This window comes from Bidens hawaiensis, unplaced genomic scaffold (assembly GCF_021521415.1).
Source record: "Bidens hawaiensis isolate Kalapana, Puna unplaced genomic scaffold, B.hawaiensis_p1.1 tig00036891_1, whole genome shotgun sequence".
Classification (NCBI taxonomy): Eukaryota; Viridiplantae; Streptophyta; class Magnoliopsida; order Asterales; family Asteraceae; genus Bidens; species Bidens hawaiensis.
Window position 1 is genome coordinate 103,554 of NW_027505452.1, and position 72,089 is coordinate 175,642.

General features: G+C 38.0%; 3 protein-coding genes across 4 annotated transcripts; 2 read left to right on the forward strand and 1 right to left on the reverse strand.

Annotated features, from left to right (window-relative positions):
• Positions 1-27,776: 27,776 nt before the first annotated feature.
• Positions 27,777-30,527, reverse strand: LOC143613258 (uncharacterized). The gene is made up of 3 exons (XM_077087016.1): positions 29,711-30,527; positions 28,682-29,262; positions 27,777-28,206 (listed from the first exon to the last, which is right to left on the reverse strand). The coding sequence occupies exons 1-3, from the start codon at positions 30,513-30,515 to the stop codon at positions 27,826-27,828; spliced, it is 1,767 nt and encodes a 588-aa protein (XP_076943131.1). The 5' UTR covers positions 30,516-30,527; the 3' UTR covers positions 27,777-27,825.
• A 23,425-nt stretch (positions 30,528-53,952) lies between these two features.
• Positions 53,953-57,694, forward strand: LOC143613257 (uncharacterized). Its single transcript, XM_077087015.1, has 4 exons — positions 53,953-53,987; positions 56,274-56,556; positions 56,624-57,130; positions 57,236-57,694. The coding sequence occupies exons 1-4, from the start codon at positions 53,953-53,955 to the stop codon at positions 57,692-57,694; spliced, it is 1,284 nt and encodes a 427-aa protein (XP_076943130.1).
• Positions 57,695-61,862: 4,168 nt separating this feature from the next.
• On the forward strand, positions 61,863-66,639 carry LOC143613254 (protein NPG1-like). 2 transcript variants are annotated; one of them, XM_077087012.1, is made up of 6 exons: positions 61,863-62,146; positions 62,775-63,015; positions 63,124-63,663; positions 64,238-64,914; positions 65,004-65,151; positions 66,125-66,639. In XM_077087012.1, the coding sequence occupies exons 1-6, from the start codon at positions 61,991-61,993 to the stop codon at positions 66,442-66,444; spliced, it is 2,082 nt and encodes a 693-aa protein (XP_076943127.1). In that variant the 5' UTR covers positions 61,863-61,990; the 3' UTR covers positions 66,445-66,639. The 2 variants fall into 2 exon arrangements, with proteins under 2 accessions (XP_076943127.1, XP_076943128.1); XM_077087013.1 differs by having other exon boundaries at positions 61,864-62,146; positions 64,451-64,914.
• The last annotated feature ends 5,450 nt before the right edge of the window (positions 66,640-72,089 follow it).

The window sequence follows — 72,089 nt, forward strand, 5'->3', positions numbered from 1 at the left end:
TTAGGTTTTGATGATGATGGTTTCATAAATAAGTGAGATGTTATAACCAGTGTCTTGAAACCAAGACCGGACCAGGTCCAGCCGGGACCCGCTAAGTATTCCAGTTCGATTCGCACTATATAACCTGTTTTCTAACAACCTGGGCGAGTTGCGTGGTTTCCTTTCAAACCGAAACCAGTGAACCAGCGGTTGAACAAGTAACCCCTTGTGTTTACATTAAATTAAAAATTAAATGGGCGGGGAGACAACCAGGATTCGATCTTGCGCACATTTAAAAGGGAAAGCTTTAATAAATGTCACATGTATTGATATCTGTTTAATACAAAAATAAACCTTATCTCCTTAAAAAGCAGTTTTTAAGACATAAATGTACATTAAAGTAGGCTATTATTAATAATTTTTTTGTTGTAATTATTTTTTAACTGTATATCAATTATATAAATATATATTTATATTATTTATTACGTCATTCGGTTCAAACATTGGTCCGCCTCCTGGGTCGGTCCGACCTTTGACCGGGTAAGGCGTCCAGGTCAACGTCAGAAAACATTGGTTATATCTCTTTAAGGGCTATGAGGGTTTGTAGGACCCATAACCCGCTTATTTTTTAACTTAAATGATCAAACATATAGAATTTCACTATTCATGAATGAAGAAGTCTGATGACTTCATAGAGAAGGGGAGGGGGTGAGGGAGCGATCAAAGAGGGACAAATAAAATTTTTTTAGTAGTCAATTGTGTAGAGAATAGAAAAAATTAAAAAAGAGTGTAACATGTATAAAAAAATTAAAAATACATTTTATTAGATAAAATTAAAAGAGTTTAACAAGTATAAAAAAATACATTTTACTATAAGTTATGTAATTCCTTTTGAACTATTTACATTGCGTTTTAATCCTGTTGACCTTTAGGGTAAAGCTAAAATACAAAGTGAGACAAAAATGATAAATATGAGAAGGATTTGTAAACATAAAAAAACCCTTAAAAATAAATTCAAAAAAATAATTAAAAAATCACAACTCAAAATATAAATAAAACACGAAAAAATTTAAAAATCTAAAATGTTTCCACCATCATTCTCGTTCAAAAAAATAAACAAATTGGTGAAAAGACATAATGCCAAGATCAAAGATACATGATGAAAATGAACAAAAGACACAATTATAACTAAAAAATGACACAATAGATCGCAAAATATAACACAATGCCGAACAAAATATAGCATAATGTTGAGTAATATAACACAATTAAAAGAAAAAAACGCAATGCCGAAGAAAAAAAACAATTATTAACGAAAATAAATACAAAACACAATAATAAACAAAAAAGACACCGTGTCTTTTTTTTTAGAATAAGAAATACGGTAGAAACATTTTTATGTTTTTATTTTTTTGGTTTGTTTATTAAATTTTGAGTTATGCTTTTTTTTAATTTTTTAGAGGTATTTTTATGTGGTTACAAATCATATTTATTTTTGTTGTAATTGTAGGATAACTTAATCGACCCATACCTTTGTATTCGAAACATTACACGAACTTCACCTACCATAGATAGACAATTACGAAAAGCATTTAAATCATGTCTTTGAATTTCCAAACATAGTTTCTAATTTTCTATCAAACTTTTTAGTTTGGATAGATTTTTGTACTTCCGTTTTTTTATTAAAAATTGTTATTTTATGCCCCTTTTTTTTCTTGGAAAGGCATTGTTTTATACTCTTTAGTTTGGTAGTCTTGTTATATCATTTGGTTAATAAAGTTACATTAGATACAAGCTTTTGACCATAATTTACCATGATGAGTTAAATAAATAACTAGAGTAAAGGGAAATAGGCCTTCTTAGGCAGACAAGGTAATTACGCCCCTTTAAAAGTAGGGGAGTTCAAAATAATCTGTATCTGAATTATCCGACAATACGTATTCGAACTATCCAAATTTCGGATATCTGAATCCGAAAATTCGGATAACAATTCTGAGATTATCGGATAGTTTGGATATCCGAACTATCCGAAATATTAAATTAATTTATTTTTAACTAAGAATTTACCAAGCGCGTTGCGCCGGGCAAGTCAGTAAAATCTGGGTAGTGGTAAAACACAAGCGTTGTTGGTATCAAGTGTTGAGATGATAACTCGACGTGAATTCAGTCGGTTTCTTACGATACAAGAACTAAAACAAAAATGGCAGTTGATCGGTTTCGTTACGGTGGTACTGGAACTAAAACAAAAGGCAGTGACTTTATGCGAATTTGGTCGGCCTCTTTCACGTTCGTTACGGTACCGGAACTAAAACAAAAAATAAAAAAGAAAACTAGCATCCGGTCGGTTTTCGTTACGTTCGTTATGATACAGGAACTAAAACAAATAAACTAAATGGCATCAACCCTAGTATTGCCAGTCACGGGCGTTGATCCAGTGAGTTTACAGTAATTCAGTCTGTTTTCGTTACGTAAACAAAAATTGACGTTAGGTTGTTTCTCGTTACATTCGCTATGCTACCAATACTAGGAAAGAAAACCAAAATGGTATGGATAGATTTGGTGCCGCCACTTGGTTAACGGCACCAAACTTCTCATTTATATATATAAATATAATTTATTTGTTATATTTGAATATCCATATGGAAAACCCTAAAATATCTTTCATGTTCTATTATTCACACATTCAGCTGCCAACCATTCACCAATTCAAAGCTACCCTATATTAATCTGAGTTCTCATCTCCGCCGGCCGCTGCTATATATGCAGTTGAACTTCTATCAACTTTTGTTAGTTTATATAATAGTTACACGTTTAACTCTTATTCAAAACTAACTACCCCACAACTTTTCAAGGGGCCGTAAACTTTTTCACACGTTAACAATTTTTTAAACAAATTACATCATAAAAACAAGCATTTTATTAACTTTAATTTGAGTATGATATTGTTATACTTCTTTAACTTAAAAAAATTAACATATGACGTGATTATCAGTTAGATCAGCAACAAGTCGAGTCAAGTAAGCTCGAGTCGGGTGTAAGATCAAATTAGGGTCAGAACGAGTCGATACAAAAAGGGTTAAATTAGTTCGATTCATGTCGGTACGCTTTTGAGTCGAAATGGGTCAGGTCAGAACATGTTTCACATTAGAACAGTGTTTGTTCAGAATGAGATTCAGATCAAAATAGGTTGGTTTAAAAAATTATCTATTTGAAATTACTGTATATTTCATATTTGTTTCTTAATTTTCGACATCAGTTACACGCTTACTGCCTTTCCATGAATTACACGTCTACATTCGGGTTATGTATGCACTGTCATCAAGTGAATCATCTACCGACACTGATTATGTGGTTGGTGTTAGATTGTGCGTCGATTCCGCCGCACCACGTGGGCACCCGGCTAGTTTTATTAAAAGCTTCTATTACTCTGCCAAACAGCTAAATATATTTAATAGGCTACAGCTAACAACTATCAGCTTCCAGCCTTCAGCTAACAGCCACCAGCTAGTTTTGCCAAACATACCCAAAATATTGATTATAATAATGATGCTTTAGACCATAACTTACGATGATGAGTTAAATAAAGAACTAGAGGAAAGGGAAATAGGCTTTCTTACGCAGACAAGGTAATTACGCCCCCTTGCAAGTAGTGGTGTTCAAAATAATATGTATCCGAATTATCGGGTAATACGTATCCGAACTATCCAAAATTTCAGATATTCGAATCCCAAATATCCGAAAATTCGGATTCATATTCAAATTCAGATAACAATTTTGAGATTTATCGGATAGTTTGGATATCCGAACTATCCGATATATTAAATTTATTTACTTTTAATTTATTTGTTATATTTGAATATCCGTATGGAAAACTCTAAAATATCTTTCATGTTCTATTATTCACACATTCAGCCGCCAACCATTCACCAATTCAAAGCTACCCTATATTAATCTGAGTTCTCATCTCGTCTCCGCCGGCCGCTTTTATATCTGCAGTTAGTGTCGAAGCCTGCTCAAGCTCTCTGACAAGTTGATTTTAACTTGAGGTGTCAAATGAGTTGGGTTGGGTCGAATGGGTCATGGGTCGAAACAAGTCATGGGTTGAAACGGGTTTGGGTTATGAAGAGGTAGGTCCCAGCAGAGCCCAGTTGGACCCGCAGGACTCACCTTGAAGAGAGACGTCTGCGCAGAAACCAACTGGATCCGCAGGACCCACCGTGCTCAGAGACGTGACGTCCTTACGCGCAGTACGCAAGCTGTTCCCGCAGGAAATGCCTCCCAATGGTGAAGTACTCCGCCTGTTCCCGCAGCTGCGGATACAAGCCATCAGGGAAGGCCACCCGCGCAGCAAGGCTACACGCACAAGGCACTTAGCTCTCAATAATTCAGTAGTCACCTGAAGGAATGAGCAAAGCCGGGAACAATCCCGCACAAAGGCGGGAGGGGGAATACTCCCGCCCAAATAAGCCAGTCCGTACGATACTGGAGGATCTTTTGTACTGTACCTGACGAGGTATGGGCAAAAGATCTGACCAGAGATACGACAGCTCATTGACAACAGTATGACGAGAAGCATGCTCTTGTACTGTAGGTCACTATTAGCCGCTGCCTACTCACCAACTCCTGTCATACCACGTGCATAGCCTGCAGTTGGTGGAAAAGGAATAGTACACAGCAGGCCTGGTCACTGTCGGCCGCTGCCTACCCACCAACTACCAGCATGGCACGTGCGTAGGCCACAGTTGGTAGAACAGGAATACTATTCAGCCGGCTACACCTTCTTGGAAACCTACCTTCGTCTATAAATACCCCAAATGGTATGATCATCTCATCTTATCTTGTATCTTATATCTTATACCTGATATCTGCTCTAGCAATCTCTTAATATACACTTATATTCAAGAGCAATCTAGTCTGATTCTCACGCCGGAGGGTGGTCACAAGGAGGTCCCCCCCCCCCTTCTCAGTGACAAGCTCACGGTGTCTGTTTTGCAGGTTATCAGAAGAACCATCTTTGCCGGGTCTAACCCCTCGTGGGAAACATCTATTTAACCCCCAGATTATCCGTAATCTGCACGGGGTCATTTAGTGTTTATTCATTGGCGCCATCCGTGCATAAAAGCTAGAACTTCATTTTCAGTTTTTTCAAACTTCTGGAAAGATGGTTAAAGAAACTCCGGTAACCACAACCCCATCTACTGGGGGGAATACCGGCGACTACACAGTTTTTACGAACACTACCCCAGTTACCCAAGCTGGGGCAAGTGCAGTAAATAATCTCTCACTAGGATTCACCGATACCCAGTTAGAGAGACAAAGAACGAGGCTCCCCCGCCAAACACTCGATGAAGTTAAAGCGTGGGCGGAAGCACGTCAAAAAGAATTCCAAGCTGAGTTGGATGAACGCTTACGTTCACTCCAACAGCCTGAGGAATTTGGAGAGTACTTGGACGATGATTCGGAGGAATCCGATAGTGACGCAAACCCTCGTCATAGGGCGAAAGGGAAGCGTAAGGAAACGGACTCCCAACCGAGAAGGCGTTTTGGAGAAACCTTCAAACCAAAAAACGCGGGTGGAAACCCACGTGACTTCTCCAAAACATTTACACCAACTGCTGCAAAGGCGGGAACGTCCAAATTTGCAAGGGACATTGCGGAAGCAATCGTCCCGAAAAGTGCCAAACAGATGTCCAACATCGGCACTTACGATGGTATATCTGATCCAGACGATCATTTGAACAGGTTCATAGCGGGGGCAACCGTCAGTAGTTGGACGGAACCTACGTGGTGTTACATGTTCCAAATGACGCTTGTTGGGGCAGCTAGAGCGTGGTTCGATCGTCTACCGGTCCACCACATCTACGATTGGGAAGACTTCCAGCAGAAGTTTAGCCAACACTTCAGCCAACAAAAAAAGTATACCGATGAGCAATGGACAATCCTCAATTGCATTCGAGAAAAAGATGAATCTTTGCCAGACTTCATCACTCGCTTCAACTCAAAGAAGCTAAGTCTGGGTAATATCAGCGAAGATCTTGTTCGCGCTGCTTTCATCCAGGGCGCGAACGACCCAGAGCTCATCCGCACCTTAACGGGTAGAGATAGCATGCCATCCACATGGGATGCCATCATGACAGCAGCTAAACGCTTTGCGGAAACGGAAAAGCAACTGGGTAGAGATCTCCCCCAGAGCACAAACCTCTACACCCAGAAAACAAGAGAAGACAACATCCTTACCGCCCGACTAAACAAAAAGCGGAAGCTAGGCATTTGGCAGTCAAGGGTAAACTTTGACACCTCATCCGGCTTGCTACATCGGTTAGGCGGAAGGGATAACGTACATTCAAACCAGAACTCCAGATGGGCGCCACTCACCAAAAGCGTCACCGAGATATTCACCACTGAGGAGCTCCCATGGCCAAAGGCTCCAATAGTCCGACATCTTCACAATGCTGATCGGAGCAAATACTGTGACTTTCACAGGACAAAAGGCCACAACACTGAAGAATGCACAGACGTGAAGGACATCGTCGAGGCATTTGTCAGAGATGGGACGCTCGCGCACCTCGTGGCGTAACGAACGCTGAGCAGGCCGATGCGTGTAGAACCCCAGCTGGGGAAAACACGAATGAAATTGCAGCTTCAATGTTGGAGACTACATACTGCGTAAACAACGAGATCCCGAACCAGGTGCATATCGGCTCGATGGCACTCCCATCCCAACAACATGGAAGGGAGCTCAATTACACAGTTTGCATGTAGATCAATTCCAAACTTGTAAAGAAAAGGCCCACAGCCACTTCTAATGGAAATGATTCTCCTTATAACATTGATGCTGATAATCTTACATTTATACTTATGAACTTTCCACACTGATATGCCAGTCTTAACCGCATACATAAGTGGGAAAGAAGTCGTTACTTGTGGAAGGCGGCAAAACCCGCATAAACACAAAAAACGACAAACCTTCACGCAGGTCAGTCATAGGTAAAGTTTGGTGATCCCACTAAGTGAAAGTGCCAGTCCTAACCGCACAAATCATGATAAACTGAACCCATTGACAACCGCGCGTCGAACGGTTAATTTATTCAACACTGATGTCGGCTTTCACCGCATAAATAAGTATAAAGAAATTGTTGCTTGTGGAAGGCGGCAAAACCCGCATAAACACAAAAAACGACAAACCTTCACGCAGGTCAGTCATAGATAAAGTTTGGTGATCCCACTAAATGAAAGTACCGGTCCTAACCGCACAAATCATGATAGAAGAAACCGAACTAACCTATTGACAACCACGCGTCGAACGGTTAACTTATTCAAAATACTTAGAAAATTTCTAACAGAACGATGAGGAAAACCTACACGCAGGTCAGATATAGGTAAAGGTTAGCCATCCTACTAAGTGCAAGTGACGGTCTTACCCGCACAATCACGAACGAGGAAGCAAAACTTCAGCCTATTATCTACCACGTTCAAAGGTTAACTTATTCTAAACACTTAGAAAATTTCAAAGGAAAAGATGAGGAAAGCTTCCACGCAGGTCAGATATAGGTAAAGCTTAGCCATCCTACTAAGTGCAAGTGACGGTCTTATCCGCACAATCACGAAAGAGGACGCAAAACTTTAACTTATTATCTGCCACGTTGAAAAGTTAACTTATCTAAGTACTAAAGAAATTGCTAAGTTAAAACAAAATATGCGTGAAATAAACAAGGCAAGGAATTGGCAAATAATCTTTATTCCATCGAAATTCAAATATTACAGATTGCTGGGTACATACCCGCATACAAAAGAAGCTATACAAAAATAAAAATCTATAATGGTGGAAAGGGATCTTCAGGATCAAGCTTCAGGATCACTTCCACTTGGACCCGCACCATCAGTAGAACGTGGCGGTTCAAGGAAAGCTTTAAGGATAGCTAGCCCATCATCAGCAACAGCAACTTCGTTCACCTTCTCCACCACCGGATGCGGGAAGGCGGCATACTGATTCACTGCTTGGTCATATACAGCTTCAGTATCAACGTCATATAATGGGAAGTTGGAAGGCGGGATGCCTTTCTCAACAAACCCTAGACCAAGCAGGAAGCCGGCCTTTTCCCCATCCTCATGAGAAGCGTTGAGGGCTGCGCTCATAGCATCGTCATAAGACGTATCCGTGAAGACCCGATGCACAACCTACAAAAAGAAAAAATACAAGTATCAAAACCTTTTCTATTTACAGAGAAAAGCGTAAAGATATAATGAAATTAAACATACCTGAGACAACGCTTCTCGAAGAAGCCATTCCTTGGCAACCAGAGCCTCCTGGAGGGCGGCTTGAGCTTGGTTACGGGCGCGTTCGGCTTCACTTTTGTTGAGGTTGGCAAGCACACTTCTTTAGCCGCAGCCTCTTCAACGCCCTTTAGCTTCCGCTCAGTATGGTCAAGCACCCCCCTCTGGTCCAAGATCTCTTGGAGCTTCTTGGCGTCTTCCATCGCCAAGGCATCATGAGCCTATTGGAGCGCCTCTAGTTTGGCTTTAAGTTCCTCATTCTCGAGGCGTAGAGGCTCAGCAACAGCTTCAGCCTTGGTGGCCCTCTCAGTTGCGTTCCGTGTAGTTTCCTTAGCCAGCCGAAGCTGTTCGTTAACAGCTTGGGCAGCCTTGGAACGGGCCTCGAGCTGGGCCTGAACTTCAACCTCGAGGGCCTTGAAGGCCTTCTCCTTTTCCGCAGCCACTGCGGTAAGCCTCTTGTTCTCCTCCCGGACAGCCCGCGCCTGAGCTACTTCTTGAATACGAGCTGCTTTTAACTTGTCGTTTTCACGACATAGCAGCTCGACGCGCGGCTGCATCCGGGCCAGGAGAATCCGAAGCTCGTTGGTTAGCCTACCCTCCTGGTAGCTAGCCATTGCTTCCCCCAACGCACCACTGGGAGCTGCGTGACGAGCCCACTCCACGCACTCCACAGGCGTGCGAAGGGTTGTTCCTCGGCGGATGTTCCATCGTGGAACATACACTTCATTGGAATCCGACACTGCAAAAAACAAAAAGCAGTTAGGAAAAGATGATATATAAAAAAAAAAAAAAAAAAAAAGGCCAAAAGAACCCTACGCACCTGTAGGGTCGACAACAGGCCGATAGCCGCCAAACCCATCACCTGAACCCAAGGGAAATCCATCCAAGAGGTCAGGCAAATGGGAAGGAGGCAGAGGTTGGCGAGAAGCCCCAAGCATACCTGAAGGATCGGCCATAGCTGCCGACGTCGGAGGAGGCATAGAGGCCGCCTCGGTAGAAACCAACGGAGGTGAACACACCGGAGGTGAACTCACAACCGTGGTCGCCGCTGCGGAAGTACCCGCAGAAATAGTCACCGCCGGCTCAGTGAAGATTCAGTAAATATGGCACTGACAGCCAGCGGAGATGTCATCACAGTTGGAACAGTTGGCTCAACTGGGTGAGCAACTGAACCAACTGAAGCAGGCGCAGCCGCCTGGGTCATCGCCTCAGGTAGGTTGACCAAGCCTACCGTCATGGGTCCGGAGGTGCTCCTCCCCGATCCACCCTGGAATGCGGTAGCATCCACGCCTGCACAAAGAAGACATAAGTATAATGGCGGAAAGATATGAAGTTAAAAAGTAAAGGAAGTTTGTACTTACGGGTTTTCTTGAGCCTAAAAGTACGAACAGGCGGGGACGAACCCTATGGAGCCGGCCTCTTCACGCCGCTCACCGTCGTTGTCCTGGGCTGCTCGGAGGTGACGGTCGTCTCAGCCTCCGGAGCAGTGGTCTTAGCACCACCAGGGTTCCCCGCCACCTCCTCGCTTTCGGTCTCTGAATCAGACCGATGCACCGGATCGGCAGTGGAGGCAACCTTCGCCTTCCCCTTCCCGCCGGCAGCCTTCTTCTTACGCACCAACGGAGGACCATCTGCGGATTCCTCATCAGAAGATGACAAGATTAGAGGAATTCCAGCAGAGGTTTCAGCATTGAGAGGTCGAGGGTTGAATAACGCCTTACTTGGCCGCGTGGCGCTCAGAATAGGGTGGCCTGGCGGGTAGACCTCCACAAACCGATCCCTCGTTTGCTCCAAGATGGGCAACTCGTTCTCATCGAGAGCACGAGTACCCATCCGAGCAGGACCATCACTCTCCCGCGGCTGCAGGAGAGACTGCAAGTCGTTCCCCTCTGAAATAAAAGAAATAGTTAGAAGACAAACCTATATAAACAAAGAAAACAGAGCATACCGTAAGGGACAGAGTTCAAACCGTATTCGAGGACGATGGGAACCTGTGACGCCTCCTTCCACACCCGGCTCATCCCAAGCATCACCATCCCAGACTCCGCAAAGCGGTACACCGGAGTCTGGATCCGGGAGATCTTGGAGAACCATTCCGCCTCCTGGTACTTTGGGGCGTGAAGGGCGGGGAGTGCTATCCCATTCTTAAACGTCATCGCTATCGGGACGACGCGAGCGGAGATATAAAAAAACTCCCTCTTCCACGACCGAAGACTGCGCTCGGTTGCGCAGATCTTCAGCCCCTTGATCCGGTTGACCAAGGTGTACCACCCCTGGATGCACCTCCAAGAATAGAAGGTCATCAACCGGTCAACATGGGGCTCCACGCCCAGAATGAGGCACACCCACTCAAAGTGGCGGATCTTGGCGATCGCCATTGGGTGTACCTCCGTCAAATGCACCCCGTGCCTCTCCAAGACACGGTATACAAACTTCGTTAATGGGAACCTGAGATTCCCATAAACGAAGAATGCAGCGTACACCCCTATCTTGCCCTTGGGGGCATCGTACACCGTCTGGTGTGGCTCCGGAAACTCAGGCTCGAACGGCTCGAGCATGAACTTCCGGACGATGTACTGAAAAAGCTCAGTGGGAAGAGCACACTGGCATTCGCCAGCAGTGCTCTTATCGTCTTTATCAGAAGTAGACGTCGGGATCTCGACGTGCACGTCAGATTCCTCGGCAGCAGCTTCGAAATCGTGAGTAGAAGACATGGTTTGGAGGTAAAGGAATGATTTCAGGAGAATGCTTGGCAGAAAGTATTCGCCGGAAATCGTTTACAAGAAGAGTGAAAGTGTGAATTACAAAGGACCCTCTTCCCCTTTATATACTCATCGCAATTAATGCGATGAATTTAATGCGGAAGAGAGAGAAATCACAGGTGCAATGAAACTATGACACGTGGCAAAGTGCAAGCTGGCAACAGCTGTTGAAAGGACGCGTGCCATTAATTTCGCGGCCACGCGCCCGAAAAATCGCGCCCACGCGCCTGAAAAAGCGTCTGGAATGACCATGTACTGTCACGTCGCCATAACTTCCTGCACGTCCTGACACAGTCAGAAGAAACCGTCGGACGACGTTTCAACAGTTTGGACTGTTCTTATCCTTTCACCAACTCTTCGAATTTCAAAATTTCAAAAAGATTCAAAAGTAAGCGGGAAAATACCCCTTACCTTGGCAACCAAGAAACAATAAGACAGGTGCGAGTACAGTGTTAAGGCAAAACCCTTCACATACTTAGCAACCGGCAGGGAGTTGAAGCCAAGAATACCTCGGCGACCAAGTAACTATAAGATGGGTGCGGGTACAGTGTTAAGGCAAAACCCTTCACATACTTAGCACCCGCAGGGAATTGACGCCAGGAATACCTTGGAAGTAAAGTAACCGTAAGACGAGTGCGGGTACAGTGTCAAGGCAAAACCCTTCACATACATAGCGCTCCGCAGGGAATTGAAACCAAGAAGGATCTTCTGGGCCATGCTTGCGGAAACGGGAATAACATCCCCGCATAGCGGGAACGTCGAGAACTATATTGTTTGAAGCTCCAAGATGGAATTGGTGGTTTTAACATAATTGATCACTATGTTCAAAACTACCAAAACCTCATGGAGAATCCACACAAGTGGGACTCAACGCTCCTGACTTGCGAGGAGGTTACAGACCTACCCGCATCATACCCAAAGATCAAGCAAGAAAGTCGGGAATTTCTGCAAGTGACATTAGGACTTCCGCGGGAAGAATCCCCATGGAAAACCTTAAAACTAAACCCTTTTCAAAAACCCTTTGCTTAAGTCCAAAAGTTCACCTCACTTATTAAACATTCATGAGAAGAACATTGGACTGAGGGGACTTGAAGAGGTAGGTCCCAGCAGAGCCCAGTTGGACCCGCAGGACTCACCTTGAAGAGAGACGTCTGCGCAGAAACCAACTGGATCCGCAGGACCCACCGTGCTCAGAGACGTGACGTCCTTACGCGCAGTACGCAAGCTGTTCCCGCAGGAAATGCCTCCCAATGGTGAAGTACTCCGCCTGTTCCCGCAGCTGCGGATACAAGCCATCAGGGAAGGCCACCCGCGCAGCAAGGCTACACGCACAAGGCACTTAGCTCTCAATAATTCAGTAGTCACCTGAAGGAATGAGCAAAGCCGGGAACAATCCCGCACAAAGGCGGGAGGGGGAATACTCCCGCCCAAATGAGCCAGTCCGTACGATACTGGAGGATCTTTTGTACTGTAACTGACGAGGTATGGGCAAAAGATCTGACCAGAGATACGACAGCTCATTGACAACAGTATGGCGAGAAGCATGCTCTTGTACTGTAGGTCACTATTAGCCGCTGCCTACTCACCAACTCCTGTCATACCACGTGCATAGCCTGCAGTTGGTGGAAAAGGAATAGTACACAGCAGGCCTGGTCACTGTCGGCCACTGCCTACCCACCAACTACCAGCATGGCACGTGCGTAGGCCACAGTTGGTAGAACAGGAATACTATTCAGCCGGCTACACCTTCTTGGAAACCTACCTTCGGCTATAAATACCCCAAATGGTATGATCATCTCATCTTATCTTGTATCTTATATCTTATTCCTGATATCTGCTCTAGCAATCTCTTAATATACACTTATATTCAAGAGCAATCTAGTCTGATTCTCACGCCGGAGGGTGGTCACAAGGAGGTCCCCCCTTTCTCAGTGACGAGCTCACGGTGTCTGTTTTGCAGGTTATCAGAAGAACCATCTTTGCCGGGTCTAACCCCTCGTGGGAAACATCTATTTAACCCCCAGATTATCCGTAATCTGCCCGGGGTCATTTAGTGTTTCTTCAGGTTAGAATTGGTCAATTAAAAAAGGGTTGTTTTGGTTTGGTCGGAACAGGTTTGGTCCGGAACGGGTCAAACAGATTTCATTTTTTTTTTTTTTTTGCGAGAGCGAGGATAAGGCGGAAAAATTTTAGTTTTTTTAGGTTTTTTGTTTTTTATTTATATTTTGAGTTATAATTATTGTATTATTTTTTTTGAAAAATTTTTGATAATAACTCAAAATATAAATAATAAGCAAAAAATGTAAAAACACTAATATGTTTCTTCCGTTGTTCTTGTTCCATAAAAAATTATCGAGAAATCGAACCGAAACTGAAAAAATCGACGAAAATGAAACAAAAAGCGAAAACCAAACCAAATCAATCGAAATCCGAAAAATCGATCAAAACGAAAAGAAAGTAATTAAAACAAATAAAAAACGAAACAAAAAAAACAAAAACGAGTCCGAAATCGACCAAAAATAAACCAAAAGTCAACCCTTCCCGTGTGAAAACTCGTGTTGGCTTGAAACCTGAACCGAACCTGTTCCAATTTAAAACCCGTTTCGTGCCGAAACATGCTTCATGCGAAAATCCATTCCTATCTGAATGACATTAACCCAAATCGACCAATTTCTTTGAATATGTCGACCCATTTTGACCCGAAAATAACAAGATGGAATTTCTAATGACCATTAATGTTAACTCACTTAGTTAAATCTCTGACCGAAACCAACTCATATAATTTTAAAATAACCCAAATTGACCCATTTGAAATGGTTTACGTCAAGATTGTTGTTACCCTTAATTTTAATCATTGACTCATAATGTGAAGTCTCCAAAGTCGACCTGCTTGTAAATCGGGATATAAACTTGTGGAGTCCAACCTGCTTTGATTTGGTTTCATAAATGTCTTTGTTGAGTTTAGGTTCTTTTGATGTTTCATATTATTAATGCTTTAGTCTTTTATATGAAGCAAAACCTGGAAGGTCTAGTGTGAACGGATGCTAACAAAGTGGAGAAAGAAATTGTCTTTTCCTTTTTATTATTTTAAAAATCAGATATGTGTTTCACTATCCGAACGGATATCATAAATTTCATATATGAATTCGGATAGTGAAATTCATTATCCGAATTGACTGGTATTCAAAACTCCGGATATCCGAGTTTGAACACCTCTACTGACAAAGAAAATAAGTTTAAAGTATTTTTAATTAAAGATATAAACACGTGAACATGTGCATATGCATATGGAAATATAAGGTCGAAGACTCATGTCAAATCTATATTTTTGTCACATATACGTATAAAAGCGTTAGTTGATGTATATGATAATATAAAGACTTTGCTTTTACTACTCAACCTTTTAAGGTATACACAAACAAAAACATACATGAATACCTAATACATCAAAGTATATTATCAGTGTTGCTACAACAATTATAAGATCAATAATAGTGAATAGACTGGTTAGGCTAACAGGTTTCAAGGGTTCCAGTTAACCTAGCGCAGGTTGTGGTGTCCCTCTACGTTTGCAAAACTTAGAGAGAGGTTCACTAGTTTAGTTGTTATTGTTATTGTTCACCGGAGATCCAAGACCGTGACGTTTAGAACCGGTTTTTGGATGAAGTTCTTGGTGAAGCTATGATGTTTGTGAAGTAAGAAAGAAACGAGCAAAGTGCTAGTTTCTCAAGGAAGAAGAGAAGATTAGAGAGTATATGTTAACTCCCCAATCTAGTGTATTCTTGTTTATGGCTAGGTCATCCTTTTATAGAGGGAGAGATGCAAGCCTTTTGTCCAGTGGGTAAAATAGTTAACCTCCAGTTTCCTAGAGGGTTGACCTTTTATGGGCGGGAAGCTTTTGACCGTTGGTTAATGATTATAATAATATTACTTTTTCTGAGCATGTCCCTTGTTCAGAGGGAACAGTGATGTGAACAGTGATTTGACGTGGTACTATTGCACGTGCTTACTGTTCACGTACTTGTTTACCTAAATCGTGCGGGAAACGGACCTTTTAACATTCTAACATTTTTATCATTAATGTGTGAAAGCCATTTTATCAAAATTCCTTGGACTACCCCCGTCATCAATCAGCAATTACAATGTTCACTTCTAGAAAAGTGTTTAACCTACACCGGCATTCGATGGATCCTGAGAAACTAAAATAAAAAGTAAAAGTGTAAATATTTGTAACCAGTAAAAAGAACTACCACAAACGAATACTAACCAACAAAAACATCTAGTCTAATTTGTTGAATATAACAGTGGAGCCGATGACTAACAATCAAGAACTAACTTGAATGTGTAGAACACAAAATAAATATTGTTTTCTTCTTATTGTTGCTGTACGCACAGCAAAGAAACAAGGAACAGAGGGCAAAAGTTGAATATGCAGATGACCAAACAATTATTGTTTGTTTTTGGTTTGTATCTCCTGTACGTACAGGAAGGAACAAAGAATAAAAAGGCTTTTATGTGCTGCACTTTTTCAACTTGCAATCACAGTGGCGACAAAGACTTTTTTGACGAACAAAAACAACTCAATATTATTAAGAAAACAACACACGAAAAACTTAATAAACCTATGTGAACCAAGGGTTTATATAACACCCTTAATTCGAGTCCTACTCGTATTCAAATACACAATTTGAATTAACTCAAATAGGTTTAGGATAAGACTAATTTAATAAAAAGTAAGACAAACTTATTAATAAATAATAAACGAATTATTATTTAAATCTCCTCCAAGCCACCCCATGAGATTTACCGAACCGCCCTTAAATATCGTCTCGTTTAACACTCCCTCTCGATATTTGCTTCCTTCATTCCCAAGCGAGTACAAAACTTCAAAAGCTTCTCTTTTGGCAAACTCTTTGTGAACATATCAGCAGCTTGCTCCAACGTGTTAACGTATTTAAAATCAATTTCTTCATTTAACACTTTCTCACGAATAAAGTGATAATGAACTTCAATTTGTTTCCTACGCGCATGAAACGTGGGATTCTTATCCAATAAGATTGAAGACACATTATCCCCATACAAGGTTACCTTCTCATTCTTACCTTGATTTAACTCGTTTAGAAAACGAACCAGCCACACGCACTCTTGCGCAGCCATAGTCGCAGCCCGATACTCCACCTCGGTAGTCGAAAGTGAAACGGTAGGCTGCCTTTTGCTGCACCATGTAACAGCACTTAATCCAATCAAGAAAACATACCCGGTTGTACACCGTCTCGTGTCCGGATCTTTAGCATAATTGGCGTCGCAAAACCCGATTAATTCCATACTCGACTCCCTCTTAGACTTAACACCATAACTTGGAGTCGACTTCACATACCGCAACACTAACCGAGCAGCTTCAAGGTGCAGTTTTCTTGGGGCTTGAACGAATCTACTAAGCACACTAACGACATACGCAATGTTGGGTCGAGTCAAGGTCAAATAAATAAGACTTCCAATTATTTGCCTATACATGGTTACTTCTTCCAACACTTTTCCTTCTTCGGCTCGAAGAGACCCGTTTGGTTCCATGGGTACCTGTATCGGTTTGCAACTTTCCATACCGAATTTCACCAAAAGATTAACGACATACCGATTTTGGTGAAGTATAAACCCATCATTCTCGTACTCAAGCTCAAGACCCAAAAAGTGCTTTAAGTTTCCCAAGTCTTTCATGAAAAAATGAGTGCACAAATTCGTTTTTAACTGCTCCACCACATAGACTAAATCACCGATTATAATTAAGTCGTCGACATAAACAGGACAACGGCGGTCCTGTCACCTTCGGCTCGGACGAACACACTGGTATCAGCTATTGTAGGAACAAATCCGTTGAGTTCCAAAAACTCACCAATCTTACCGAACCAGGCCCGCGGTGACTGTTTTAAGCCGTAAATTGCTTTTTTTAACTGACAAACATAATTAGGAAAATTTTGACTTGCAAAACCTCCCGGCTGATCCATGTATATTATCCGATCCAAATCTCCATACAGAAACGCATTACTCACATCCATTTGCCATAAATCCCACCTTTGCACGCGGCAATAGCTAAAATTACTAGAACCGAAACGAGTTTAGCTACGGGACTAAACATATCTTCATAATCGATCCCGTACTCCTGGGAAAAACCCCGTGCCACTAATCGAGCCTTATATCTTTCTATCGACCCGTCTTTTAATTTTAAAAACCCACTTACACGAAATCGGTTTTACATCACTCGGCTTCGGAACAAGATGCCATGTCTCGTTACTAGCTAAAGCATCTAACTCTTTTTTCATTGCTTCCATCCACTTAGGATCTCGTACAGCTTGTTCTACGGTTTCGGGTTCACGTTCAGTTTCTTGACTAACAAGTAACGCGACGTTTGCATACCTCGGGTTCGGTTTACTAACCCGTTCGGACCTCCGGACAGCCGGTACATCACCTTCGGTATTAACTGGTACAGCTGAGGTGCTGGTTTGACCATTTGTTTGACTAACTAACGACCCGGTTCGCCATGGATCAGAACGTGGCCCGTTTCGTGTTCCTGAAACAGGTTCAGTGTTAAGTGTTTGTTCAGATTGTTCTTCTAGATCGTTGCCACAAACCTGAACCGTAACATACTCATCATACTCTTTTTGTAGGTCACGTGTGTTGGGCAAGACTTCCTTACTTGGTGACCACCATGATGAGTTTTCATCAAATATTACGTCCCGAGACACATAAATTCTCCCGGTACTCGGCTCACAACATCGCCACCCTTTCTTTTCGTTATCGTAATCAACAAAAATACATCTCGTTGCCTTTTTCTCCAACTTGTGTCTGAGATGCCCCGGGATGAACACGTAGCACACACATCCAAAGACTCGAAAGTAACTAACATTCGGTTGGATTTTGAACATCTTCTCGTATGGTGACACGTAAACCATTCCTTGTTGTGGCAATCGGTTACTTATAAACGCAGTGGTACTCATTGCCTCCGCCCAAAATCTTCCCGGTACATTCTTGTTGTGCATCATGCTTCCAATCATATCGGTTAGGGTGCGATTCTTTATCTCCGAAACCCTATTTTGCTCGGGAGTATTAGAACACGTTAGTTGGCGTTTAAATCTATTTTCTTTTAGAAACAAAGAAAATTCACGGGATGTATACTCGCCTCCGTTATCGAAACGAAGACACTCGATGCTCCTCTTTAGATCCCGTTCGGCTTCTAACTTGAAATCTTTGAAACGTTCAAATGCCTCGGATTTCTCTTTCATGAAATATACCCACAAATATTTCGAATAATCATCAATAAATGATATCATATAACTCATACCTTTAATTGACGGTTGTTTCACCGGACCGAACACATCGGTATGAACTAGCTCGAGGGGGGCTTTAGCTCGATAACTAGAGTTCTCAAACGGTTGCTTATGAGCCTTTCCAAACTGACACCCGCCACACACCACATCCGTTTTTACTTCGAGTTCGGGTATTCCCGCCATTAACTTCTTTTTAATGATTAATTGAAGTTTATCATACCTGACATGGCTTAAACGTTGATGCCACAGATCTGCCTTTAGATTTCTTTTCACCTTATTAACGTACGAAGTCCCGGCAGACAATACATAAACCGAGTCTTTCTTTCTCCCTTGAACCACCGGTATGGATTTAGTTTTGAACTTATCGAAAATACTCACCTCGATTGGCCCGAACAGAACATATCGTCCGGTGTCGGTGATTTGAGGAACCGACAACAGGTTTTTTTTCATACCGGGAACATGAAACACATTTTTAAGAACAAAACCACTTTCCTCGGAATCTGGTGAGAGATCAACCTCACCGATATGAGCTATGCCGTGTCGCGAATCATCGGCTATAACTACCACCTGATTACCCTCGTACTTAACCGGGTTCTTTAACCGCTCCTTTTCACCTGTTAAGTGATTCGAACAACCCGAATCCACAATCCAATCATTTAATAAATTTAAAGAGGGTTTTACCATAGCCGTTAACGCATGAACTTCTCCAATTCCGGCATAATGGGCCTCGACATCCCAAGGCTCTTCAGTTCGATTTTGCGTTGTCGCGGCGTTTCCTTCTTCAGTTGCACTCGCTGTACAATACTTTGCGATGTGCCCTCGCATGCCACAATTATAACACTTAAAAGTTTTAAACGACGGATGTTTACCCTTTTTATTGCGGTTCCAATTCTTTCGATCAACGCTTCCTTCCTGTTGGTTTTGTTCCACGGGTTTATTTCGATCCCACGGTTTCTTTTTGTTGTAACCGTGGTTGGGTTTGAACTTTCCTTTTCCTTTTCCCGCAAACAACGCCTCGTTTTCTTGCTTCGGTACAGCGGAGACCGACACACCGGCCATCTGTTTGGCTAAGGATTCCTGTCCGGATAATAAATTTTCAAATTCCGAGAGTGACGGTTGATTTGGCCAACCTTGAACAGCAGCGACAAACGACTGAAATTTCGGCCTCAACCCGTGAATAATAATCCGTTTCATCCTCGCGTCTCCGATCCTTGATTGCTGATCTAAATCGGCAATCTCGCGACAAAGCGATTTCACTTTATGGAAGTACTTTGGAATCGTCATATCTTTCTGAGTAACCGAAAGCAACTCGTTTTCAAGAAGTTGTAATCGGGTGTCGTTTTTCTTCGTGAATAGTCGTTCAAGAATATCCCATGCATGCTTCGGTGTTTCGGATTCTTGAAAGTGATCTAACAACTCCTCTTCGACTGTTGTTTTTAACACGAACAACGCTCTCTCGACTTTTACTCGCCACTTCCCGATGGCACCTCCGGTGTCGTTTCTTGGCACCTGCGTTTCGGTCCCGTTGGTTACCTCCCAAAGGTCCTGACCTTGAAGGTATGACATAACACATGTCGACCAAACCCGGTAATTAGTTTGGTTCAAACGCTTGATTCCGGCGACAAACGACGTATCGGCCATCGTTTCCTTCTTCGTCGGCTTCTTTTCTCACCACTTCGATCGACTAAACTCGATTACGTACTGACGTTCGATGACCGGCTTTGATGCCACTTGTTGAATATAACAGTGGAGCCGATGACTAACAATCAAGAACTAACTTGAATGTGTAGAACACAAAATAAATATTGTTTTCTTCTTATTGTTGCTGTACGCACAACAAAGAAATAAGGAACAGAGGCAAAAGTTGAATATGCAGATGACCAAACAATTATTGTTTGTTTTTGGTTTGTATCTCCTGTACGTACAAGAAGGAACAAAGAATAAAAAGGCTTTTATGTGCTGCACTTTTTCAACTTGCAATCACAGTGGCGACAAAGACTTTTTTGACGAACAGAAACAACTCAATATTATTAAGAAAACGACACACGAAAAACTTAATAAACCTATGTGAACCAGGGTTTATATAACACCCTTAATTCGAGTCCTACTCGTATTCAAATACACAATTTGAATCTAACTCAAATAGGTTTAGGATAAGACTAATTTAATAAAAAGTAAGACAAACTTATTAATAAATAATAAACGAATTATTATTTAAATCTCCTCCAAGCCACCCCATGAGATTTACCGTACCGCCCTTAAATATCGTCTCGTTTAACATAATTGTCGAGGTATCAATAATGTGGTTAAAATTTGGAAGAGATTTTGGACAGTCTGTTTTGTCGTTTTCGGTTCAACACACTTTCGTTGGAATAGTAGTTGATAAAGGTAAAGTTAAATTTTCTCCCAAGCTTTTTAGGTATTGTCGGTGGAAATTTGTTATTTTTCCGCTTATGGTAAAAATAAGATTTCCACCAACATATTAACATAGTTGCCGGTGGGAAAAAGATAGTGACTTAGTTTTCACCTATAAATCGTCGATGATAAATATTATAATTATTGTATGAATGTCCTAATTTTTAATTGCATCTCCATCTTTCCCAAGTGTGTGTCTTCGAATAGGCATTCTTCTTGTCTACAAATACACAATCCACATACTGTATTGTTAGTTGGAACCAGTTGTTTCATAAATTAATTCCGGAAGATTTGACATTATATTGGTCATTCTAGCTAAATAGTATTACATTGTTTGGTGGAATTGGTAGTTTTCGAGTTTATAGAAGTATGATGTCAAGCGAGAGTGTGTAGCAAAGATCGATAACCGAACACATATAAATTGCATGCATTATAGAACAAACATAGGACTCGGCCGTGATCTTTGCGCTGTGTTCCCGAGTTCATTTAAGAAAAGAAAGCCAAGGAAAAGAAAATTTTCTCTTCTTATCTTTTCTTTTGGTATCTCCTCTCTCTCTCTCTCTCTCTCTCTCTCTCTCTCTTCAACTTATTTTCCTTCATAATCTTTCCAATTTGAAAAGATACAAATCTTTTATTTTACTTATTATTTTCTCTTCCCTCCCCTCCTTTTCTTTTTTTAAATTAAACTCTGGAACACCTCTTTTATATTTTCCTTTATTTTCCTTTCTTAAATGAAACTCGGGAACACAACATATGTTTTTCATCCCTCCTTTTTCTTCCCTTTCCTTAGTTAAATGAAACTCGGGAACACAGTGTAAGGGTGAAGGTTCAAAACCATCATGCCAAAGTTATTATCAATATATGGTATGTGGAAAATTAAAAGGGAAAAACCGATGCTCACCAGATTAAGTCAAGTGGTTTTCTAAACTAATGCTTGTGTGTGATGTGCTCACACCCTTGTGCCAGGTCAGTTCCACAGGTGTGGAACATCGCCGAGTTGGGCGTTTTTGCTTTGTGGATGAAAGCTTTTACAAGAGTGGGGTTGTTTGTTTGTTTAACTATTTTCAAGCTACCAATCAAGTTCATTCAACTCACACTTTTGGTTTCTCTATTTAATTTCTAATTGATAACATTACACATTTTAGTGATCGTGGAAAGTGAAGCCCGTCTTATGTACGTGGTGGTGATGTGGCTGCATTTTTTTCACTCACTTAGCAAGACCATTAACATAGCCGAAAAGACATGAATTTGTTTGTGCTTGAGCATTACGCGTGTTGTACTCATTTTCTGTTGACTAAGTCATGTCGTAGTAGGTTCTAAATAATGTTTTTAATGATTCAGTAAAGGTGATCTAGCGGTCTCATTTTAATTTTTAGGACTTGATGTACCGAAGCATGACAGTTTTGAAGCATGTTTTTAATAGTGTATACTAATGTATGATATGTCTAAGGATAAGGGCTATAAAACTCATAATGAATACAAACATTATACTTTTATTTGAAACAACTCATATACTTTCTAACTCAACTTTTAAATTACATTTTTTATCATCACAAGATTAGAACCCTTATCATTTAAAAAGGTAAACACTAATCTAGCATGTTGTTGTCGCTAAGCCAAAATACCATTTTGTATATAGATGTTATACTTGCAAGAAAATTAAGCGTCGTAGTCATTAAATATCATGTTTTATACTTTGTGGTAGTAAACTATAACCGAGTTTGGTTGGTTGATAAGTATAGATTTCTCTCTTACGATTTATATATCTTAGTTTAATTTATTTTTTTGTTTGTCGGTATGAAAATTTATTTAACTTTTTTTTAACGGCCAACAAATATTTCATTAAAAATGCTAGTAAGAAGCTAGACACACCAATACAATCACCAAGAACACCACACACCACCACAAAAACAACATAAAATTGTACCTCAAAACACCAAACCCACCCACAAACACCCAAAAACAACACCAATCCTCCCAAGATAAGCCAACCTTTCACAACCTACTTTTAATCCATAGATAATCAATCTAACACCTTTATTTCTTCCACCAAACTTGAGACATGGACTGGGATCCCGCTATGGACCAAAGTATTCCTCCTCTTCCAAAAGCACCAAGCCGTGACCAAATAAATCGCATGAAAAACTTTTGATTTATCTTTAGAAAGCTAAGAAAATATATGCAACTCCACCAAATCACAAATACAAAAAGCAAAGATCTATGAGTACCTTACACCATTATGAAATCAAACTCTACGTAGTTTGAGCAAGACCACACAAGACAAAACACATACTCACCGATTTGGTTGTATGAAAGTTTCTAGAATAAATAATTTCTTTCTTTCTTTCTTTTTTTATCAAAAATAACTGTTTACACCAATTTCATAATAGATCTTGCCCCTGCTATCAGGATGAGCATTTTGTCTCAAATATCTGTACTCGTATTTGTATCGTACGCGTACTCGTATCGATTTAGCCTATTCGAACTGTTATTGGTACTCTTAATTAAATTTCGGTACATGTGCAATCGGGTACGGGTACGTTTGGTATTTTGTACCTTTTTGGAATATATAAGGGTTTAATTTGGATTCTTCATATTTAATATATAAAATAAATTCTCCAACCATGTTATTACTGAAAAAGTACCAAGCGTTTCTTTAATATTAAATAATATAACATTCAAGACTTGAACCAACAAACAAATCACTTAAAGTTGGCGACCGAATTAGGGTTCTTCAATACTATCTTATCACTAAATTGACAACCAATTTGGTACTTATACTAATTTGGTGCTCGTCACGTGCCTGTGCAAGTACCAATACCTGGACTAATTCAGGTTATTTGTTACTCGTACTGGTACCGGTTTCAAGATCGTCGAAGATTCAGAAATAGAAAAGCAAAATGGTACAAAAACGGTACCCGTACTATACCGAAAATTTTGGTACGAGTATTGATACATGTTTTAATTGATTTTTGGTACGGGTATAATCAGGTATATGTACGATAACAGATACATATACTGTCCCAATCTCATCCCTACCCTACTATTTACGAAATAAGAAAATAACTTTATTTGTCACCATTCCGACCAATATACACGTTGCTTGACAATTTGACTATGTTCTCTATCTGTTCTTGTCAGTAGGGTTGATCAACGAAACCGGTTCGTGGACCCGAACCGGTTCCTACCCGTTTTTTGTAGGAACCGGACCCTATCTGATTCAACCTGATGATCCGTGACCGGTTCTTGCATTTCTGAGTGGGGGCGGGTAAGAACCGGAACCGAACCGGAACCGAACCGGAACCGGTTCTGGAACCGAACCATCCGGAACCGGTTAGAAACCGGTTCTAGCCGTTGGATCGATTATAGCCGTTGGAAATCGTTTTTTTGGCCGTTTTTTGACCGTTGGGGTCAAAAATAGCCGTTTTTTGGCTCCCCCAAGCACCCCACTACTAGTATAAATAGGTATTTGGTGTCATGGGTTCATCACAACACTCAAAACGCAAACCCAAACGCAAAAAAATACAAAAAAACGCTATTACAACGTTTTGAGTTCTCTAATCTCTTGTTTTCTCTTCTTCTATATTCATATTTGTTGTTATGGCTGCCTCACAATCATCGGTTGGTCAAGGTTCCAACGCCGAACCAAGTTTCGTTCGTATTGTACCTCATAATCGTAATCAAGAGATTTGGTGCAATTGGGATTTGGTTGAATTGAGTGACCATTCATTGAAGGCTCGGTGCAAGTTTTGTGGGGTTTATTTAAACCCACTTTCGAATTCAAATTTGAATAAACACATCGAAAAACCGTATTGCAAGGCGTTGAAAAAGAACGTCGATTCGCAACAAACGCAAATGGATAGTGAAGGCGGAATATTTACATACCAAATTGATCGAGTTCAAGATCGTATGGCGAAGTTTGTGATTCAAGAAGCTTTGCCGTTTAGCCACTTCGACAACCCTCGCTTAACCGCCATGATTCGAGATACGCTTCAACCACAATACACTCACTTAAGTCGTCATACTCTTAAACGTTATTGTTTAAAATTGTGGAAGAAGGCCAAAGAGGTACTAATTGCATATTTTGAAAATATAAATACGGGAATAAACTTAACTAGTGATGTTTAGTCGGCTCCACATGGTCTACCCGAATCTTATCTTTGTGTCACCGCTCATTGGGTAGACCCGTCATCGTGGGAAATGATGAAACGCACCATTGCTTTCGAACTCTTTGAGTATCCACATACGGGAGATAATTTGTTTGAAATTTTAGATTATGTTATAAAAACTTATAAACTAGAAAATAAAATATTTTCAATGGCATTTGATAACGCGTCGAATAATACATCGGCGGTTGATAAATTAAAATTAAAATATACGCCGATTTGCAATGGTGTATTTTTTCACTCAAGGTGTGTTGCACATATCATTAATTTAATCGTGCAAGACGGACTTGCTTCGGATGAGGTTACATCGGTTATAAACGATTTTAGACTAATGATACATGAAGTTTTTAAGAAAAGTAAAAAAAGACAAATGGAATATAGAAAATTTTGTAAAGATACGGGAAGAAAAGCTTTGGGAGCTAATTGGGATGTACCTCATCGATGGAATTCCACTTGCATAATGTTTCAAAGTGCTTTGGAACAAAGAGAAACTTTACAAATGTTTCATTCTAGTCTTGCCGAGAATGATTTGGCAATCCCCTTTTCAAATGAGAAATGGGAAATTATCAATGACTTATCGACTTTTCTTGAAGTTTATAAAACATCAACTACGAAACTATCGGGAACGTATTATCCGACAAGTCCCTTGGTTCTTTCGGAGTTATTTTTAATGGTTAACAATCTTAAAGAATTTGAAAATAAAAGTCCAATGTTTTCAAACATCATATTACCAATGAAGTTTAAATTAAAAAAATACTTTCTTGAATTGCCACCGGTTTTTACTTGCGCCGACTCTTTAAACCCAATGTTAAATGTTACGGGGGTTGAATGTTTGATAGACGAAATTTTTTCAGCCTTAGATATGCATGAAGTTAACCCAAACTTTTCAACAGAGGCAAAAAATTATTTTAACTTGAATTTTAAACTTATGTATGGCTTTTATTTAAATAAATATGGGTCAAACATACACATGCCTATGCCGGGGGGGTCTTCATCAAATTCAAGTGTTACTAGAGTACGAGATCCCATGATTAGCCTTATGAACACCGTTCGCAACGTAACGGCTAAAAAACAAAGGGGTAACACCCCTTCAAGTGAACTAGGAAGGTATAGTGCAAATGATTACTCTACCGGTTTATCCGAAGAGGAATATGGCACTTTTGATGTTTTGGCTTGGTGGAAGATAAAGGAAACCGAGTTTCCGATTCTTGCCACCATGGCCCGTGATTTACTAACCGTCCAAGCTTCTACGGTAGCTTCGGAATCCGCTTTTTCTCTTAGTGGCAGGGTAATATCGGTGAGAAGAACAAGACTAAATTCGGAGTCTGTGGAGATGTGCATTTGCTTAAAGGATCACTTGGACTCAATCGATCGTATTCAACACGTAACCACTCTCGAAGATGAAACACCACTTGATGTTCGAGTGCACGACGAACAAGAAGGCATTTCTACAAGTAATACCGAGGAAGAAGTCGCCGCTCAATAATTACGACGAACAAAAAGGTTTTTCTAGAAATAATATGTCACAACTTTATATTTATAAGTTTAATGTTTTGTTAGTTGTTTTTGAAGATTTTAAAACATGTAACCTTTTTTTTTTTTGAACTTCTTAAAGTAAATAAAATGAATTTTATGTTAATTGTTTTGTTTATTTTTCATGCTATACAAATACGAATCGTAGTTTAGAATCCAAATCGCAAACGAAGAACGAAAAAAAAAAATTTACACTGTAAGTACAGGAACCGGGTTAGGAACCGGTAAGAACCGGTTAGATAGGTTAGGGGTCCGAGGGTGGGAGAACCGGTTCGGTTCCCTAACCGGTTCGAGCCTGAAACCGGTTTAAAATGGTGTTTTGAATATAGGAACCGGTTAGGAACCGGTTCCGGTTCCTAGTCCCAAACCGTTTTGAACATCTCTACTTGTCAGCCAACTAAAATTGAAACAAGACTTTTATTGGAACCCAAAATCATTTTAAGGATTGTTGCTTAATAAAATCAGCCCAGCCTTAACTTAGGCCCAATAAATTTAGCATCACAAGTTCACACAAGTAATACTATTTTCTTGTTTTCTTCCTGTTGGTATAAAATTCTTGCTCCAGTTATCAGATATTGACCAAAAGCAAAAATTATATAATAAATGGTCTATAATAAAAAACTATAAATTATATAAACAAGAAGTATTTCGGGTCCGAAAAATTAATTTAGTTTAATACTAAATTTGATATTTTACACTCACAAAGGTTATATGGGTGTGTTTACGAGTTAGAACTTAGAAGTTTGTTTTGTTTTCATTTAGTGTAAAAAATTAATACTCTATGACGTGACATGTCTAATTACCACGCCTAATAATAAGATGCCATACAAGGTTCAGTTAAGAGTTTTCACAGTCCAGTTTAACTAGTTTTGACGATAATTTTGAGCCACGCCGAAAACTATAGTCTAAAAATATGCAAGCCAATCCAGCAGAATTGCACAGGTTTTATGGTTAACAATTTTGTTTTGCCAATTATATAGTTTTAGACCAAAAAAGAAATTACTACAGCAGCATACTTATTGTACTAAATTCAAAAGAGGCATGGATTGTTCATATATATTTTTAAAAAAAATAATTAAATAAATAAATGTTAAAAGGCCGGCTCGGTTTACACAATCAGTATAAATTCCACATCGTAAACCGAACTGTAAACCATCAAACCATTAAACCCAAACTGCAAACCGGATCATACACATGTCCAACCAACAAAACCGATCAACTTTTTTCGATTTGGACAATTCGGTCAATTTCGACGGTTTATGAACACCCCTAGGTTCATTGTTGTTTGCGTACAAAAGCATAAGCCCTACGACTACAATAAAAGATGTTGCAAACAAGTTTAACCATCGATAAAAATCTTGTTACATATTACATTCACTTGATTTTCCTACTCGTAGACTTCGATTTCTTCAATTGCTTCCCTTTTTCATCAAAACTGCTCCACGCATATCCAACCGGTACAACAAAAGGGTCCACCACTTGTTGTGGGCTCCCCTTTTGAAGAGTCGGGAGTCCAGACCGACTACCATTCCTTGACAACCAAGAAGTGGAAACCGAACTACGATGGTTCCCTTTTTTATTATTATCATCATCATCATCACTAACAACAACATCATATCCATTGTTTCTTCCAAAATCAATGAACTGGTGTGGACTTGAAACAAGTGCAAAAAACTGCTCCTCTGGTCGTTGAAGCTCAACAAACTTCGTAAAAGTTATTATTACTCGCACGGTCGGCACCACCGGAATCGCCACCTAAAATCAAACCAACATATGAAGATTCAACACCCAACACCAAGATTAATCAAGTAAAAAGCTAGTCAATCTAGTCCCCACAAGTACTATATGTTTCTAGGATCAAAAAAGGGAAAGTAGGTAACTTTAAACATGTCTAAAGACATATATGAATAATGAATATTTTACCAGGGACCCACTCAAAGTACTTTGATGTGGGCCCACTTTGTCGAGTTCTTTTTTTTGGGAAAGACCAACTTAACATTCTAAACAATTAAATTATGTTTAATATTATATTTTAATTAAAAATTAATTTTCAATTTTGATGCACAACAAGTACTCATGAGAACTATTGGATCACGCATGGCTATGTGTTCTCAGATCTAATGGTTCCCACCAATCCTCCTTTTTTTCTTCTTTTTGTCTTATTAATTACATAAAAATATACAAAAATATGATATACTGGGAATTCTGAAATGACAAATTTAGCCCTTACCTTAACGGGAAAAGTCCCTTGCGGAAACTTGGTCGTTAGTAATTCTCTCATCCGTCTAACGGCTTTGACCTTATTGGCTAAAATATCGAGTAACGGAAGTAACTCTTCCGTTTGTAACGGAAAGTTTTCCGTTAACCAAACTGACGGCAGCAATGTCTTAACATACTCTTTCTCCTTTGTCTGCGGTTGCACCACCGGCAACGGCTGCATCGGCAACGACGGCGGTGCACGCGACCTCCGCCTACCTTCGGGTATAATATCAACACTCTTTCTCGAAACCGAAACAACCTCTCGGTCTCCGCTAACGAAGCTGCTGTGTCTCCTGCGATCGGAGGAGACGCTGTACCGTGGATTCTCGGCTACGAGGAACCCGTCGTCCGAGTCTTCTTCGAGCTCCAACGGCATGACTTGTTGCTCAGTCCCGGTGGCATCGCAATCGGTGTGGATTTTACGTGATCGGAAACTGAAATGTACGTTGTGAATTTCGTAAACCCGAGCTTTCCACTCGCCTATGCTTTCGATCTTTTCTTGTCGCCTCCAGTTCGTTCTCGCACACAATTCGGCTTTCGTTACGTCCATTCCTGGAAAATCAAACACCAAACGAACACAAACATTGTTTTATTTGTTGATTCCGCACCCAAAAAGAATCACATTTCACAAATAAATAAGAAATAAATAAAACCCATTTTATTTATAAACCCAAAACTAAAAAATATACTAATAATTATCTAGACCTAATAACTCCGTAAATAAAACAAAACAAACTTTTTATCTACAAAATCTTGAATCTTGATTTTTATTTGTTTATTCCAGACAAAAACAATTAAAAGTATCAAGAAAAAACAAAGAATTTAAGTCAATCCTAATTTATAAACCTATAATTAAAATAACAATAATAATAATAATTATTATTATTATTATCTAGACCTAAAAACTCAATAATTAAATCTTCAAAATCTTGAATTTTGATTTATCTCGGCCGCCGACTAGTATTTACATCAAAACAGAAGACAAACGGGTAATTATTACCTGAACGGTAAACGCTAGTCTGCGCACAGAATCCAGCGATGTTGGAATCACTCAACGGCGATCCAGCATTCTCAAAGGCGTCAAATATCTTGCGTTCGTCATGATTAACCACAAGCAAGGAACCAGACGGAATGTCCAAGCTCTCATCACCATCACCCAGAAACAAAAAACTCTGATTCGCCCGTTGAATCTTCAACCCATCATACCCGGCAAGCGACGTGTCGGCTCGCAGATTCCCATCACGTTTCCAGATCTTATACGTATCCGACGGTGCAATCTTCCCGACGAACGGCACAATCGAGCTTTCGAAATGAAACGATATCTCCATATAAAAATCCCGCATGCGCCGGAGCACGGCTAGAAGCCTCGGAAGCCGACGCCGCCACTTCGACCAAGCCGACACGTGATGGTACTGTACAAGTATCGCCACAATGTCCGTACACCGGCGGCACACGGCTTCTTGCAACGCGTTCCATCCGTCGGCGTTCTGTAACGACACGTCGGCGCCGGCGTTGGCGAGTGCGCGTGCGGCGAAGGCGTCGTTGGTTCTGACGGCTAAGTGTAACGGCGTCTCTCGGTTGGGGTTGTCACGGCGGTTGAGTACGGCGGCGATTTGATCGGAAAGTTTCTCTTGGTTTAACGAGTCGGACTCAGAGTGAATACGCTTGGGGTTTGCTAGGCGTGGTAAGGAGGCGACGATGCGTGAGAGAGTTGTGTGGTCGCCTACCGCGACGGCGTAGTGGACGGGACTATGACGGTAGTCGTCCGGCTTGAGGGTTTCCGGCGACGGGGTGGTTTTGGACATTTTGTTTTAGAGTAAAATAATAATGGGTGTCTGAGAATGTGAATGACTTAAAGAAGGAAATGGGTAGTTTCGTCTTTTTGACTGCTATCTAATCGGCTCTGCTTTTTATAATTTTTTTGTATGGATTTTAATAATAAAACAAATAAATGGAATTTCTTTTGCTTTCCAAGGACATAGTCACACAGTAAACACACTCTCTCTTTTGTCCTGTAACTGTTAGAAAATTAATTATAAATAAAAATGATTTCTTGAAACAAAATTGCAAAATCAGCATAAGTATCAACCCTAGAAGTTGGTGTATTGGTAACAGGTTTGTCTTTTTTCAGTGGATATGATATTGGGTTTAGTTTTTACTTGGGCTAGTTCTAAGGATATTTAGGTGAAGAAAGAGATCATAACTTTAATTCTGGATTCGAACTCGATAGGGGGTGAGGGTTTGCGGATACATCTGGCTCTCAAGCATAAGGGGTACGGTCTCATGGCGGTCGAAAGTCAACCCTGAACATGGCCCCAAAAGAATATGTTTGCACGTTAAATTATTGATCATTCAAAAAAGAGCATAATAAGTACCACAACCATTTATCAAAATAAACATGGAGGTTTCTAAAACGTAGAAACTTCATGAAAATTTAGGTTCTCAGAAGTTGATAAATCAATGAAGCGTTTGATCGTTAGAGGGTTTTATCCGATAGCTTAACCGATTGACAAACAACTTATTTCGTGACATGCGACATATTTCGAAGGAAGCGTCTAAACAAACATATTCTAAGGGTAAACTTCTAAACCTAGACGTTTTCTCTTAAACATCTAAATATGCACATAAAGTGTCTAAGATCATATGACACATCTGAGCCCTAGACGTTTTCTTCGGCTTAGACAAGTCAAACGCCAACTCCGCTTTTTTTTAAATGTTTATGTATGTTTCCAGACGTTTCGTACGATTTTAAATATTTCTTTTACAAAAAAAATTTCTAGGTTTGTTTTTAGCTGCTTCGTTCGATTTCTAGACGCTTTCGTACGTTTTTTTATGTGTCATACAATTTTAGATGCTTTCGTACGTTTTTTTTGGACGTTCTGTACAATTTTTAGACTATCCATAGAAAACGTCTTGGTTTTAGGTTTTAGACGTTTCCCCTTAAAAGACGTTTATATATTCATTTCCTCTGAAATATGTCATGTGCCCACGTGTCATGAGATAAGTAGTCTCTTGGTTGGTCCGGCTATCAGATAAAGCCTCTAAAATCTTGAAGTTTCACCCATGTGTCAAGTTCTGAGGTCTTTAATTTTCGTACAGTTTATAGGTTCTAGAGACCTTCCATATTTATTTTGATAAATGATTGTGAAACTCTTTTTTTGAACAACTAAATATTATTGTATAGGAATCTCCAGAAGAAGAGAATCAACCGAGAAAGCCACTGGTTCCATAATAGAGACCACCAAGGACTTTTCTGGCCATGAATTCTGGGAAAATGCCAATAGGAAGCAGAGGAGAAAAGACCTGAAGGGGAATGATGCCAAACTAGTCTATCTGGGATGTCAGAATCACCTGTAATCCGCGCAGGTGTGTCCGCACCCCCCTGAGTGGACGAGAAAGAAAGGATTTATCGGAGCAACCCCCCAGGTTCCAGACCCATGAGTCAACTTTCCCGTATGAGCATTCGGTATTTCAACTAATGAAATCTAAATGTAAGGCCCCGAACCCGGTAGCCCTACTTTAGCGTCGGATTTACTCATAAACGCAGTTCGTACAAATCAGAGTTCATTAAAACTTTCACGGAATATAAAAACTTTCATAAAACATTTCATAACAAACCACGTCTTGTCTTAAAACATCATTTTGTCTTTCAAAATAATCGAAACATTTAACTTAAACGTCTTGAGTCTTCCGATGCCAGCCTCTTATTCAGTGCCACGTGTCTCCTCAAGCGAGCTGCCTCATCCTACTCACCTGCGTGCATACTAAAAGTCAGCTACGCTGAGTGAGTTCTAGTTAATCATACACCATACAATACATACACATACATACATATCCGAAGATACATATCCATACTTAACTAGTTACCCTTCTGTTCTACATACATACTTACTACCATACATACATACATATCTACAATCACTAACCTCAGTCTACCGAGAGTACGTTCATAGTCCGCCGTCTATACCTGTACTCAAGGTCATGAACACGTAAAAGGTCCGTAGTCCTTACCTATGTTCACCATTCATGGTACGTACAAGGTTCGCGATCCTTCCATATACCATCATACATCCACAACACGTACAAGGTCCACGATCCTTTCCTATGTTGCAACCTAATTCATAGCACGTACGAGGTCCGCAGTCCTCCCCCATGCTAAAGCACGTATAAGGTTCACAGTCCTTTCCTGTGCTGACGCCTATCTACATTACGTATAAGGTCCGCAGTCCTTATCTACGTTACGTATAAGGTCCGCCGTCCTTATCTACGTTGGCGTCTATCTCCTATAACACGTATAAGGCCTACCGTCCCTATCTACGTTTACATCTATCATCTACATCACGTATAAGGCACGCAGTCCTTAACTACGCCATCACCTGCCAAGTCTATGTCCAACAGAAGTTAGAGGGATTTGCCATCCTAACTTACTATGTCGAACGTAGAACTCACATACCATTCGTGCACCTGTATACACATACTTCACATATACAATAATTACATCATAGCATAAAAACATTCTAGGCGTTCTTTACATCCTTCATTTAACAACCATACCCCTTGTCGTTACGTGCAATATCCGAAGATCGTTCACGCCCCGACAAGTATTCATTTGTAATGTTCATACATCTTTGATATATAATATTTGTACCTTTATTTTTAACCTGACAGTACGCGCAATATCCGAAGATCGTTCGCGTACCGACAAGCAATCATTCATATCCATCACATATATCATATATGGCATACACTTATCACTTAGGATAAATGTATTAACAACACATCGAGTATGCACACAGCCCCGAAAACATAACAAGGAATGGGGCTAGAAACTCACCTGAACTCTGCTTCTTCCTCTGATAGTTGTAAATCCCTTCTTTAACTGAGCTCGGCTGACTGTATAAGTTACACGTATCAATACTCGCCTGATCTAATCTGGTGGCCTAGTATTAGCTTACTATTACTTATCGTTTTAATCTATTCTCTAATCGAACTTGACTTTAGGCGAAGTTGTCATCAGGCGAACTTGGCTTTAGGCGAAGTTGTCATCAGGCGAACTTGGCTTTAGGCGAAGTTGTCATCAGGCGAACTTGGCTTTAGGCGAAGTTGTCATCAGGCGAACTTGGCTTTAGGCGAAGTTGTCATCAGGCGAACTTGGCTTTAGGCGAAGTTGTCATCAGGCGAACTTAGCTTGCAGGCGAAGTTCAACCTTAAGCGAACTTAGCTTGCAGGCGAAGTTGTCATCAGGCGAACTTGGCTTTAGGCGAAGTTGTCATCAGGCGAACTTAGCTTGCAGGCGAAGTTCATCAGGCGAACTTAGCTTGCAGGTGAAGTTGTCGTCTGCAACTACTGTTCGTTCTTAAATCCCTTAATCACCTTCGTTTCTTAACCAAATATCTCGATTTAGGTACCCACGGGATCGTCTGACCAGCGCCTACAAACCCCAACCATCAAATCGACCTAACATCGATGTTTAAAGGGTGCGATTTAGGCATATAGGTTACGGGTTCTTTTTATCAATCGATTAACCCATCAAATCATAACCATTTTCAGTAAGATTAGCTTTGTTGGATTCGTTTTTACCATACAAACTCAGATCTATCATTTCTCAAATCAAACCGAACCTATACGAATGATTTCTAACTATAAACGTACCTTGAACGAGTCGAACTACGAACCCGGTTAAGCCTTGATGTTGTTTTGGTCCGTCACGACGTTCCAGCACCAACAAGCTCGGGTTTTCGCCTTCGGATCTTGGTTCGGGTCGTGTGTGTTTTGGTGGTGTATGGAATATGTGAGAATGAGGATTAAATGGTGATTAATGGCATTTATATTTAGGGATCATGGGCTTAAGCCCATGGACTCTCCTTCCTTCTTTCATAACCCAAGTCCATAACCCATATCCATTACCCAACACTAGCCCGACCCATACCAACTCCTACTCTATTTATTTATTTCCCGATAACCCTAGTAAACTTTCCCTCTATTATTAAGTAATATAATTAATATCATTTTGGAAATTTCGGGATGTTACACTAAACCAGGAGCTGTCCTCGCAAGTCTCTCTGCATTTTGGAAGCAGTGCATGCAGAAAAATCGAGCAATGGATCTTAGAAGAATTCCACTTTTTCGGCACGACTCTTTCTATTTCCGCTGACATTTGAGTTGTCTCTCTTCTTTCTTTCAATCGACACACTCGACGCAGATAACTCCAAAGGCCCCCTAGCTGAATAGACGTAAGAAAGCTACCTGAAAAAAGGCAAGGCTTAGAAGGGAGCTGAACCGTTTATCTCTATGAAATTATGGACTATAAAGTGGCCTCACTTCGCTTGCCTCCCTTCCGGTCGCCTCAGCTTCTGAATCCAATCTTGAACGTTCAGTTAGGCGCAGGAATATGAACAAAAGACGTGCATCCAAACACTCGAAAATGCCTATAGTACTGCTCCAGTAAGAAGTTCGTGAGGTGCCGCTGCAGCTTCTTCCCTCTCTCTTCCCCCAAAAAAGGATAGAGATGCCCCGTCCCTTCTTTGTACACATTCTGACGATTGGCCGAGCGAATAAGTCAACTTCAAAGTGGATTTGTTGTGCGAAGAGTGCGTTATGACCCGTGGCCGCCTGCCTGGTGAGTAGGAATCCCGCACATTATAAAAAAAGGAAAATGGACCTGCAACTACCTTAGACTTTCTTTAAGGAAGATTGCGAATAAGAGCTGATCCTATAATTGTAATAGTATATAAGTTCGCAATAATGAAAATTGGTTGTTAAAAAAAAGAAGCCTTTGGCTCTACTCTAATTGGCAACGAGACAGTGGATTGATTCCTACACCTACGGGCTTAGGTTCCTTCCTCCTCTAGTCCGAATCAAGATGGCTCCTCTCGATCTTGTGATGCCTTCGGCCCAAAATTATCCAGATAGCTGCCTTTACTTTTAGATTAGTCAAGGGAAAGCTTATGAACGGTTCCGAAATGACACGCTCTTGAGTCTGCCGCCGGCGCCCGACATCGTCTTGACCCCTATCCAATTTTTGGGCCAAGTCCCCCTTCATACTACCAAAAAATGAGATTCTTGCAGAATCCGAGTTTGCTGCTCCAACCATTACCAAACTAATACCTATTCCATTTAGTACTTCAGGTGCTTCTGTTGCGTATAATGTAAATCCATCATAAGTAAGAGAAGAAGAAGAATCTGACGCCCAAAATTCCCATGTCTTTCTTGGTTGGACCAACCGGCGAAAGAAGTCTTCCTGAATTGGAAGAGCAAGAACAAGTCTCTCCATTTTTTTGGGGGAGCAGAGCAGCCAAAGAATGAAACAGATCATGGAAGAAAACGGAAGAGTCGTACTATATAATGCAACGCCTAGCGATGTCGACTATCTAATGCTAATGGAGAGTTCCTTCACATCCTCTCTATCCCACCTCCAATGAGATGTTTTAAGCAAATGATTTTAAGCATATGGGTTAGTGGCAGTTGAATGAAACTGGAAAGAGTGGTGTTTAGTGAAGGGAAAGGACTTGGCTTCATCTCCGGCACCGGGCGGGCGGAATGGGTGAGCGAAAGGTGTCATGCCATGGAGTGGGTAATATCCCGAGTATCATGTAAGACAACTAAATGCACCTCGAGGTTTCGGGGAGCTGGCCAGAAGGAAAAGAGGCTTCTGGCTCAACTGGTCTCACTGGAGAGTTTTGACGCGGTGGTGTACACGTAGCTCCGATAGCATGCAGCCGCAAAAGCAAATGTTTTTGAAAAGCGCTAGAAATCGTGGTCCACAATACTATAAATCTGTTCTACACTAGATAGATTGCTCTGATTTCTTTTTACAATTCTCTTTTTTAAAACAGATAGTTCACAGTGCTCATTCTAGCGAAGGGGGAACAACAAACAAACAAAAAACAAAAAAACACATTATGTCATACACAAAGTTCACACAAATGATACGAGTTGGATCTTCAGTTATAATTAGTTTCTTTCGTGGTGATAAACGTGTGTTCATATCGTTTCTCTTATTCATGGCTCTGATGAGGCTTTTCTATCTTCTCTGTCGAAAGACAGGGGGAATCTCGTTTTTTTTTATGTTCTATAGAAGGTAGCAGGCTTCATAGCGGCGAAGGGCCTATCTAGCTGTTTGAAAAAAAGGGGTGCTCCTCGGCTCAGGCCTCAGTGATAGGCTGTGCTTTTCGAGCGCTCGTCACTGCGGGGGTCGGAGCCAATATGATGCCGTCGGGTGGGGAAATAATCCCTTCCAAACGACTTTCACGTTCGGTTCAGAGAGCACTTTTTTCGTTGAGAATTCCTCGTTCCCTCTCGATAGACCAGCGGCGAATTTAAAACTTGTGGGGCCCTATCTATTCCATCTCTCGAGCCCCGAAGAAAACCCCCCTCCCCTTCGGATTCCATATCTCTTTTATTTGAACGAAGTGAAAAAAATGCGATCTTTGTTGTCTAATAGAACAAAGACTAATACCTTAATTGAGTCGGTCAAGATCAAATCTGTTTATCAAAGTGCTTATCCGATTGCTCAAGATATCTCTTTTCAACCGAGGAACAAAACAAGATCATTTCGCTCCATTTTTAGTCAAATAGTGAAGGAAGGGTACTGCCTCACATTAGTCTTTGTTACTCAGAAGTTGCGTCACTACTTCATGTCCTTCACAGTTCATATTGTGACAAGATGTGATCCAATCAAACACTTAATGTCTCGAGCTATACTATACTCATAGGGAAAGCTGCTCGGCGGTTCCTCACTCTAGCAGGTTATGACATGAAATGTGTAACTCCCAACGCAGTGAAAAGTAAAGCCTTAGTTGATTTGCTTGCCCATTTCCTGAGTGGATAATATTCATATGTACCTTCATCAGAGCAGAACTCTCAGCTGCAGTATTGGAGGAAGCCAACAAGTTTCACTGCTACTCTAGGCTCGCTTCTTCAAGCTCCACCCCTTTTTTTGAAAACGAAACTAACGAGCAATCAAACAAACTAAAGCGCTAACGTTTATATTACTTAGTAAAGCAACCTTTCGCGCTAGGCGCTCACTTTTTTTGTCTGGGTGGAAGCTGGCGGCGGGGCTTGCTTAACCGGATACACGGAATTGGGATCTCTGTCACAGGCAAATCTTTCTATCGGGAAAGCCTCGCTTATTCAAATCAAAGGGCTGATTATTTAGAACCTTGCTCCTAAGATAAGTAAGAAAGTGTTGGTGGGATCGGCGGGATGATGATGAGTATATAAATCAATAAAGAAGAAATGGCAAGATAATTAAATATCGATGGAGGTGCATTGCCGCTGTGGAAAACAGGGCACTTGGGATAGAACACTTGACGACCAAATTCGCACAAATTACGATTATTTTGATGATTTTCTCAATAATAATTGACCCTTGGACTTATGTTTAGTTTCACCCTAGTCTATAAGTTGTGAAACATTGCATCTCAACTACTGTTCTAGAAATCTTGAGGCAGGTACAAGGACATTACGACAACCACAACTTTGAAGGACATTATTCCCTGCACTAATTCAAGTAAAATAATAAATTCTTTCATTATTCTGAAGAGTCTGATAATGAACATAAAGAAAGAAATTAAATGGAGAGAATACGACAGTTGGTCAAGGATTTTGGTGTTAAGTGTAAGTTTTTACTACTTTTATGGTGTTTTAAGTGGAGCCCTAATAAGGTTTTGAAAATTGAAACTGGTTTTTGAATGAAGCTAAATATTAAAAGATGCAAAACATAAAAAACTAGAGAAATTTCAAACATGAATGTTGGAGTTATTTTGAGAAAAAGTGTGAATCCATTTTTAATATTAAGATTACAAGGATTCAGATTTAAAAACCATTAATTGAGTTTGATTGTATAATATTTTATTAACGGGGTTAAATCTTACACCTTTGTGGAATACAAAGCATTGACATGGAAGGTAACATTTCACAAACAAATTAGGGGACCCACAAATCAGAACTCAACGGCTATTTGTTGATTCTACCACTACCAATGGTTGCTATTGCTATAATTCGCGGAACAAGGTAGCAGTGGTTGGCAAATTTGCCGATATATGAACGGAAGCTGAATCAGTGGAGATTCTGAGTTAAAGTCGATTGAACGTCCATTTATGCCCACTCCCAAAATTCAGGAGTCGGTGTACAACAAGTGTTCCATGGCTGGCTGACAATTTAAGCTTGTCCATTGCGTATCCTCTTTTGGGCGTCAATACGACTGGTTAACTTTATATTTCATCTTGTTAACTCGAGCATATGGTTGCTTGCTAGACTAAGCACGTTTGTAAATATTTTCTATGGGAATGTTATGAATATGTTTTCTTGCATTTTTGAAAGATGAACCATGATAGTCACATATTTGCTACAATTCCATCCTCAAACATGATTAGATAGACGAATAACTACTAGAGTAATCTATGTGGGTTAGTAGCCAATATAAATATTCAAAGAAATAATGTCTATGTTGTTGCTTAGTCTAGTTTGTTTCGTTGTGAGGTACACAAATTACATTTATCAAACTTGAACGACATTGTGATTGTTTGTTTCGTGTTTTGTATTTTCGTGTGTTATATTTCATATATCTAGGTTCAAATGCAATTTGTAACATAGTATGGTTCAATATTATCATATCTTTGAATTTTTATTTTTACAATAAAAAGAACGTGCAATGCTAGATATACTCGCATCATGGATACAATACCCTACTTATTCTAAATATCTAAGAAATCTGAGACGTGTGGCACATGAAAACACAAGACATGTAACAACCGATCCCAATTAGGTTCAGGTGTGTTAAATGCAACTTAAATAGCTTCAATAAAACAGACAAATAATTCACTACATAAACATAGTTTATTTTAATAAACGCATCGACGTGTGTAGGCACGACCCATATAGATTACTCCAGTAAGTGTTTATGTAATCAAGCTATCTATGGTTGGAATTGAAACAATCATGTGACCGTCATGACTCATCTGTCAAATAGTGTTGGAAGTAAATAAATAAACACATTCATAGCATTCAAATAAAAAATAACTAAAATGAATTTAGTCTAGCATGCGATCCTAAATTCAAGTTAACAAGATAACAGTAAGATAAAATTCAACATCTTTTGAGATCACGGGTTGTTTAGCATTGCATAATTGTTATGAAATGATAAAGGTTGATTTACCTCAACATTATTTATTGATCAAATGCCAAAGCAATCCTTTGCAACTAAGAATGTTTCCCATGTTCTTTGTTTTATAGTGTGTCTGACATGATAATGTCGATCTACCAATGTTCCTCCTTACAATGACCTTGGAAAAGGTTCAAAATCAATTTTGCTCGATACTCGAATCGAAAACTAGCGCCCAAACGAGCGTACACATGCGCTAGCCCTAAATTACCATACGTGCATGGTTGCAAAAGTCGATAGGCGCTCTCAGAGCGGTTGACTGAGGAGTTGCGAGTACTCAGTCTAGACAAAGAGTACTTAAGGAGTACTCGAACATGGTAAATTATAAACAACTAATTTTTGGGAACTTATATATATGTCAAATATCATAAATCTACTGATATTTATAACAAAATATGTGAATATCAATATAAATAGAAAAGTCACATCTTTAAATACTAAAATATCTAAAATTTGAAAATAATTGATTAAAAAAATGATAGTTGTTCTTTAATATTATAGAAATATGAATTATATTTAACTTTTAAAGTCAAAATCGGCTTGACTTGACCGACTAGATCCAATTGTGGCGGATGTTGACCACTTTTGATCGATGATGAGTAACTAGGCAGAGTTAAAGAAAGTCGTCTCGGCATCATACCTTGTAGCGATTACTCGGCAAGTACTCAACGACTAGTCGGGATTTTTACAGCCATTCGTGGGATGGTGCCGTGGTGGTTCTATGTTGACTTGCGGAATTTTAGGAATGGTGGTTTTAAAGATGTTTTTAAGTATATTTGTGGAATCGTAAGAAAAAAAAAAGAGAGCAAGTTATATGTTTAGATTTCAAATTTGTCGTGAGATACAACCAATATCTTCTAATCAACTATGATCGGGTCAAACCATGCCCAGTGATGAATAGCCCAATTATATAGTAGACATATGTGTAACAATAATGAAAAGAACATAAATTATACATTATACAGTAAAAATATCACAATGATCATATCGTCTTGTTACATATATACAATATATAGTGATACGTATGCAATTATTGAGATGTCACTACTGTAGGAATACGGGAATTCCATCTATGCCACTCAGGCGGCATTTATGTAACTTAGTGTTACATATGTAGCTTTGTACAAGAGCCGGGGGTCTCACCAGAAACAGCCTCTCTATCCCCATGGGGTAGAGGTAAGGCTGTCTACATCTTACCCTCCTTAGACCCTACCATAGCTTTGCTATTGGTGGGATATACTGAGTATGATGATGATGATGATGATGATGATGATGTAGCTTTGTACATAAACATCAAAATTGGTGGTGGTTACGTATATGCAGCTTCTTTTGGTCTTCATGTTCTTCAATTCACTTGTTCATTTCAGTACAATAACATCAAACAAAAAACCAACAAATGTTTATGTATTCATTTCGATTTTGTTTATATGATAAAATTCAATAAATGTATAAGTTTACATAAAATTATAATTACTACATATACAAACATGTGTGTGTATGAGTGCATGTACTAATTAATAAATAATAAATGAGACGAGTTAGAGTTTTAAAACTACACGAGTCAAACTCAGTTTTAGAAATATAGCTCGAAATGAACCGAGCTCAAGCTCGAGCTTTCATAAGTTAAACAAATCAAACTTAGTACGGCTCGAATTGATTCGACTAGACTCATTTACATCTTCATTTTGAAAAGTCGTAAAACATTAAAACCTGGATTACCGGTTCAACCTAAAACCCTTAAGTCTCTAAACCTAGCCGATCCAAAGCAAAGCGGTCCATACATACCGAACTGAACTGGGATTGTGTCCAGATCCCGATTATGTTGGTTGAAAACCATGGTTTACTAGTACTTAGGTTTAAATTCAAAGTAGGCAATAATTTGTTTATTAAAGCTAGTAATATAATACTAAATAATGAACACACTTTTTGTTTGTTCAAGACGAGCATTGGAAGAAGGTCCTGGGGTAATGTTTAAAGCTTTAGCAGTCTTTGCCCTAAGTGGTATCGATTTATCCAGCAACTTATGCTTTCTTTAACTAAAAGCAATCGATAAACTTTCTTTTTGCTTCCCAAAATCAAGTAACAGATTTGAGAGCCGACCACAAATAAAATGCCCACTTTATATATTATAAAAGAATGATACTACTAAGATTTTTATTACTTAAACCATGCTTATTGCCTGGAGATCCTTTTCTTGTCTTTGAAAGTATTATATATACTGTATACATATATAAAAACCAAAGAACTACGGAGTATAAAATTTTTAATTAGACTGTCTATCTGCGGCGCAGCTTGTTGCCCGTCTATCTGCCGTTAGTCTGTAATTGTCCCGGTGTAAACATCAATAGTATTTATATTTCAAAATTAAATAAATGGTATAAATTTAATTTAAAAAAAAAATTAGACTGTATTGAGACGCTAAAAAATATACTCCAATAAAGCATCTCTTTAAAAGCCTTTTTTTACCCTCGAAATACTGAGTTTCAAGTCCCGTAACTAAAATCAACAATGTGTCTTACAGAGCATTAATGCTAGAAGTACCCAAGTGTCGGGTAATTAAGGCTTTGCAATTTCAAATAAAAATAGTTCAAGTCTCGTGGTCAGTGGCGACGTTTGGACGAAAACGTGGAGGGCGGGATGTTGAAAAATTGTATTTAGAAAAATCATAAACAGAGGGGGACGGGCTCTGATTTTTGTCAGAAAACGGATAAGTTTATACCGATGAGCAAAAAAACCGGAGGTGGGCAGGGCCAACCCTATCTCTTAAGAAGCCTTGCCCATGCCCGTGGTTGTAAACAAAACGTATACTTGTATTAGTATAGGATGATAATATTGTGAGTTGCCATTAAAAAAATAGTTTTTTTATTAATATACACAACATTTTAAATTTGTTTACAAACTCTTTTTTTATTTTTTAAATACAAAGTATTATAATATAAAAAGGTTATACAAATACTTTAATTTATATTTACCAATTATCTTTTCTGTTCACTCCACCGGTTGACTATCGGCTTCCATATGTCGTGTTATTTCTCATGTTGACCTAAAATTCTTTATGTTTGATTAGTTGTTACATGTGCTTGACTATGTCTTCCACATTAATTTGAAAGTAAACTCTATATAAATTATTTTGGCAATTGGAAATATGAAAACCAAGAAACTGCAAGTCAAATTAAAAACAAAAAGGTAATATATGTGAATGGGTTGCTGGCTTATGTTTAAACATCTAATCTGATAAATGATAAATGAACACCCCTTGGAATATATTTTAGACTTGTAGTTGAGGTGGCGTTCGGCTCATGAATATTTTTAAGCGACAACGATGGTTGTGGTAGCTAGGGCTAGGACCTAGGCCGACCCAGTTCCAAACCAATTAAGGTTATTTAGTGACAATAAGGAGAATGAGGTGAAATCTAGAAAATGAATTAAAGAGTAGGGATCGAAAAAGATTTATGTGCTTGGAAGTGAAAATTAAGCTATTCGTAGGTGTTTTCCTCACTTTCATTCCATTCTTAGGTTATATTGCCTTTTGAACTAAAGTAGTGAAAAGTTAATACGTTTGTGGTCTACGATTAGCTAAACAACACTATCAATTTGTTTTAAAGGCTAGTATATTGAAAGGAAAAAATGGCCAACTCACAACAGGCAAGAGGTCCAACAAATGCAAATCATAAATAAAGACGTAACAAACAACGAAAATTACAAAAAGAAATTGACGAATTAAATTTACACCATCTCTCAATCTAGCGATGTCCGTTTGCTCTTGTTGGTTATCAAAAACATGTTTGTTATGCTTAATTTTGATATCTACTTTTAATTCTTTTTTTATAAACAAAAACGAACTTTCATTATTACAAACAAAACCAGTACAACAATTTCAAATCTACAAGGAACTGAACATTAAATTTAACACAAAATTTAATGTGTTTTGGTGGGGCCACCTTACCTCTCTCTCTCTCTCACACACACAAACACACATATAATGGGATGGTAAAGGGGTTTTAAACCATAGCGGGGCACATAGCGGATGGGTTTTAAAACCTTCGGTGCCCACAAAGTGATAATGTGGCACTATAGAAGGCTTTAAACCCCTCCATAATAAACAACCTAGATGATCAAAAATAATTTCGTAAATTTTTCTACTGTTAATAACATAGATATAAAAAAGAAGCTTTTATTTTAAATGCTATATAAAAAAGGTGACACATTTAAAGCTTTCCCACCTATATTGTGGTCATTGGTGGCCATTTCAAGTTGATTAATATCGATATAAGTCAAGTATTTCCAGACACATGGTTTATACAACTTGAGAATAACTTGGAAGGAAATATCCAAAATATTCTCTCCATCCAAATTTGGTCGAAATCTTTATTTAACTTAATATTTTAGGTTAGTGAACCGTGTATTATACAGACGGAAATTAACAAATTCGTCAGATAAAGATAAACATATATGATTGTTTACTTGAATAAATATAAAATTATGAATTTATGTTTGAAGATAATTTTACGTGATTAATATATGTTTTTTTGTAATTAGAATAAACTGGATGAATAAAAAGTTACATGAATTGTAGGTTTACTATTTAACAATTTAACGTACTTGCTAGTAAATTTATTAGGTGTATAAAATTAGAATATCGAATAATCATTAGACGTAAAAATTTGTACGAGCAATTAAAATATAATATTGAAAAAATTAAGTTACAAAATATAGTGAAATCATATAGTATAATGGAAATTATTGGTCATGTAATATATGAAATTGGAAATTGCATTTTATAAAAATATATGTAAGTCATTATGTTTGAAAATCTTTTGTAAAGAAGCTTGAAAATGAAGGAATAACTTATCATTGTCGGTTGTCTTATATGGTGAAATGGCTTTTGATTTTCTATTTTGGATATTTAGTACCATAAGTTAGTAAATTGTAAGTAACTAAAAATTAAGGCTACTCCATGTTATTATCTGATTAATTATGGATGGTATGACAAACAAAGAAACATATTAAAACATATTTAATTTTAATTCTAATTTAAATTACTTAATTAAATAATTATTAAAATTGGTAAGTGTCTATGTGGCAATGTGACATCTTATATGAACATGTTAAAATGATGTCACGTGTCCACATTGTCTTGCTTTAATAGTATAGTAAAATTAGTCTAAAGTGTTGCTAAATGTACCATTCTCTAGGGTTGAATTATTCTACAAAGGCCAACAAAAATAAGAGGTGTGAGAAACCATAATTAATTGACATGTATCAAGCAGGGACCAAATGAAAAAGGGTATAAAAGTAATAGTATACATTTTTTTCTCCACATGCAAGTCACATGCTAATTCTTTAATCATTTTTAAACGTCACTAACTTTTTCATATGATATTTTTTTTAAAAATAAAAATCACTATAATAACAAGCATTTTTTTATCTTTAATATGAGTATGATTTTTTTTACATAAAAATAAAAAAAATTACGTCATTGTGTCTTTTTTGCTTGCAATTGGGTCTTTTTTCGTCATTGTGTCACTCAACTAATCATTGTGTTTTTTCAAATAGTAATAAAACCGTTGTGTAATAATATGTAAATATAATGAAAAATACCAACAAATTATATAATACATAAAACACAATGATGAATACATATTATACAATAACCTGAAATGTAAAACACAATTATGTATACATATAACACAATGGCCTGAAACGTAATACACAATGGTATATACATATAACACAATGACTTGAAACGTAAAACACAATGGAATCTACATATTACACAATGATTTGAACGTAATATACAATGAACATAATACTATTTTTCTCAACTTAAATAAAAGTTGAGCACAATGACTAAAACACAATGATAAGTAGAAAGACAAATGTTGAGCATAAAGACACAGTGACGAACAAAAAGACACAATAATGTAATCTTTGTTTTAATTTATATCTTTAATATGAGTACCGATTGAAAAACACAATAACCAAAATCTATAACATAATGCATTGAAAAACTTAATTAAAAACACAATCTACAACCAAATAATATGATATAAAAAAGCCACTAACTATTTTTTTATTTTTATATAACAATATAATATTTATATTAAAGATAAAAAACTGCTTGTTATTATGGAAAAAAAATTCTAAAAAAATATCGTATGAAAAATTATAGACGTTTTAAAATGATTGGGGAATTGACATGTGTCTTGCATGTGGAGAGAGAAACTTATCATAAGTGAGTTATTATATTCATGCATTTCTCATCAATTTGTATTCTTAAATTAATATCCATCATTCAAATTTAAGATCAATGGATTAGATTTCTTATCACCATTCTCATTTTTGTTGTACTTTGTATTTTAACTTTACCCTCATTCTCCATCCCATTTTTACTAAACATAATCCTCTCTCAAGTTTCACAATTATATAATTTAAATTTTTTTGATTTTTTTATCATTTTTTTATCTTTTATTATTATTGTCTCCGAACACATTTTTTTAAAATATTTTACTATTTTTTTTTATTTAGAAAAAACTTTTTTTTAAATAACAAAAAACATTTTTTTTTCTTAATTAAAATAAAAATTTTATAATTTAAAATTACATTTATTTTTATAATTGTTTTCATTGTTTCGAGAGTGTTATTTTAATAGTTTTATTTGACATAGTATGAATTTTTTAAAACAAATCCAACTATATTAATAAAAAAATTTGTTGAAGTTTAGGTGTTAAGCATACATTCACTCCTAATTTATAATCATTTATCTTATTCATCTTAGCTATATATGGGTCATGGGTCAATAGTCAAAATTATTTTTTCAATTGGATAATAACATAGTTAGGCGATTTTTTTTCATTATTCAAAGATGTGAAAATGTAACCTTCATAATCACCATTCAAAAAGTTTGTATGGGTCATTTTAAAAACAGGCCTTACTATATTTAATATAATTTGACCTTTAATTTTATTCATACTTTTCAAATAACAAACCTTATTTATTTTTACCATTTGACAAATTCCGTGTAATACACAAGTTCAAAAGCTAGTTTCTTAATATTTGTTAATAAATAAAAATAATAAATAGTGTATCTACGTAATTAATTGCAAATTTTGTATTATAAAATATAAAAATTGTTAGAGGGGAGTAATATATCAAATAAATTTGTTACAAAGATTAAAAGTCTAAGAGAGAGGGTATAGCACGTAGAAGAGTTTGGTACATTTAGTCTGACCCATTAATTATTTAAATTACAAAAGAACTATTAATATTCTATAATATTGATTATCGATCCTAGAAGGGAAAACACAAGCCAGTCATTTGTATTAGAGATTACATAGAATAAGTTTATTTAGGTGAAGATATTTGATTAATATTGGGTCCTATAATATCTTTTTATTATATCCTATATAGATGGCACTCCTGTTAATATGAAATCAAGCATTCACATTATCGTATCTATCTTTAATATATATAAACGAAAGCTCAAAAATTCTACGTGTCGGGATGTGGTCGCTCCCCCCTTTTATGGAAGCCATTAAATTGCTTGATTTTTAAATGAGGACTTCTCATTCATTTGACCCGAATTCACAGGTATGAGTTTTATCAAACCCAGACAGTCCTTAAACGAGTTATAACATCTCATTAAATTAAAAATTAATCTCACCAAATATTTGATATGAAAATCCTATAAAATAGGGATACAATAAAATTTAATATATTTTTTTAAAAAGATATGATTTATAATTAAGAAACAATTTTATATTAAAAGAAAAGACGGATCATGGGTTTTACCAAATTCATATAACCTTTAAACCGGGTTATAACATCTAATTTATTTGTGAAACAATTTTCATCATCAAATTTGAAGTATATAATTATTAACTTCCTTACAATATACAAAATTAAAATCAAATCTTAAATATATATAAACGAAACCTCCCTAAATTCTCTCAAGCCACCAGATTGCTTTATTTGTAAATAAATGTTTGTCATGCATTTGACCTAGATTCAATGTAATTACCTTAACTAATCTCAGATCTAATCAATCCAACATAATCGTATTAGATTGAATAGTTTTTCAGATCTAGTTTATAATATATTCTAAGTTATTTATATTATGTAATAGTAATTATAATAGTAATAATAAGCTTAAGCAAGTATTGAATCAAGAGAGAGGATGGACATAGTTTCAATATAATGTATAATCAATACTTAAATTATGTAAGGCTACACAGCCTTATATAGACGATGGAGACCAATTCGTTACACATCCCGTAACGAATTGGCTCCATTCGTTAACTTACAATAACTTAAAGGAAAGCGTAACGAATCACAGATTCGTTATACCCCTATTCGCCAACATTCAATGACGAATGAGAAACATACACAACAAGTTACAGTCCATTCGTTAAACATCCTTAAAGAATGGACATTACGTATAACGAACTGGCTAATTCGTTAAACATTCTTAACGAATAAGCCTATACATAACGAACTAACTGCTTTTCCATAAATAACCTTTACATTATAATAATAATAATTACAACCGATAAGTTACAAAGACTCGAGACGACAAAACCGTGCACTAACAAACACCCCCTCGTCTTGAGCTCTTTGTCTTTAATTACTTGAAGCGCCTTGTCTGCCAATCACGACAACTATGAATCCCTAACTTGTTACATACATGTACGACACGCTTGAACTACATAGCTAGCTTGTAGTCTTCTTGGCATTCGATCAAAATCTTGTTCATGAACAGCACGTCATTTTCTGTTTCGGATAAGTTAACGAGCCACATTGGGTCGATAACTCTAATAAAACTAGTCTGTAAGTGTAACAACTCGGGTTTTCCGAATAATATATAATGGCTTTTATGTTCGAATTATTTTATCAAATTATGTTCACGCATTTATCGAGTTAATTAATTTTTATTATATTATTTAATTATTTATATAATATATATTTATAACTTTCAAGTAATGACAAAAAATTACCCCAAACTAAAACTATTATTCCTTTATGTTTCCACTTTCAAACTTTAAGGACTGAAATGCAAATATCATAGTATGATCTATATAACCTGGTAACCCAACCCAATATCCATTAAACCAAACCCGTACTCGTTTATCACACCCAAACCCGTAACCTGACTACCCGTATGTTAGCTTGATCCTTAATTCTCGCATTATAGTTGAAATTGATTTTATCAAATTGTTTATATGATAAGAGCGACCTAAACCGACTATATAATTATGGAAGGAGATCAAATAGATACATATATTGTTAAAACACGGATTTAATCCAGATCTAGAACAAATTAATCGTAGATCTAAACCCGTAATAGGATCTAGTTCATGATTACTGCTTAATTATGTTATATATATAATATATTAGTTGTATTATGTTATGTATATTAGTAATAGATTAACGAAGTTTGACCGAGAGAGAAAATGGACAGAGTGATGTTACTTTAGAATCAAAACTTAAATTAAACAGAGGTATGGACCTCTATATATAGAAGATTGAGCTAATTCGTTACACATGCTGTAACGAATTAGCATCCACTTCGTTACATTACAGACAATTAACAAGACACATAATGAATCATTGATTTGTTATGCCCCAATCGTCAACATTCCATGACGAATGGGAACATACATAACGAACTAAGACCCCATTCGTTAAACATCCTTAACGAATGGGAGAAACATTAACTTAACAGACTAGTTCGTTAAACATCCTTAACGAACTTGTATTACCTTAATGAACTAGACTTAAATATCTTTTCCATTATAATAATAATAAATACAAAACGATAAATACAAAGATTCGAGACGCAAAACCGTGCACTAACAGACACCCCCTCGTCTTGAGCTCTTTGTCTTTAACTTATTTGAAGCGCTTCGTCTGCCATTCCCGACAGCTGTGAATTCCATACCCGTGACATACACGTACGACACGTTGAAACTGCATCGCTCGATCATAGTCTTCACGACGCTCGATTAATATCTTATTCTTGAATATCACGTCATTTTCAGTCTCAGTCAAATTCATGAGCCACATTGGATCAATAATCTTAATCAGCTCGGTCTTTAAACCCTTTCCCAAAACAATAATAGCCTCGCCAGTACGATTATCATAAACCAACGGTTGGACGATAAATAAATATGCTGATTAAGCATTTTGACTGGTACACGCTTCAACATCTTTGGCGGTTTAACTTTAAGCAAGAGATTCCTCCAACCCGTTCTTGGATCTATCTCGTCATTACGTTTACTGATTGGTATCTGCGGCTTAAAGAATTTAAACCCGTGGTTGACCTCGAAAAGCAAATGTTGATGAAACCATTTTGCTTGACGATTTCCCCCATGGTTAATGAAAGGTCGGCACGCGAGGGTTCGTACATCCCAATGCAGCAATGAGAGAACGTTAGTAATGTTTTCGTAGTACTGAACGCCGTTCACCCATTTGATGATACATACCTTTAATTCAGAATCGTAAAGCCATGAAATAATATCACATAACACTTTTGACACGACTTTAAATGAAGTCATCTGATTAGCTTTAGCGCGTGCAATGGCTTCCTGCGTTAGTTCTTCATCAATATATATCGATAATCTTCCGAGTTCTCTTGTTTCGGTAAGCAAACCATCCTTGGATATCAGCAACAGACAGATTAGGCTTCGAGTCAAATCTTGTGTCAATGCTCTTACCCTTTGATACTTTTTCCAAGTGATCTTCGGTTGCTTTAACATTTTCTTCAGTAAATACAGGAGCACCCTGATCAACGTTTGTTCATTGAAATAGATCAGGGTATTCCTCAGCCGTCACGCCCTCAATCTCGACCTCCTCATCTTCATAAATAAACAACAGATACATAGAAATCGTCGTATCAAATAAGACTTCATCGTCGTTTATCACCTCAACATCTTCCTCAGCTTCTAACACGTTCAGATTATCTTCATTTAAGCCCAGTAGTATAGAGATCTGCTCGCGTGTTAAGGACCGATCCACAAACTATCCCACTTCTATCTCATCAGCATTCACAATGCTTCTGACCACCCCCGTACCATCAGTAAATATAACAGTATTAGCCTTTATCGACTCAATTGGCTTAGCATTCGTCGAGTCTTGATAAACGACCACTGTTTGTCAACATTACCAGCAACCCCGCTCGTACCTGCACCGGAGGATGAGCCGTGAGTTTGTTTCGGCTCACTTCCCTCTGCACCCGACTCATCTGGATCTTCATCATCATTCCTGAGCTTCTTTAATGCATCTTCTTTACATGTAAGCTGCAGAATTAGATTCTCTTGTTGTTTTATCTTCACCCCCTGGGACGTAACAATCTCATGAAGGACTCGAGTCTCCTTTTGGCAGAAAGCGACATAACTTATCAGCCTTCGTTGATTTTCCAGCATACGCTCTTGAGCCTGACGGTCAACAGCCATTTGATTCTCATAAAGATGAATCAGGCTCAAGAGCATGTCAGTTTGATGAGTTGCCGGCATGGTATGAACAGATGGATGCACCGGCTGGATTTTACCATGAGGACGTGTAATCCTCATAAATGTAGCATCCAGAGGTTGGTTAGGCCTCATCGTCGGTGTTGGAGGAGCCACTGAAGCACTAGCAGGAGGCCTTGGTATATCTGTTAATACAGATTGAGGAATCATACCAAGCCTCTGATCATGAACCATCGTCGTCGTCAATGTTAATTTCGGGGTGCTAGTAGTAAGCGGCACCGCGGGTCTTTGAATTGTAGACAACCTTGAAGGCTGAACTCTAAATGAGACACCTGCTCCTACAGTTACACATCGTTTAGATGGCTCATCACCAGCCACCTCTTTTCCTTTACGTTTACATTGAGCAGCAGCTGCCTCAACCTCAATATTTTGTTGAACCTCAACTTCAACATTTTGTTAAACTCCATCACCACCATTACCACCATTACCTCCTTCATCATCGTCATCATCATCGTTCCCACCTGGAACCTCTTCACGTTCGGAATCCGAATCGTCGTGGATCCAACGATCATTAGAAGGACATACATAAGCTGGATTAGCTAGATGACCAATCAACTGCTTAGACCGAGGATGTGGGTCTTGTCTGTATGACTTCATCCTTTTGACAATATCAGCTGTCATATGCTCCATAGGCATCACATCATTCACAGCATAAATCGTTCGATCAATAATATTATAATCCCAATATAACTCAAATCACATCGAGATCTTTATTCATCCAATCATGTTATATCTTTTTAATTAACTCATATTATTATTTAACTAGGAATCCTTGACGGTATATCCCTAAGGGTTCATCTCTCTCACATCATCACTTATATTTCGTTAATCTAATTAGGTGAGTAATCACTTCCCTATTTTACTTGTTTTCACATGTTTTGGGGACACTTGCGTACCATTTATCAAATTATTTATCTATTATCTAGTATTCAACAACCGAAACTGTTTAATCCTTGTGTGTATATCAGTTTATGCCTAATTTGTTGTTTGCTTACTTTCTTACTTGAATCGCATTCGGAGAGGTTCAACATATTCTCAGTCTAGTATGATCATACGACTATCGTAGTGGCCGGCGTCCGACGCATTGACAATGGTTTCACCGACATCTAATTTCTCGGTAACCAATACCCATCCCATGGCAACGGTTTAACCCTTGCTTTATATTTGTGTGATTTGTTTATGTGCTATGGTTTAACTGTTTATTCTCACTGGAACAATTTGCATCTTTATTTATTTATTATATATTATTATTGTTGTGTCTTGAACTGGTGTTTTACTCACTCAACATTTGTTGTTGACAAATATATATTTTGTACGCATTTGCAGGTTATAGATTGGATTTCTTAAAGAACTGAAGCTCACGTAGAAATGACTTTAGAATAATAAACATATACAAGAATTAGCTGGTTTTGTATTTGTAATTTTCTTTGTTTTTGATGTATTTAAATGTTCGATAATAAATAAATAGATATTGTCGCTTTATAATTTCATGATAGTACCTTGAGAGCTGTGGGCAATCAGCTCACACCCCGGAATTTTTGCCGTAGGTTAGGGTGTGACAGTACGCCTTTACCCAGCACAATGACGGCCTCACCGGTACGATTGTCATAGTACCATCGATTAAACGTTAGGTGAAGACTCTGTGGAAACGTCTTCACCGGTACATGCTTCATCATCTTCGGCGGTTTAACCTTAAGCATGAGTTTTCTCCAACCCGTACGAGGATCAATCTCGTCAATACGTTTATGAGTTAGGACTTGTGGCTTAAAGAACTTAAAACCACGGTTTACCTCGAAGAGAAAATGTTGGTGAAACCATTCTACTCGACGATCTCCACCGCGATTGATAAACTGTCGAATCGCGAGGGTACGAACATCCCATCACGGTAGTGAGAGAACGTCAATGATGTGCTGCTAATACTGAACGTCGTTCTCCCACTTGATAATGCTGACTTTTAATTCAAAATCGTATAACCAAGAAACAATGTCTCCTTTCACAGTCGACACGACTTTGAATGTGGTCATCTGATTAGCTTTGGCCCGTGAAACAACGTCCAGTTGTTGTTCTCGGTCAACGTACCAGTAAGCATCAATAATCTTATGAACACGTTTACTAAGATTCCCAAACCAACCCAAAATGTCAGCTACCGACGGATCAGAATCTCGTTCAAGCATCTTGGCTTTATTCTTTGACATCTTCTCCAAATGGTCTTCAGAAGCTTTGACGTTTTCTTTAGTGAAAGTAGGAACAACCTGATCAACATTTAATCATTGATATAGATCCTATGCTGTCACATCTTCAATCTTAATCTCCTCGTCTTCGTAAATAAATGACGTATTCCCATGTGGAATAGTCAGATCCAATAAGACTTCCTCATCGTTCACCACCTCCACGTCTTCCTCGGCTTCCAAAGCGTCCAGTTCTTCATCGTTCAGCCCCATCAATAATGAAATCTGATCTCACGTTAGGGATTGATCAACGAACTGACATTCTTCAATCTCTTCAAGGTTCGCAGTGCTCATCACCACGCCATTCATAAAGTCCATGAACAGGATGGTGTTGGCTTTGATTGACTCGATGGGTTGGAAGTTTGCCAAGTCTTGATAGACCACCAGTTGTCTATCATTGACTTCACCTCTGCTCGCACCAGCACCTGAGGATGAGCCGTGAGCTTATTTCGACTCACTACCTCCAGCACCTGGAGCGTCAGTATCGTCATCATCATTCTTCAGCTTTCTCAATTCATCATCTTTGCACGTAAGTTGAAGGATGAGATCCTCCTATTCCTTGATTTTCACCCCTGAGCCATGACAATCTCACGGAGCACCTTCATTTCCTCCTAACAGTAGGAAACTTATCCCATCAGACGACGTTGGTTTTGCATGAGTTGCTCTTGAGCTTGACGATCGACCACCATTTGATTCTCATATAAGTGAATCAAGCCCAAAAGCATGTCCATCTGATGGCTTGCGGGTATTGCATGAAAAGATTCTGGAACAGATTGTACCGGACCCTGTGGACGAGTGATTCTTATAAAAGAGACGTCCATAGGATGTGTTACCATCCTGGTCGGTGTCGGAGGAACCACCGTTGTAGCAGCAGTAGGCCTTGGCATAGTGGATAAGACTGAGTGAGGAATCAAGCCAAGCCGAGGATCAGATGTGAGTGTAGCCGTAAAAGTTAGTTCCGGGGTGCTAGTAGTTAGCGGCACCGCCGGATGTTGAGGAGCGGACGGCCTTGGTTCTTGAGGTCCAAAAGACACACTTGAACCCTGAGAAATACGACGTTTGGGCGGTTCATCACTAGCCACCACCTTCCCCTTCCGTTTCCATTGAGCAGTCTGAGAGCTTGCTGCCTCAATGTCAGCACGTCGTTGGTTGTCATCACCACCATTATCTCCATCATCACCACCGTCATTCCCACCTGGTCCCTCTTCACGTTCGGAATCCGAACCATCGTGGATCCAACGATCATCAGAAGGACATTCATACGCCGGGTTTGACAAATGACCAATCAAGTGTTTGGTCCTCGGCGTGTCCTGCCTATACCACTTCATCTGCTTAACTGTATCAGCATTCATATGCTCGAGCTTCAGCACATCATCTCTGAGTGTCAGATCAATCTCCAAATCCCGAATCAGATCCTGAACGATCAGCTGAATGAATCATGGATACATATGGAATTTACCGCGTCGGTATTTGACCAAGCAAATTTCCTTGAGATGACAGAAGATCATCTCTGAGAAATTGAACGGTTTGTTCAATATCAAAGCGACGAATGCCGATTGTAACATGATCCAACACTCGTCGTATCCACCCTTGCGTCCACCAAGGCAATGAATAAGGACATATAATAGATACTTGTACGTGGGGCACAAGTTAGCCTTGTTATGCATGGAACGATCAAGGTCACCAGCGCAGGGCCGTCTTTGAGGCGTGGCAGGGCAGTCGACGGCCACATGCCCGACACCTTGCTAGGCCCAAAATTCTTTTTTTTTTCAAAAACAATTATATGTATTTTTATCAAAAACATATGTATAATCAATGTTTCAACACAATTACATAGCCACTAGTTTGGTTTAATGGTAAAGGGGTATGACATCTAACCAAAAGGTTGCGGGTTCTAGTCTTATTTGAGACAATTTAAGCTTATTTTTATACAAAATTTTTTACACAACTTAAATCGTAATAAAATAAGCTCATTTATAATTAAATTATTTAAATCCAACAAAATGTTTCTTTTACTTAAGGCCCAAAAAATTTTCATCTTTGGCCCAATTTTTTTTCGATTTTTCGGAGCCGGCCCTGCACCAGCGTAGAACACACGACGGAACAAACCACGTATCGACCCCTTATCAAACTCACTCGGGTTGTCCATGTTGTCAACAAACCGCAACACCCGTCTGATAACCTCGGGTGTGATAACAACAGGCTTATTGCTGACTTCAACGACGACTTGGTTTTCGGACTCAACATATCAAGCCGAATTCCAAAATGGTCGTACGATACTGAGGTGGATCGTCGAGCATATCATTAAATGTGTCCTCATTAGCAAAAACACGAGTGTCTCAGAAGTAGATCAATTGGTTTGTACACCATGTCTACTATTGCCAAAGAGATTGAGGTTGAGCTACAGACTACCCCCAACATAGCGGCCAAGGAATTGAAGACAAAATTCCAGCAGAGACATCAAATATAACTTTCTAAAGCCAAGATTCGAAGAGCCAAGACAATAGCTCAGCAAAGGAAGGACGGTGACCACACCAAACAATACAACCACCTCAGATCATATATTGATGAGCTTCTTAAATCAAACCCAGGTAGTACCATTAAATTAGATGTTGAACCATGTGATAACCTTAACCTTAAAACTAGGAAATTTAGAAGAATATATGTGTGTTATGCTGCTTTGGTTAGAGGATTTAAATTGCTTGGTAGAGAAATTCTTGGGTTGGATGATTGTTTTACGAAAGGGAAATATCCGGGACAAATTTTGACTGCTGTCGGGACGGATGGTAACAATTGCTTGTATCCTATTTCCTTTGCAATAGTGGAAGCCGAATGCACAGAGTCGTGGAAATGGTTCTTAAATATCCTTGTAGATGATATTGACTTGCCTCATGATGCCAATTTCAATTTCATAAGTGACCGACAAAAGGTATGTACACTTGACAAAAGGTATGTACACTTAGCATACACTAATTATGTTGATCTGACTGTTATAGGGACTCATTCAAGAAGTTGAGAGTGTTTTCCCTAGGACTGACCAGAGGTTTTGTTGTAGACACATCCATGAGAACTTGAGGAAAACCTGGAGGGGAGATTTGTATAAAGGCTTGTTTTATAGAGCAGCTCCTGCCACTTCTGTCCCATACTTCAACATGGAAATGAAGAAGATTAAGAAAACAAATCTTGATATGTTTCTCTTGATTATTGACATCCCGACAGCAAGATGGTCAAGATCACATTTTTCAGGCAGGGCAAAAAGTGATATGCTGCTGAACAACCTTTGTGAATCTTTCAACAAGCAACTTGTTGGAGCAAGAGACAAGCAGATCATTACATGTTTGGAGTATATTAGAGAGTATATGACCATGAGGATTGTGAATGTGAAGAAGATGCAAGCCAATGCCAGGGGCCCATTAACACCGCAAACAACAAAAGCATGGGATGAAATCCAAACAGAAGCAAGCAAATTGTCGGTTTTGATGGTTGATGAAGTGACTTACCAGGTATCATTATATGCCTTATTATGATATTACAGCAAAACATTTATTAATATGCAATTATGTTCATCGGTTAAAAGTCTGAGAAGCCAATGTGTAGTGAATGTGGAGGATAGGACATGCAAATGCAGGAGATGGGACTTGACAGGTATGCCATGCAGACATGCGGTGGCAACTCTATTTGACATGATAAAAAATAACACGCATGCCGGTCCATTGGAGAAGTGGGTTGATGAAGCTTACTGGTTAGACACTTGGAAGAAGGTGTATAACCACCAAATCAGGCCCATCCCAGGCCCTGATATGTGGACACCCTCAAAATGCCCAACAACATTAACTCCACCTAAACATCATACTCAGATTGGCAGACCGAAGAAGAGCAGGAAGAAGGCACTAGGTGAGAAGAAGAAATTGGCAACTATCAAAAAGAGGAAGATGAAGATTGAAGAGGTTCAGGAAGTGTTTTCTGTCGGAGGCAGACTCACTAGGGTGGGGCATGAAAAGACTTGTGGAAGATGTGGAGGTTTCAGACACAACATCAGAACTTGCAGGGCACCAAGTCAACCCTAATGGTGTCAACAAGGTTACGGTTTGTTATCATGTTTTGTGTTTGAAACAATTTAAGACTTGTAGCTGGTACCATGTGTGTGTTATTATGGTTTGTGTTTGAAACAATTTAAGACTTGTAGCATTTATGTTTGATTTGGGATGTGATGGTTTGTATGTTATTTTGACAGTTTGTGTTTAATGCTTTTAAAACTTGTAGCTTGTAGTCAAATTATGCAAACATTACAATACATTTAATAATGTCAAATTAAAGTAACACATTACAATACATTTCAAATACAAAGAAATACTAGAAACCAAGTACAAAGCTACTTCCAATGACAATCATCATTTGACCAGTCAGTGTCCCACACTGGATCGTCTTCATATGGATCATATGGTAATCTTCCTCTGGCTCACTGGTGTAGTCGTAAGCTGCTTTCATAACCTCAGGGTCATAATCATCACCACAATCCATTTCATGTTCTTTACTCGGTCTAAATAATTCATCTTCTTGCAACAAATAAGCCATCAACTCATCTTCTCCCAATTGACACTCATTGTCTTCCAATTGACTTGCTTCATGTCAAACTGCACTACATCCTTCCCAAATTCAACATTCTTAATTTCATCCTTTTCAGTTTCATCATGGCTACAACATGACTGATAATGTGGAACAGAAATGTAAAGTAAATAGATGAAACAACAAACTCTAAACATTTAACATCAACTAGAATAACAACAACAAAGATTACATTATCCCACACTACAAATACAATGTTAACAACTAATCAATAAACACAAACATACACAAAGAACAACAACCAACTAATTCCTAGCAACATCTTCAACTTTGGTACTTCTTTATTTCTCATTTTTGCATACTCATCTTTCTTGTTCATCATTTTCACCATTGCTTGAATTACCTTTTCACAACTAGGGCACGTGGGATCATCAGCCCATTTTAACCATCCACAACTCCCCTTTTGTATATCAACAAACAAACAACCTAACCAACAGATTCAATTACCCCTAAAATTGACCTAAGCCAAATTAAAGGAATCAACATTGATTAACAGACAATAACCCTAATTCGTGAGTAATTAAACACTTACACAGCACAAGAATCGACGACCCGGGTTTGCATCAGTCCTAGATATCCAGTAACATGTCCCTGCACCACATAGGCATCTCACGCAAGAGTCGTTGTCACACCCCAACCAACGGCGGAAATGCCGGGGCGCGAACTGATTGTCACAGCTCTCAAGGTACTATCATGCAATATTTAAATGACAATATCTATTAATTGAATTCAATTATCAAATAACTCAAAATACAAACAAGTACAAAATTTATACAACAATACAAATTTTATAGTTCTTGATTAAAGTATTCTTCTAACTAAAGTCTTCACTAAGTCTTCACCAACCTGCATATGCGTATAAAATAGAATTTTGTCAACAACACATGTTGAGTGAGCAACACACCAGTTTAAGTGTACATATAGTATAGTATAAAAATAAGTATTTGCAACAAGTCATATGAGAATAACAAATTAACCAAATGAGAAAGTATAACTGAGATGTCGAGAAGCACAAAGGCTATAACGACTGGCGTATGATCATACTAGACTGAGATTATGTTGGACCTCTCCGAATGCGAAAGCATACAAAGCAAATAAGCACATAAACAAGTAAGGTATAAGTTGTTAACACATAAGACAAAGTTGCAGTTTTGAGTATAAGTATATATGAGAAAGTATATTTACGCATATGTCCCCAAAACATGAAAACGGTAAAATAGGGGAATGTGGTACTAACCTCAATAGACGAACAATAGTGAAAAGGAATGTTAGGAATGATTAGCGGAAATCACGCGTTGACGATAAGTCCTAATAAGGAAAATAAGATTATTAAGAAAACTAAGTTAATGAACTAGATCGATAAGAAGCTCGATATTTAATAATTAACATTAAGCCATTTTATATTCTTTTTACTCATAATTAATGTAATTATATTGAAATATATTATATGAAAAATTATTAGTTTGTTAAGTTACAAATAAAGTGTATTATAATACTTTATTATATAAAAATATTGTATAAGTAAAACCCGTCATTAACCATTTAAAAGTATACTATAACATTCAATATAATATATAAAAATATTATATGCATAAAATACATGTTTAAGAATTATAAGTTTGTTAAAGTATATATATTAAACCGAAAATATTATTTTACGTGATACATCTACGCTTACATATACGTACATAAACAAGCGAGAGATACGAGAAAATACAAGTATTATATAGCCGGTATTTAATAAAAATAATTTATTTAATTATTCTTATATTTTTATTGGTTAAAATATGATTTAAAAACAAATATACCAAAAATATATACGTGAACGGGGTGGCAGGGCTTCGAACCCGCGACCTGCCACTCCACAACCAAAGGATTAATCAGCTGGGATATCCAGCTTCATGCGATATAACTCAGATCCAAGTCCTTTTAAACAGAAGCAGAAAAATAACCAAGATGCCATATGAACCCTAAATCCTTAATCGATCAAACCGAGCCTTGTTTGTTCAATTAGCATTAGGGCTTTTGAAATCAACATTAATACGAGCACAACTATGAATCTAATTACCTTTACAACGAAGATTTACGGGGTTATATGAGCAATATAAGAGACGGCGGACACGAATCAAGAAACTGTACAACGAGGCTGATATAATCAGATTAATTAAGGGGGTTATGTTGGCTAGGCTATGAGGATCGCATCTGCTAGTTTAATTGTATTATGGTGATCGATAGCTTGCATAAGAGAAGACGGGTCAAGACGGTTCGATAATGAAATCAATACATATTAATATTGATCTTGTTTCCTAAACACAAATGTCGGTGAAGGCCGATTATGGTATGAGGGATAATATTATTGATGTAATTCCAACTATAGAACGAAAATTGTGACCCAAGATACCATTTCTTGAATTCGGGTTCAAGAAACTAAAAGTGGATACGGGTTTGGATCGTGGATATTCGTTTGGTGAAAAGGGTTATAGCAATATTTTCAGTTTAGTTCTTGTAGTATGAAGTTGGAAACATATAGGGTTAAAGTTATTGTTTAGGGTCATTATTGTATATATTATAGTTAAATTAAATATATGTAATAAATAATAAGAGTCAAATAATACTAACTCGATAAAGGTGACGTTTATTAATTAAAATTTTTCGAAAATGAAAACGGGTCATATAGTTTAGATTGGAAAACCCGATTTGTTACAGTCGTCTACACGGGAAGGCTTGGAAGGTGAGCCCGAGGAGTATTAACTTGACATCCGGTGTTAATCGATGTTTATTAGATGAACGGAGATTATACAGAAGAAGATGAAGAAGACGATCGGATCGCCTGGGATAATACGGGGAAAGAGGGGAAACCGGATAGGTTATGTTATAATAAGGATAGAAGAGTAACATAGTAAATTCACCAATTTTTAACGAGTCAACGGTATGTTGACTAACGGTAGGAGCCAAAAAAACCCGCCCGATAAACATAGAGGTTTAACATACGCAAATTCTTTTTCAGTGGTCAATCCATCTCGCGACGATATTACCCAGGGAAGCAAATGCTAATTTTCTCTTAATAATATAATAGAGAAATTATGATTTAATATCATAGTTATATAATACTTGTAAAACAATAATAGGCTTTGAGCCCCACTCAATTTGTTTCATATTTAAAAGCATGTGCTAGTTTATTTAATAATTAAACAACCATTTAATTGCTCGTCATTGCCCGTTAAGCGGTTTTTATTGAACGTTCCTCAATGTATAACTTTTTCGGGTTATAGCTCGATCGAAAACGTTAACTTACTCGAACCGGTCCATTATTTCCGACATTCTTTTCTGACCAAACCTACAACTCGCCATTGAATTCCATTTTTATGTTGGCATGAAATATATATAGTTTCTAGAGTTCTTCAACAAAACCAATCTACACCATACGTGAGAGAGAATGGTTTGGGTGTGCAACACATCTCAACATTCAAATAAGAATCACTGGTTATAAACAAATCACAGATCTTGATTCCTTTTGACCTCACGAATATCCAATTTCGTCTAAATTTTCATTTCCTCTTACTTTATCATCTAATCCATCCTACAGCCAAATAGATCTAGGTTTCCATTTCTTATTCTCAACGACAATGCCGAGGTTTTGTTTTGTTTATACATTTTAATTTCCTGATCGTCTTTTCTTTTCGACACTTTCTTCCAGGATACATTACATGATTTACGTGCTTGTATAAATAAGAACAATGACGGGTGACACGCAGCTTGTTGAAAAAGATGAACGCAAAATTTGCGCAAATGGTGGTTGTGTGCTAACAGATACCATTGAGGCCAAGCTCAATGCCGGTAATATCGATCAAGCTGAATCCGCATTGCGTGAAGGTTTATCCCTCAATTCCGAGGTTTGCTATTTTACTTATAAGAATCTCTACATATTGATTTGGTTTGGTTTGATTTGATGTGATATAACATACCAACATTGTATTTTTAGTATTCTTATAAATCTTTAAAAGTGTTGATCAGATGAATATTTTTGTGTAGCATGTTTATTGAACATAAGTGCATCCTATCTTAAGGATTTAAGATTCTTTCGGATGTTAAAACTCAAACATTTAGTATGTTAGTCAAATTTTTATATGTTAAATATCACATATGAAAGTGAACAATAAGTTTGCATTGCATCACTATGCCTGCCATCTATATAGTATAAATCCAGAATGTTTAAAATAATTAATTATACCAATTATAAGCAACAAAACTTTCATAAGAGAGTTTAATCTGCTATATTTGAAACATATATGCACTCGTAATCCTTTCTAAGTTTTTGGTGCAAATCTTCCTTTGATGCCAATCTTTATGGCCCATTAAATGGCACAAATATATTCTAGTTTGTTCGTTGACAAATTATAAATATGTTAGATTAAACGTAGTATATGTTCATTACTTGTTAAAACTGGGAAATAGTTTATTAGTAACATATGTGATTATTACTAACATATGAGGTATGCAATTATTAAATAAAAACTACAGGAAGCAAGGGCTCTTATTGGAAGATTGGAATATCAAAGAGGTAATGTGGAAGCTGCTCTTAGAATATTTGATGGTATTGATATTGAAGCTGCAATACATAACATGCAATCAATTTCAAATGACAAAACGGCTAAAAATTCAAGCACCCACTCTGAGTCGGGCCCACAACAGGGCGCGAATCTGGTGCTTGAAGCCGTATATTTGAAAACCAAGTCACTTCAAAAACTCAACAGGATAAATGGTATCTACTCTTTCAGTTCTATATATTAGTTAAGTACTGTAATATATTACCTTCAACATGAAAGATATACTCCCATTTACTTTAAGTTATATCACAAACTTTGTGTAGATGCTGCTGAAGAGTGTAAAAAAGTGCTTGATGGGGTAGAGAAAATATTCCCACAAGGGATTCCCGACGCGTTTGTTGAGACCAAGTTACAAGAAACAATTAGCCGAGCTGTTGAGCTTCTCCCACAGCTCTGGGCCGAAGCAGGTAATTACCAAGAAGCCGTTTCCTCTTATCGTCGCACCCTCTTAACTCAATGGAACCTCAACAACGACAGCTGCGCACGAATCCAACACAATTTCACAATGTTTTTACTATATAGTGGGGTCCACGTTGGCCCGCCTTCCACATCTACTCACATCGACGGCACATATGTTCCAAAAAACAACCTGGAAGAAGCTGTTTTGCTCTTAATGATCTTGATGAGAAAGTTTTCACTCGGGAAGGCGAAGTGGGACCCAGCTGTTGTCGAACATCTTACGTTTGCACTCTCGGTTTGTAACCAAACATCAGTTTTAGCGAAACAACTCGAAGAGGTGATTCCAGGAGTGATTCATCGTGTCGATCTTTGGAAAACATTGGCACTTTGTTGTCATGGAATTGGTAAGCATGTTCGTGAACGTTTGTCTAGCTTTAATGGAACAAACAAATGAACACAAATATTTAAGTAAACGAAGTTTTCTTGTTCGTGTTGGTTTGTTAAGTAAATTGACATGCACGTTATGCTCATTCGTTAAAGCGTATTGACGAAAATAAATGAAAAATAGTTGAACGAACGTAAATGTGAAAATATTTTAACTTTAATGGTTCACAAACTTAAACGAACGAACATAGCTGAAAATAGTTGAATGAACATAAATATGAATAAGATTGTGTGGCCCTAAATAAGGTTATTAAAAGTTGACTAACATGTAATGAGCCTGAAAATTAATGAAAGTTTTAATGAAGCGAACTTAAATAAATGTAAACTAATCAAACATAAATGGACGTAAACAAATGAACATTCACAAACATAAAAGAATGAACCAGTGATGCGTTCATGTTCGTTCGTTTTAAGTAAAAGAACAACACCTTTTGTTCATGTTTGTCTGTTTATTAAATACGTGAAAATAAATGAATTTCCCATTGAACGGTTCATGAACAATTCACTAAACTTTCGATTCATTTACTGGCCTAGGGACCGGTCAACGGAAAACCGTACTAGATTTGTTGAAGAAAGCACTTCATAAACATGAAAAGCCGGATGATATTATGCCATTACTATTAGCTGCTAAAATATGCAGTGAAGACGGGTATCTTGCGGCACAAGGAATCGAATATGCGCAAAGGGCGGTTGAAAACTGTAAAATTAGAAACAACCATTTAAAAGGCGTGTCGCTTCGTGTACTAGGGCTTTGCCTTGGCAAACAAGCGATTGTTTCGTCTTCGGATTACGAACGTTCGCGCCTTCAATCCGAAGCGTTAAAGTCGTTAGAAGAAGCGGTTGAATTAGAGCCTGAGAACTCAGACCTGGTGTTTGAGCTTGCGATTCAGTACGCGATGCATAGGAATTTGAATAACGCTTTGAGGTTATCAAAGCAGTATATTGATGTAACTGGTGGATCAATGTTGCGTGGTTGGAGGCTGCTTGCTTTGATATTATCTGCCCAGCAACGGTTTCAGGAGGCGGAGGTGGTCACTGATGCGGCTTTGGATGAAACTGCAAAGTGGGACCAAGGACCGCTTTTGAGGTTGAAAGCTAAACTAAGGATCGCGCAGTCACGACATTTGGATGCTATTGAAACGTATCGGCATTTGCTTGCGTTGATACAAGCGCAGAAGAAATCTTACGGGCCATTACAAACCACACACCAGGTTAGCTTTAACAGATAAAGCATATTTTGTTTGTGTTATTATACATTAAGAATAATGATGCCAGTCTTGTTATATATTGAGTATTGTAGATTGAAGATGATAGAGTGAATGAGTATGAAGTGTGGCAGGGTTTAGCGAATTTGTATTCGAGTCTTGCGCGTTGGAAGGATGCTGAAATATGCTTGGGGAAAGCTAGAGAAATTATAGATTGTTCATCAGAGACACTGCATACTGAGGGTAAAATGCCATACTTTTCAATTTTAAGGGCAAATTAGTAATTTTCTATGCATAGCATAAAACGGACGAGTGAAGGAACGAACGAACGAACGAACAAACAAACGCATGTAGGGCCTTCAGCCACAACAAGCAAACACTAATGTAGAACCTGATAACCACTTGTATTATTAACAATAAAGATTACAACCTCGCAAATAATTAGTGGGAGAGAGAAGTGGTCATGCAATTACATAACGGTAAATTGTTTATCTTGATCGATCCTCTCTCCCAGTATATATAGGCTAGGGTTATGCTAAAAAGTGCACAAAGGAAGTTAATACATGGTGCTATACAAAAAGTTTTTCTAACACCGTGCTTAAAAGTTGAAGACAACATGTGTTAATTTCCTTTTTTACGCTTTTAGGTAAAATCTCCTTATTTAGCATAACTAAATGTATATTATAAATATTGCATAAACAAATGGCAATTACCGTAAAAAACTAACTTCCTTTTTCCTTTTTCTTACAAAAGTCTCTCTGTTTGATAATTTTAAACAATAAAATACAATGACAGAATGACTTGTTAAAGTCTCTACTTGATAATTTTGAAAAAAAAATGCCATGACTAGGTAATTTAGAACAATGTATTTGGTGGGTCTACAATAAAGTTGAGGGACTTTTGTGAAAAAAAAAAATAGAAAATAAATTGGTTTTTTATAGTATTTCCCTAAACAAAATGAGCAAATATAAATCACTCTGGTTTTTAAGTTATGGTTTAATTTTTGAAACTTGGTGATTCTTTCATACACATGCATGTATTTTTACATAAAAATTTATTCACACGGCTTTGATTTCAAGAGAGATTTGTGAGAAACAATAAACATTACATTCATACCATTTTTTAGAAAAAAATTGTGAGAATAAAAAAAAATGAATGGTTCATTTTATTTTGTGTATTCTGAACGTGTGCTGACATGTTTAAGTTATTCATCTAGGAACAATATACCAGAGACGTGGGGAAATCGATGAAGCATTGGCCACCTACGTTAATTCTCTACTAGTAGAGACTAATTATGTACCTTCCAAGATTAGTATCGGGGCCATTATGTCGGATCGAGGCTTGCCCATGTTGCCTGTGGCTCGAACCATGCTCTCAGATGCACTACGGCTTGAACCCACTAACCGTATGGCTTGGCTTCATTTGGGATTCGTTCATAAACTGGATGGGCGTTTATCTGATGCCATTGATAGCTTTCAGGCAGCTTCCATGCTTGAAGAATCTGATCCAATTGAGAGCTTTAACTCAATTCTTTGAATCAAATGGTTAAATAAATTGTCCATTCTTTTAATTAGCTTGTGTTGAGTCATTTGTCATATTTTTTTATCTTGTAGCAAATTGGGTGAGACAAGATTTTTTATTGCACTCATGTTGACACGGGATTAAAGTGATATATAATTTATATAGTACAAGATTCAATTAAAATAAATCAGTATAAAGTGTACTTTATACATATAGAAAGAGTTTCACAAGGGGCAAAAGTAAAATCTTCAGTTTTGCATGCAGGGTTGATGTAGAACAGTAGAAGATGTGTTATGTGATCACCTTAAAAAAATCAGAAAATGTGGTGTGCATGCGAACCTATTATTGGGTAAAATTAATTGGTGACTTATGTTGGAACGAGCTATTTATTATTTAATAAATGTTTGGCCCTGTTCACTATTATTAATTTAATTAATGGAATAAACGAGTAAAGTGGAAATAGATAATTACCAACCCATTCATATCAGAAGCCAGGAAGTCGATGGGGTTCGTCTAATCCTAATCATTCGCTTGAAATACAATTACCTAGGGTTATGGAGCAGGGAGACGCAAATACATATGCCAACCGAACAACAGCTGATTGTCGAGGATCATGTTGGCGGTTCAACCAATGGGCCTTTAAAGGAACACATGGTGGATATTAGAATGGGTGAGGAAAATGAGGCTTTGAATGAGTTCGCACCCATTTGGCTTGAATGATTTAATTGAAAAACTAGGAGCCAAAAATTCTAAATCGAAACGTAAGAAAAAAGAAGGCAGAAGGAATAAGGGGTCTGATGCTAATGTATGTAACGGAAAAAAGGCATCAATGTCCCTGTTCATGATTTGGCTTCACTCCGCCTTAGTCGGTCAATGTTTAGAACTAACAAAAAACTTAGAAGAAAGCGCCGAAATAGATTGGACTCGGGGTCTACTCTCGAATCGTTAGCTGAGGACAGTTTGGAGGTCTTTCCTAGCAGCGGAGATGAAATCGAAGACGGGGATTCCAACTCAAAACTGGGATCGGAAACAGGAGATTCACACAGTTCGGATCATGATTTAGATCTGGAGGTTCAAGAAACGTGCTTCGTAGGAGAGTTATTGGGGGTTCAAATGGCTGGATTTGAAATCAGTTAAGAGATATTATAGTTGGAGAAAGGAATGTCAATGGTTTAGGATGAATTATTTGTGTTTAATTAGCATGGGACTTGGGTTAGAGTTAAAGGGGATAGGTGCAGGACTGCAGGGTGTTAAAGAGGGTTGAATAATTTGAGGGTCTAAGTGCTCTTGGTGTTTGGTCTTAGAGTATAGTGGTGTGGTTCGAAAGTCTTCACTAAAGCTTGCTAAAGGAATTTTGGAGTTTAGGTGTAGGCAATTGTTATGTTTGTTTTGGTGGTTGTCTTAGCTTCTGGCTGGGTGTTTGGTTCATGTAATCTCTTTAAGTTAATTGAATGATGTTTGCTGTTCAAAAAAAAAAAAAGAGAAAGAAAAAAACCAACCCATTTTCTTATTATGGTAGGCAGGAAATAATGATTGAATATGATACAAATAACAATAAGTTAATAGATGTGCCTTAATATAAAGAAAATTTACCAAAATTTAAAATGGTAATGGCGGTGGCGGAAGAACTAGAAGTCATCCTAGACCGACAAGAAAGAATCAGGTGTAAGAAAGTAATTCCGTTTGTAAAAGTCCTTTGGAAGAATCACTCTGAACGTGAAGCTACGTGGGAAACTGAAGAATCTATACGTTCTTTATACCCTAGTTTGTTCGACCAATAAAACTTATATTCCAAGTAATTATGAACCGTATTTTGATCTATATTATTAAAGCTTCCAATTACGTATGCTCTGAATTTCTGATCAATAAATTTTGAGGACGAAATTTCTTTTAAGGGGGTAATAGTTGTAATAACCAAACAAATAATAATAATAATAATATTAATAAATAGTAAACATAAATTTTAATTCGAACTAGAGTGGTCCCCCAGTTGTAGCCTAGTGGTAGGAGGCTTGGATTCTTTTGTGGAAACCCAAGTTCGAATCGCACTTGTGTCATATTTGGGAAAATATTGGCAATAAAAGATTTGAACTAGGCCATGTGCAAAGGTTATCAGTTCAAACTCATAGTCCACCCGGGCTTTTGTCCCACCGTATGTTACACTTACACTAGAGAGTTAAGTTTCTAAACTAACAAGTTAAAGACACAATTATAATATCACTTATTATAATATCACTTAGATATAAATATGAGATTTATGACATCGATGGTATTTACAAGCATTCAATATAACTTAAAAATAAGTAACTTACGTTTCAATTAAATAGAATTAATCATATAATAATTATCAATATAGTAATATATGATTATTATCAAATGAATGTTCATGGCAACAGAAATCACGCGCCACACACACGGCAATGGTTATTCACACATCCATTTTGAATATTCACACACCCTCTTAACACACATCTTATCTTTACATACACCCTATAAAGGGTGTATGAATAACACATCCCACACACACATACCATATGAGGAAAGCCACAAACACAAAACACGCTACAAACACACCACACATGCCGTCCACAAGGCACAAGCCCTATTCCGAATGTCATCTTGCCAACCATGATGATAAGTTTCAAACTCTTGCTATAAATCATGGTAAAAATTTTAGTGAAAATCCCATCTCATCAACTTTCATCCTATAAACTTCCGTTTCGTTCTATAACAAATTCTCCGACATCAGTTCGTAATTCCCGTAAGTCAAAAGTAAACCCAAAATACCAAAACGATAATCATACTACCTATCTTCACCTTGCCAATAACTTTCGGTCACGTCATGATGATCAAAACTCTTTCGTTGAACTCGAAGTAGTATCCGGTCAACCTACTTGTTTTCCGGTAAACCGTTGAGGAAAAAGAAGTAATAGTGAGATAATTGTAAGCACTTTTAAAACAAGTTGGTACTGCCTTGAAACACTAAAGGTACGGATCCTTACCCCCACTTTCCATTGCTTTCATATTTAATTGAGATAAACTCATTGAGTTAATATATATTTTATAACTCTTCACGTCTTTGAATTATCATTTCATTTGGATGTTCGTTGGATTCCAGTTCTGATTAAACATTGTATTTAGCTTTCATGTCATGCGATATTATTATGTTTGATTATACTCATTATCGCATGTTCCGATATATGTTACGAAAATATGTTTGCTATGAGTTATATGAATAAGTTCATTTGTATTCCGATACCCTGAGTGTCGCTTCTCGTGGAGTGTCCCACGAGCATGTTGTTGCGGCACCGACAACATGTGCACCACCCGTGACGGTGAGATTAGTTCACGACGTCTCTTAAGTACAAGTGTGGTACATATGGCTATTAGGAGGCGTATGGATCGATCCTAGGATTAATATTAAGAAGATGGATAACGGGTATACCAACTCGCCATCTCATGTGATAAATATGCAGGAGTAGCTACCAGTATATTGTCACATTTTATGTACGCTCATGGGTACATCCATATGAAATGATTTACTTTATTTAAATAAGGTTACTTTGCAATGTATCATTACAGTAAGTTCACTATAAATTACATTTCATTAAATCATTAATTGTTTGATCCGTTCTGAGTATTCGGCTCATTCCGTTATTATTAAAATTCTTTTACAGGTTCACAGGTTACTTTGGGCGGGATTAAGAGAGAAGATTAAAACGTTAGGATTTAAACAAAATATCTTTTAACCGTGCTGGGTTTTTTTTTTTAAATTAACCTTAAGTTTGTTTTGTCTATTGTATTATGTCTTTGACAAGTAAATAAATAAAATTATGTCTTTTGTTCCGAAACCATGTTTATTGTGACACGTCAGCCCAATCCAGGCTGGGGTGTTACAGCTATGGTATCAGAGCAAAGGCCCTATCCCGTAGAAAACTTAAACTTAGTAATTAGGCCTGTGAGGAATGGGTAGATTAGGACTTAGGTATGTCGGGATTTTAGTAAATTAGGATTTTGGTCGATGTCTTTTCTTATCCATTTTTTGTTATTTTAACCACATGTTCCTACTAGTATATGTCCCTTACCGTTAATTTCGTAACAACAACCGTTGCGTTATTACCGAACCTCACTTATGTGGGGGGAAAAATCATGCGACCTCCAATTCTACAAACCGTGTTTGTGTATTATTAAAGTTTTAACCAAATTATTTTGAACTTAAAATTTATTTCCTCATATGATAAAGTACTTCATTGGAAGAAGTTAATGTCTTTGGCCCACAAGTTTAAAACATGCTTTATAAAACAGGGGTAACATGTTTAGCGTTTTTACTATTATTTTAAAAACTCCACTAGCTTAATAAGTGAAATAACAATTCTTAAGTATTTGTTCTGCAACCAATAAGTCCACAAAATTTTTTCGTCATCTGGTCTGTCTTTCTGATTCGTTACTCTGGTTCGTCTTTCTGATTCGTTATCTTAATGTAACGAATGGGTAGATAATGAATTAAAGGCTCATTCGTTATCAAGTCACACGAATGAGTCCCATTCATTATGAACACGTAACGAATTGGTCAATTATGACGAATCACCCCTGTTCTTATCCAGATTTTGACTCGGAGGTCAAAGTCAAAATTGATAAGAACAAATGACAGTCAACAGATATTAGATCTGCAATACTCCTTCGTTTCTTAACCAAATAACACGATTTATGTATCAATGGATTCGGAATCCAGGCGCCTACAAACCCTAACCCTTTGTTCGTCCAATTTTCCATGTTTACGGGGTGCGATTTAGGCATATATATAACGGATTCTTCATAATAACAATTAACCTATCAAACTGTAACCAATTTCAGTAAGTTTAGCTTCGTTGGATTTGTTTTTACCACACTCAAACAGATATATGAAATCTAGATGTAATCCAGACCTAAACGAACAAGTTCTTGATATAAACGTACCTTAAACGAGTCGAACTACGAACACGGTTAAGCCTTGACGTTGTTTTGGTCCGTCATGACGTTCCAGCAACAACAAGCTCGGGTTTTCGCCTTCGTATCTTGGTTCGGGTTATAAGATGGTATTGTGTGTGTTTTCTAAGGTGTAGGCTATGGTGTAGAGATAAATATGGAAAGGATTAGGGTTTAAGGGGTATTTATACTCCCTTAAGCCCATGGACCTAAGGCCCATATTTCCTTCTTGGTCCATATTTAATCCCATCTAATTAGCCCACTTGAACCATCTTTGTTATTTTACTATTTCTCTACCAATTCAAAGTAAAATTTCCCCTTCATATAATATTATTCTTAAAAATTTCGGGATGTTACACCGAACGGATCGAACCTTAATCGAGCCCGAGCCCGAGCTCGAGCCTGAAAAAAATACTCGTTTGCTTATCGGGCCCGAGCTCGAGCTTTTTATATAAAGATCGATTGGACTCGCCAGCGTTGTCGAGCCTAGCAAGATATTAATATATACATGTATATATCCAACCCAAAATAAGTAATAGGTAGCCCAACCCATTTTGCTAATCCTCTTCTCCATTGATTCCACTCGATGGGAAATATGATGCCATTAAGATGAAAGAATAGATGGCTAATTGGGTATTGACAACTAAGAAACCATTTTCTATCGTGGAAGATGACATGTATGTATAGATGATGAA

What these genes read in the sequence shown, in the direction of transcription:
- LOC143613254 (XM_077087012.1), top strand. Translation starts at nt 61,991, where the DNA reads ATGACGGGTGACACGCAGCTTGTTGAAAAAGATGAACGCAAAATTTGC. An exon ending in GTTTATCCCTCAATTCCGAG is followed by an intron (nt 62,147 to 62,774) that starts GTTTGCTATTTT and finishes TAAAAACTACAG; the next exon opens with GAAGCAAGGGCTCTTATTGG. An exon ending in AGAGACACTGCATACTGAGG is followed by an intron (nt 65,152 to 66,124) that starts GTAAAATGCCAT and finishes TTATTCATCTAG; the next exon opens with GAACAATATACCAGAGACGT.
- LOC143613258 (XM_077087016.1), bottom strand. Translation starts at nt 30,515, where the DNA reads ATGTCCAAAACCACCCCGTCGCCGGAAACCCTCAAGCCGGACGACTAC. An exon ending in GACTAGCGTTTACCGTTCAG is followed by an intron (nt 29,263 to 29,710) that starts GTAATAATTACC and finishes TTGATTTTCCAG; the next exon opens with GAATGGACGTAACGAAAGCC. An exon ending in AAGGGACTTTTCCCGTTAAG is followed by an intron (nt 28,207 to 28,681) that starts GTAAGGGCTAAA and finishes GTTTGATTTTAG; the next exon opens with GTGGCGATTCCGGTGGTGCC.
- LOC143613257 (XM_077087015.1), top strand. Translation starts at nt 53,953, where the DNA reads ATGGTGTTGGCTTTGATTGACTCGATGGGTTGGAA. An exon ending in ATTGACTCGATGGGTTGGAA is followed by an intron (nt 53,988 to 56,273) that starts GTTTGCCAAGTC and finishes CCTTAAAACTAG; the next exon opens with GAAATTTAGAAGAATATATG. An exon ending in TCATAAGTGACCGACAAAAG is followed by an intron (nt 56,557 to 56,623) that starts GTATGTACACTT and finishes TGACTGTTATAG; the next exon opens with GGACTCATTCAAGAAGTTGA.